The 72,089-nt window shown below is 32.6% G+C and overlaps 8 protein-coding genes across 8 annotated transcripts; all 8 read right to left on the bottom strand.

Moving 5' to 3' along the window:
- Positions 1-24,768: 24,768 nt before the first annotated feature.
- LOC130821557 (photosystem II CP47 reaction center protein-like) lies at positions 24,769-25,532 on the bottom strand (the record flags this gene model as incomplete). Its single annotated transcript, XM_057687349.1, has 1 exon — positions 24,769-25,532. A coding segment is annotated over one exon (525 nt), but the record flags the coding sequence as incomplete, so codon positions are not given.
- Positions 25,533-27,640: 2,108 nt separating this feature from the next.
- On the bottom strand, positions 27,641-28,270 carry LOC130821556 (photosystem II CP47 reaction center protein-like; the record flags this gene model as incomplete). Its single annotated transcript, XM_057687347.1, has 1 exon — positions 27,641-28,270. A coding segment is annotated over one exon (525 nt), but the record flags the coding sequence as incomplete, so codon positions are not given.
- Positions 28,271-30,540: 2,270 nt separating this feature from the next.
- Positions 30,541-31,307, bottom strand: LOC130821555 (photosystem II CP47 reaction center protein-like; the record flags this gene model as incomplete). The annotated part of the gene is made up of 1 exon (XM_057687346.1): positions 30,541-31,307. A coding segment is annotated over one exon (525 nt), but the record flags the coding sequence as incomplete, so codon positions are not given.
- A 4,244-nt stretch (positions 31,308-35,551) lies between these two features.
- Positions 35,552-36,318, bottom strand: LOC130821554 (photosystem II CP47 reaction center protein-like; the record flags this gene model as incomplete). The annotated part of the gene is made up of 1 exon (XM_057687345.1): positions 35,552-36,318. A coding segment is annotated over one exon (525 nt), but the record flags the coding sequence as incomplete, so codon positions are not given.
- Positions 36,319-38,428: 2,110 nt separating this feature from the next.
- On the bottom strand, positions 38,429-39,056 carry LOC130821553 (photosystem II CP47 reaction center protein-like; the record flags this gene model as incomplete). The annotated part of the gene is made up of 1 exon (XM_057687344.1): positions 38,429-39,056. A coding segment is annotated over one exon (525 nt), but the record flags the coding sequence as incomplete, so codon positions are not given.
- A 2,109-nt stretch (positions 39,057-41,165) lies between these two features.
- On the bottom strand, positions 41,166-41,794 carry LOC130821552 (photosystem II CP47 reaction center protein-like; the record flags this gene model as incomplete). The annotated part of the gene is made up of 1 exon (XM_057687342.1): positions 41,166-41,794. A coding segment is annotated over one exon (525 nt), but the record flags the coding sequence as incomplete, so codon positions are not given.
- A 2,109-nt stretch (positions 41,795-43,903) lies between these two features.
- LOC130821551 (photosystem II CP47 reaction center protein-like) lies at positions 43,904-44,532 on the bottom strand (the record flags this gene model as incomplete). Its single annotated transcript, XM_057687341.1, has 1 exon — positions 43,904-44,532. A coding segment is annotated over one exon (525 nt), but the record flags the coding sequence as incomplete, so codon positions are not given.
- Positions 44,533-46,760: 2,228 nt separating this feature from the next.
- On the bottom strand, positions 46,761-47,527 carry LOC130821550 (photosystem II CP47 reaction center protein-like; the record flags this gene model as incomplete). Its single annotated transcript, XM_057687340.1, has 1 exon — positions 46,761-47,527. A coding segment is annotated over one exon (525 nt), but the record flags the coding sequence as incomplete, so codon positions are not given.
- Positions 47,528-72,089: the final 24,562 nt, after the last annotated feature.

Genomic DNA, 72,089 nt, shown 5'->3' with positions numbered 1-72,089 from the left:
GTGCCTAACATCTTCCACAAGGTTTTCCAAAAGTGACTCAAAAATTTGCTGTCTCTGTCAGAAACAATGGACTTGGGTATACCATGCAGCCTAACAACCTCTGTAAAATACAACTTAGCTATATGTTGTGCATCATCAGCTTTGGTACATGCTATGAAGTGTGACATCTTGGAGAACCTATCTACTACTACCATAATAGCATCCTTTCCTCTTCTTGTTTTAGGTAAGGCTACCATGAAATCCATACTAATGTGTTCCCAAGGTTTGTTAGCTATGGGTAAGGGTAGATACTCTCCCTTGTGAAAAGTCACTTTGGCCTTCAGACAAGTTTCACACCTTAATATGTGTTTGCCTACTGTTCCAAGCATTCTTGGCCAATAAAAATGTTTAGCAAGCATGTCAAGGGTCTTCTGAATGCCAAAATGGCCAGCTATGCTACCCTCATGCACCTCCTTCACCAACACTGTTCTCAGTGGTAGTTTAGGGATGCATAGTTTGTTTCCTTTGAACAAATATCCCTGATGAATATTAAACAGTCCCTGTGGTGTGGTTTCACATGATTTATATATGCCAGCAAAGTCAGGACAGGTCTGATATTGGTCCTTAATGAACTCAAAACCCAAAATCTTGGCACCTAATATACCCAGCATGTTGTACTTCCTGCTAAGGGCATCAGCAATGATGTTGGTCTTGCCCACCTTGTACTTAGCTGAAAAGTCAAAGGTTTGCATGAATTCTACCCACCTAGCATGCCTACTACTCAACTTATGTTGACTGTTTATATATTTCAAGGATTCATGGTCAGTATGCAGGATGAATGGTTGAATTCTTAAGTAATGAGACCAATGGTCTAAAGCCCTTATGATAGCATAGAACTCCTTGTCATAGGTGGAGTAATTAAGCCTACTATTGTTAAGCTTTTCACTGAAAAATGCCACTGGTCTACCTTCTTGAACTAGCACTGCCCCAATTCCCATACCACTGGCATCACACTCTAACTCAAAGGGTTTAGTGAAATCAGGCAGCTTGAGAATGGGAGCACTACACATCATACTTTTAAGGGTTTCAAAGGCCTGCTGTGCCTTGGGTGTCCAGGTAAACTTCCCCTGTTTCGTGCACTCTGTTATGGGTGCCATAACAGAGCTGAAGCCCCTGATAAACCTCCTGTAGAAGGAGGCCAGCCCATGAAAAGACCTAATTTGTGTGAGTGTTGTGGGTGTGGGCCACTCCTGTATGGCTTGGACTTTTATTGGGTCTACCTTGACTCCCTCCTTGCCCACAATATACCCTAAGAAGCTAACCTCAGGCAGTAAGAAATTACATTTTTCAAGCTTTGCATACAACCTCTGTTTCCTTAGAACTTCAAATAGTTGTTGGAGGTGGTCTAGATGGGCTTCTATATCCTTGCTGTAGATGAGTATGTCATCTAGGTAAACAACTATAAACTTCCCTAGGAAAGGTCTCAAAATCTCATTCATCAGGCGCATAAAAGTGCTAGGGGCACCTGTCAAACCAAAGGGCATAACAAGCCACTCATACAGCCCATACTTGGTTTTGAAGGCTGTTTTCCACTCATCCCCTGTTTTCATCCTGATTTGGTGGTATCCACTCCTGAGATCCACCTTGCTAAACCATTGAGAACCCCCTAATTCATCCAATATGTCATCAATCCTAGGTATAGGGAACCTATACTTGATGGTTATGTTGTTTACACTACGACTATCAATACACATTCTCCATGTGCCATCCTTCTTAGGCACAAGTAGAGTGGGTACTGCACAAGGACTCAAACTCTCCCTGACATAGCCCCTCTTCATCAGATCCTCTACCTGTCTCTGTAATTCTTGGGCCTCTTTGGGATTAGTCCTATAAGCAGGCTTGTTAGGAAGACTAGCCCCAGGTAGTAAGTCAATTTGGTGTTCCACCCCCCTGAATGGTGGTAATCCAGGTGGTAGCTCAGTGGGAAACACATCCTTATATTGTTCTAATAGTCCAGCCATTTCAGCAGGTATAGGTGTGGGATCTTGTACCTCTTTGGTAACTAACAAATACAGCTCTTCTGTTCCCTGCACTTCCCTTTCACACTCTTTTCTATTCATCAACTGCACATGTTCCTTGGAGGGCTTAGGTGGCACTGCTCTGTGTGGGGGCAGGGGTAAAAATTCTTTCCTCTTCCCATTGTGTCTAATAGTGTAAGTGTTGTCATAACCATTGTGTATGGCTCTCTTGTCATATTGCCAGGGTCTACCTAGCAAGAGGTGGCATGCATCCATATCTAAGACATCACACAAAACTTCATCCTCATATGTTCCCAAAGTCAAGACTACTGGGCACTGATGTTTTACTGAACCACTAGCCTTGGTGTCTAACCATTTCATTTTATAAGGATTAGGGTGAGCCTTAGTCTTTAGGTGTAACTCCTCCACTAACTGCTTACTGACACAGTTTGCCTCACTTCCACTATCAATAATCAAATCACATACTTTCCCCTGTATTTTGCACTTTGTTTGGAAGATATTTTCTCTTTGGTCAGATTTTTTAGTCAAGGGTGTGTTGTGAAAGCTCCGTCTAATAATGAGGTTAAAGTGCTCTTCCTCAGGGGGAATTTTTTCCAGCTCTCCCTCTCCTTCCTCCTCAGAATCTCCTTCAAAAGGGCGCCAGTTTCCCTGCTCATCTCTTATAAATGTGCCATCACCATCACTTAGGCTGGGAGGGTCTAACTCTTCCTCTTGCCCATTCTTTAACACCAGGAGTCTCTTAGGGTTAGTGTTTTGCCTAATGTCAGTCCATTCTTTCATGGTAAACGCCCTTGCATTGGGACAATCCCTCTTGTAGTGTCCCCTCCCATTGCATTTAAAACAAATGATGTCCTGTGGCTTGGTGTTTGACTCTGTTCTGGGGGTAGTAGGTTTAGGTCCAGAGGGTGGTAACTCCTTTCTAGGCATGGTCACAGCACTAGTGTTCCTTGGGGTATAGGTCCTGTTGTTCCTCATTTGGGGGTTTGCTGCCTTGTGTTGTCTCTCAATCTCCATGGCTATAGAGGTAGCAAGTTGTAGTGTAAGGTCAGGTGTATTCATCAATCTTTCCCTAAATTCTTCCCTTAATCCAGCTATGAACTTTCCTACTTTATTTTCCTCTGGTTCATGAAGGTCACAAAGGTGATACAATCTCTCCCATTCATTCAGGTAGTCCTCTACTGACCTAGTTCCCTGCTTCATAGCATACAACTGTACAATCAGTTGCTGCTTGTACGTGGCTGGGACATATCTCCTCTTCATTTGCTTCCTAAGTTTGTCCCAAGTGCTAATCCTATTCCTTTCTTCCCTAAATCTTTGTTTTTGAATGCTTTCTAACCAAACTGCAGCTGATTTGGTTAGTTTGATCTTGGCAATCTTAAATTGTTGGTTTGGGGGTGTTTCTTTAAATTCAAAGTATTCTCCCATTCTTCTCTCCCATTCCAGGTACTTAGAGGGGTCATGTGATATGCCATCAAACTCAGGAAGATCGATTTTAATGGTCCGATCCTCATATGGTCGACAATTAGGGTTTGGTATTGGTGGTCTGTTGTTCTGATTATCGATCCCTAAATGTGCGAACAACCTATCCAATTTATCCTCAATAGCTTCAAACCTATCATCCCTTTCCATGGTCTCTAAGTCACAACAGCTAGATAACCAGCACAGAATAATCCCAAGTTTTTCAAATATCGAACAAGAAAAATCGCTAAATTCAGAGAACAAATCGTGTCCAGATACAAAAAGAATGATGTAATGAATTGCAAATCTGAAATGACAATTAAAAATGAATTCAATGTAAAGGAAGACACTCCCTGAACGTTGTAGGAATGGAAATGCACAAATCTCCAATTCTTTCGTTTTGTAATCGCCTTCAGACTCCCTCTTCAAAATAACCCAGAACAAATGACCAGTTTTTCAAAATGTCCTTCTGATATACTCTTCTTTGTCCCTTACGTGAATTGGCTCTGATACCAAGTTGATGCAAAACAAAGACTGAATATGGTCTTTGTTATGCAAAGATCAATGTGGGATCAAGAGATTATCCAATTACTCACGCACAATCCTAAATCCCTCGATGCAAAGGGGTTTAGAACACTCAGAACAATCAAGAAGGTGGTTCTCGATTTTCTGATGTCTGCACTAGTGGACGTTGTTCCACTCCTTTACAACCTTCTACAGACACTCAAAGCAATGAGGATGATTCCTTGCCTTGCGTGATTCCCTGAGAATATAGGTTTGCTTGAAAACCTATGAATTCTCCGGCCAAAGATGAACCTCCTTGGAACAAGTTTGCAAACAAACTCAAAAACAATCAAACACTTTGTCTGAAAATGAAACTCTGATTCTTATTATCAATATGCAACGTGAAAAACAAATACATCAATGTCAAACGTATTTATAGAGTTTTACATCTCAAAAATTAGCCGTTACAAGGCTTGACTAAAATACGTGGCAATTAACTAACAAAACAGAAAATTAAAACAAAGACCAACACTTAGCCAAAAACCGGATGTCCCTTTTCTTCTGACCAGGCTTCCTTCAGCCTATCCTAGGGCCTTCTTGGTGGTTTGTTAGCAGAACCCTAGGGCCTCTATGGCTTGGCCCATGTAAGGAGATGTCACTGATGTCTTCACCTTGATCCAGGTCATCCTGGTTTGGGCTCAGTAATGTCAGCAAGGTCCGCTGGTCGTCAGAATCACCTGTTGTTCTGTTCTTGCATTTTGTGGCCTTGTTTGTGTTCATGATGTTGGTTTTTGTGATGCTTTGGCTTTCCTCAGCTTCCTTAAGTCTTTGTAGATCCCTTTTTGTCGTGTCCAAGGTGTCTTTGCTGATTTTCCGTGTCTCATGGTCATTTGGTGCAGAGGAATAGTCACCAGTACCTTCCTGTTCCTGTTCCTTTGTCGGATCCTTGTTCTTTGATGCCTTTGCATCAACAATGAACGATAAAGAATGAACAAGAATCAATGATCAATGAACAATGAACGATGAAGAATGAACAAGTATCAATGAGCATTATAGAATGAACGATGTAAAATAAACAAGGATCAATGATCAATAATGAATGAACGATGAAGAATGAACAAGGATCAATGCTCATTGAAGAATGAATAATGAAGAATGAACGATGAAGAATGAAAAAGGATCAATGATCAATGAAGAATGAAGAATGAACGATTAATAATGAACAAGGATCAATGATCAATGAAGAATGAACGATGAAGTATGAACAAGGATCAATGATCATTGAAGAATGAACGATGAAGAATGAATAAGGATCAATGATCATTGAACAATGAACGATGAAGAATGAACAAGAATCAATGATCAATGAATAATGAACAATGAAGAATGAACAAGGATCAAAGGGCATTGTAGAATGAACGATGAATAATGAACAAGGATCAATTATCAATAATGAATGAACAATGAAGAATTAAAAAGGATCAATGATCATTGAAGAATGAAAAATGAAGAATGAACACGGATCAATGATCAATGAAGAATGAACGATGAAGAATGAACAAGGATCAATGATCAATGAAGAATGAACGATTAATAATGAACAAGGATCAATGATCAATCACGAATGAACGATGAAGTATGAACAAGGTTCAATGATCATTGAAGAATGAACGATGAAGAATGAACAAGGATTAATGATCATTGAACAATGAACGATGAAGAATGAACAAGAATCAATGATCTATGAACAATGAACGATGAAGAATAAACAAGGATCAATAAGCATTGTTGAATGAACGATGTAAAATGAACAAGGATCAATGATCAATAATGAATGAACGATGAAGAATGAACAAGGATCAATTATCATTGAAGAATGAATAATGAAGAATGAACACGGATCAATGATCAATGATGAATGAACGATGAAGAATGAACAAGGATCAATGATCAATGAAGAATAAAGAATGAACGATTAATAATGAACAAGGATCAATGATCATTGAAGAATGAACGATGAAGTATGAACAACGATCAATGATCATTGAAGAATGAACGATGAAAAATGAACAAGGATCAATGATCATTAAACAATGAACGATGAAGAATGAACAAGAATCAATGATCAATGAATAATGAACGATGAAGAATGAACAAGGATCAAAGAGCATTGTAGAATGAACGATGAATAATGAACAAGGATCAATGATCAATAATGAATGAACAATGAAGAATGAACAAGGATCGATGATCATTAAAGAATGAAGAATGAACACAGATCAATGATCAATGAAGAATGAACGATGAAGAATGAACAAGGATCAATGATCAATGAAGAATGAACGATTAATAATGAACAAGGATCAATGATCAATGAAGATTGAACGATGAAGTATGAACAAGGTTCAATGATCATTGAAGAATGAACGATGAAGAATGAATAAGGATCAATGATCATTGAACAATGAACGATGAATAATGAACAAGAATCAATGATCAATGAATAATGAACGATGAAGAATGAACAAGGATCAAAGAGCATTGTAGAATGAACGATGAATAATGAACAAGGATCAATGATCAATCAAGAATGAACGATGAAGTATGAACAAGGTTCAATGATCATTGAAGAATGAACGATGAAGAATGAACAAGGATTAATGATCATTGAACAATGAACGATGAAGAATGAACAAGAATTAATGATCAATGAACAATGAACGATGAAGAATGAACAAGGATCAATGAGCATTGTAGAATGAACGATGTAAAATAAACAAGGATCAATGATCAATAATGAATGAACGATGAAGAATGAACAAGGATCAATGATCATTGAAGAATGAATAATGAAGAATGAACACGGATCAATGATCAATAAAGAATGAACGATGAAGAATGAAAAAGGATCAATGATCAATGAAGAATGAAGAATGAACGATTAATAATGAACAAGGATCAATGATCAATGAAGAATGAACGATGAAGTATGAACAAGGATCAATGATCATTGAAGAATGAACGATGAAGAATGAATAAGGATCAATGATCATTGAACAATAAACGATGAAGAATGAACAAGAATCAATGATCAATGAATAATGAACAATGAAGAATGAACAAGGATCAAAGAGCATTGTAGAATGAACGATGAATAATGAACAAGGATCAATGATCAATAATGAATGAACAATGAAGAATGAACAAGGATCAATGATCATTGAAGAATGAAAAATGAAGAATGAACACGGATCAATGATCAATGAAGAATGAACGATGAAGAATGAACAAGGATCAATGATCAATGAAGAATGAATGATTAATAATGAACAAGGATCAATGATAAATGAAGAATGAACGATGAAGTATGAACAAGGTTCAATGATCATTGAAGAACGAACGATGAAGAATGAACAATGATTACTGATCATTGAACAATGAACGATGAAGAATGAACAATAATCAATGATCAATGAACAATGAAAGATGAAGAATAAACAAGGATCAATGAGCATTGTAGAATGAACGATGTATAATGAACAAGGATCAATAATCAATAATGAATGAACGATGAAGATTGAACAAGGATCAATGATCATTGAAGAATGAATAATGAAGAATGAACACGGATCAATGATCAATGGAGAATAAACGATGAAGAATGAACAAGGATCAATGATCAATGAAGAATAAAGAATGAACGATTAATAATGAACAAGGATCAATGATCATTGAAGAATGAACGATGAAGTATGAACAAGGATCAATGATCATTTAAGAATGAACGATGAAGAATGAACAAGGATCAATGATCATTGAACAATGAACGATGAAGAATGAACAAAAATCAATGATCAAAGAACAATGAACGATGAAGAATGAACAAGGATCCATGAGCATTGTAGAATGAACGATGTAAAATAAACAAGGATCAATGATCAATAATGAATGAACGATGAAGAATGAACAAGGATCAATGATCATTGAAGAATGAATAATGAAGAATGAACACGGATCAATGATCAATGAAGAATGAACGATGAAGAATGGAAAAGGATCAATGATCAATGAAGAATGAAGAATGAACGATTAATAATGAACAAGGATAAATGATCAATGAAGAATGAACGATGAAGTATGAACAAGGGTCAATAATCATTGAAGAATGAACGATGAAGAATAAATAAGGATCAATGATCATTGAACAATGAACGATGAAGATTGAACAAGAATCAATGATCAATGAATAATGAACGATGAAGAATGAACAAGGATCAAAGAGCATTGTAGAATGAACGATGAATAATGAACAAGGATCAATGATCAATAATGAATAAACAATGAAGAATGAAAAAGGATCGATGATCATTGAAGAATGAAAAATGAAGAATGAACACGGATCAATGATCAATGAAGAATGAACGATGAAGAATGAACAAGGATCAATGATCAATGAAGAATGAACGATTAATAATGAACAAGGATCAATGATCAATGAAGAATGAACGATGAAGTATGAAAAAGGTTCAATGATCATTGAAGAAGGAACGATGAAGAATGAACAAGGATTAATGATCATTGAACAATGAACGATGAAGAATGAACAAGAATCAATGATCAATGAACAATGAACGATGAAGAATAAACAAGGATCAATGAGCATTGTAGAATGAACAATGTAAAATGAACAAGGATCAATAATCAATAATGAATGAACGATGAAGATTGAACAAGGATCAATGATCATTGAAGAATGAATAATGAAGAATGAACACGGATCAATGATCAATGGAGAATAAACGATGAAGAATGAACAAGGATCAATGATCAATGAAGAATAAAGAATGAACGATTAATAATGAACAAGGATCAATGATCATTGAAGAATGAACGATGAAGTATGAACAAGGATCAATGATCATTGAAGAATAAACGATGAAGAATGAACAAGGATCAATGATCATTGAACAATGAACGATGAAGAATGAACAAAAATCAATGATCAATGAACAATGAACGATGAAGAATGAACAAGGATCCATGAGCATTGTAGAATGAACGATGTAAAATAAACAAGGATCAATGATCAATAATGAATGAACGATGAAGAATGAACAAGGATCAATGATCATTGAAGAATGAATAATGAAGAATGAACACGGATCAATGATCAATGAAGAATGAACGATGAAGAATGGAAAAGGATCAATGATCAATGAAGAATGAAGAATGAACGATTAATAATGAACAAGGATAAATGATCAATGAAGAATGAACGATGAAGTATGAACAAGGGTCAATAATCATTGAAGAATGAACGATGAAGAATAAATAAGGATCAATGATCATTGAACAATGAACGATGAAGAATGAACAAGAATCAATGATCAATGAATAATGAACGATGAAGAATGAACAAGGATCAAAGAGCATTGTAGAATGAACGATGAATAATGAACAAGGATCAATGATCAATAATGAATAAACAATGAAGAATGAAAAAGGATCGATGATCATTGAAGAATGAAAAATGAAGAATGAACACGGATCAATGATCAATGAAGAATGAACGATGAAGAATGAACAAGGATCAATGATCAATGAAGAATGAACGATTAATAATGAACAAGGATCAATGATCAATGAAGAATGAACGATGAAGTATGAAAAAGGTTCAATGATCATTGAAGAAGGAACGATGAAGAATGAACAAGGATTAATGATCATTGAACAATGAACGATGAAGAATGAACAAGTATCAATGATCAATGAACAATGAACGATGAAGAATAAACAAGGATCAATGAGCATTGTAGAATGAACAATGTAAAATGAACAAGGATCAATAATCAATAATGAATGAACGATGAAGATTGAACAAGGATCAATGATCATTGAAGAATGAATAATGAAGAATGAACACGGATCAATGATCAATGGAGAATAAACGATGAAGAATGAACAAGGATCAATGATCAATGAAGAATAAAGAATGAACGATTAATAATGAACAAGGATCAATGATCATTGAAGAATGAACGATGAAGTATGAACAAGGATCAATGATCATTGAAGAATAAACGATGAAGAATGAACAAGGATCAATGATCATTGAACAATGAACGATGAAGAATGAACAAAAATCAATGATCAATGAACAATGAACGATGAAGAATGAACAAGGATCCATGAGCATTGTAGAATGAACGATGTAAAATAAACAAGGATCAATGATCAATAATGAATGAACGATGAAGAATGAACAAGGATCAATGATCATTGAAGAATGAATAATGAAGAATGAACACGGATCAATGATCAATGAAGAATGAACGATGAAGAATGGAAAAGGATCAATGATCAATGAAGAATGAAGAATGAACGATTAATAATGAACAAGGATCAATGATCAATGAAGAATGAACGATGAAGTATGAACAAGGGTCAATAATCATTGAAGAATGAACGATGAAGAATGAATAAGGATCAATGATCATTGAACAATGAACGATGAAGAATGAACAAGAATCAATGATCAATGAATAATGAACGATGAAGAATGAACAAGGATCAAAGAGCATTGTAGAATGAACGATGAATAATGAACAAGGATCAATGATCAATAATGAATGAACAATGAAGAATGAACAAGGATCGATGATCATTGAAGAATGAAAAATGAAGAATGAACACGGATCAATGATCAATGAAGAATGAACGATGAAGAATGAACAAGGATCAATGATCAATGAAGAATGAACGATTAATAATGAACAAGGATCAATGATCAATGAAGAATGAACGATGAAGTATGAAAAAGGTTCAATGATCATTGAAGAATGAACGATGAAGAATGAACAAGGATTAATGATCATTGAACAATGAACGATGAAGAATGAACAAGAATCAATGATCAATGAACAATGAACGATGAAGAATGAACAAGGATCAATGAAGAATGAAGAATGAACGATTAATAATGAACAAGGATCAATGATCAATGAAGAATGAACGATGAAGTATGAAGAAGGTACAATGATCATTGAAGAATGAACGATGAAGAATGAATACGGATCAATGATCATTGAACAATGAACGATGAAGAATGAACAAGAATCAATGATCAATGAATAATGAACGATGAAGAATGAACAAGGATCAATGAGCATTGTAGAATGAACGATGTAAAATGAACAAGGATCAATGATCAATAATGAATGAACGATGAAGTATGAACAAGGATCAATGATCATTGAAGAATGAACGATGAAGAATGAAAAAGGATCAATGATCAATGAAGAATGAAGAATGAACGATTAATAATGAACAAGGATCAATGATCAATGAAAAATGAACGATGAAGTATGAACAAGGATCAATGATCATTGAAGAATGAACGATGAAGAATGAATAAGGATCAATGATCATTGAACAATGAACGATGAAGAATGAACAAGAATCAATGATCAATGAATAATGAACGATGAAGAATGAACAAGGATCAAAGAGCATTGTAGAATGAACGATGAATAATGAACAAGGATCAATGATCAATAATGAATGAACAATGAAGAATGAACAAGGATCAATGATCATTGAAGAATGAATAATGAAGAATGAACACGGATCAATGATCAATGAAGAATGAACGATGAAGAATGAACAAGGATCAATGATCATTGAAGAATGAACGATGAAGTATGAACAAGGATCAATGATCATTGAAGAATGAACGATGAAGAATGAACAAGGATCAATGATCATTGAACAATGAACGATGAAGAATGAACAAGAATCAATGATCAATGAACAATGAACGATAAAGAATGAACAAGGATCAAAGAGCACTGTAGAATGAACGATGAAAAATGAACAAGGATCAATGATCAATGAAGAATGAACGATGAAGAATGAACAAGGATCAATGATCAATGAAGAATGAACGATTAATAATGAACAAGGATCAATGATAAATGAAGAATGAACGATGAAGTATGAACAAGGTTCAATGATCATTGAAGAATGAACGATGAAGAATGAACAAAGATTAATGATCATTGAACAATGAACGACGAAGAATGAACAAGAATCAATGATCAATGAACAATGAACGATGAAGAATAAACAAGGATCAATGAGCATTGTAGAATGAACGATGTAAAATGAACAAGGATCAATGATCAATAATGAATAAACGATGAAGAATGAACAAGGATCAATGATCATTGAAGAATGAATAATGAAGAATGAACACGGATCAATGATCAATGAAGAATGAACGATGAAGAATGGAAAAGGATCAATGATCAATGAAGAATGAAGAATGAACGATTAATAATGAACAAGGATCAATGATCAATGAAGAATGAACGATGAAGTATGAACAAGGGTCAATAATCATTGAAGAATGAACGATGAAGAATGAATAAGGATCAATGATCATTGAACAATGAACGATGAAGAATGAACAAGAATCAATGATCAATGAATAATGAACGATGAAGAATGAACAAGGATCAAAGAGCATTGTAGAATGAACGATGAATAATGAACAAGGATCAATGATCAATAATGAATGAACAATGAAGAATGAACAAGGATCGATGATCATTGAAGAATGAAAAATGAAGAATGAACACGGATCAATGATCAATGAAGAATGAACGATGAAGAATGAACAAGGATCAATGATCAATGAAGAATGAACGATTAATAATGAACAAGGATCAATGATCAATGAAGAATGAACGATGAAGTATGAAAAAGGTTCAATGATTTTTGAAGAATGAACGATGAAGAATGAACAAGGATTAATGATCATTGAACAATGAACGATGAAGAATGAACAAGAATCAATGATCAATGAACAATGAACGATGAAGAATGAACAAGGATCAATGAAGAATGAAGAATGAACGATTAATAATGAACAAGGATCAATGATCAATGAAGAATGAACGATGAAGTATGAAGAAGGTACAATGATCATTGAAGAATGAACGATGAAGAATGAATACGGATCAATGATCATTGAACAATGAACGATGAAGAATGAACAAGAATCAATGATCAATGAATAATGAACGATGAAGAATGAACAAGGATCAATGAGCATTGTAGAATGAACGATGTAAAATGAACAAGGATCAATGATCAATAATGAATGAACGATGAAGAATGAACAAGGATCAATGATCATTGAAGAATGAATAATGAAGAATGAACACGGATCAATGATCAATGAAGAATGAACGATGAAGAATGAACAAGGATCAATGATCATTGAAGAATGAACGATGAAGTATGAACAAGGATCAATGATCATTGAAGAATGAACGATGAAGAATGAACAAGGATCAATGATCATTGAACAATGAACGATGAAGAATGAACAAGAATCAATGATCAATGAACAATGAACGATAAAGAATGAACAAGGATCAAAGAGCACTGTAGAATGAACGATGAAAAATGAACAAGGATCAATGATCAATGAAGAATGAACGATGAAGAATGAACAAGGATCAATGATCAATGAAGAATGAACGATTAATAATGAACAAGGATCAATGATAAATGAAGAATGAACGATGAAGTATGAACAAGGTTCAATGATCATTGAAGAATGAACGATGAAGAATGAACAAAGATTAATGATCATTGAACAATAAACGATGAAGAATGAACAAGAATCAATGATCAATGAACAATGAACGATGAAGAATAAACAAGGATCAATGAGCATTGTAGAATGAACGATGTAAAATGAACAAGGATCAATGATCAATAATGAATGAACGATGAAGAATGAACAAGGATAAATGATCATTGAAGAATGAATAATGAAGAATGAAGACGGATCAATGATCAATGAAGAATATACGATGAAGAATGAACAAGGATCAATGATCAATGAAGAATAAAGAATGAACGATTAATAATGAACAAGGATCAATGATCAATCAAGAATGAACGATGAAGTATGAACAAGGATCAATGATCATTGAGGAATGAACGATGAAGAATGAACAAGGATTAATGGTCATTGAACAATGAACGATGAAGAATGAACAAGAATCAATGATCTATGAACAATGAACGATGAAGAATAAACAAGGATCAATGAGCATTGTAGAATGAACGATGTAAAATGAACAAGGACCAATGATCAATAATAAATGAACGATGAAGAATGAACAAGGATCAATGATCATTGAAGAATGAATAATGAAGAATGAACACGGATCAATGATCAATGAAGAATTAACGATGAAGAATGAACAAGGATCAAAGATTAATGAAGAATAAAGAATAAACGATTAATAATGAACAACGATCAATGTTCATTGAAGAATGAACGATGAAGTATGAACAAGGATCAATGATCATTGAAGAATGAACGATGAAGAATGAACAAGGATCAATGATCATTGAACAATGAACGATGAAGAACGAACAAGAATCAATGATCAATGAACAATGAACGATGAAGAATGAACAAGGATCAAAGAGCACTGTAGAATGAACGATGAAAAATGAACAAGGATCAATGATCAATAATGAATGAACAATGAAGAATGAAGAAGGATCAATGATCAGTGAAGAATGAAAAATGAAGAATGAACACGGATCAATGATCAATGAAGAATGAACGATGAAGAATGAACAAGGATCAATGATCATTGAAGAATGAATAATGAAGAATGAACACGGATCAATGATCAATGAAGAATTAACGATGAAGAATGAACAAGGATCAAAGATTAATGAAGAATAAAGAATAAACGATTAATAATGAACAACGATCAATGTTCATTGAAGAATGAACGATGAAGTATGAACAAGGATCAATGATCATTGAAGAATGAACGATGAAGAATGAACAAGGATCAATGATCATTGAACAATGAACGATGAAGAACGAACAAGAATCAATGATCAATGAACAATGAACGATGAAGAATGAACAAGGATCAAAGAGCACTGTAGAATGAACGATCAAAAATGAACAAGGATCAATGATCAATAATGAATGAACAATGAAGAATGAACAAGGATCAATGATCATTGAAGAATGAAAAATGAAGAATGAACACAGATCAATGATCAATAAAGAATGAACGATGAAGAATGAACAAGGATCAATGATCAATGAAGAATGAACGATTAATAATGAACAAGGATCAATGATCAATGAAGAATGAACGATGAAGTATGAACAAGGAATGATCATTGAAGAATGAACGATGAAGAATGAACAAGGATTAATGATCATTGAACAATGAACGATGAAGAATGAACAAGAATCAATGATCAATGAACAATGAACGATGAAGAATAAACAAGGATCAATGAGCATTGTAGAATGAACGATGTAAAATGAACAAGGATCAATGATCAATAATGAATGAACGATGAAGAATGAACAAGGATCAATGATCATTGAGGAATGAATAATGAAGAATGAACACGGATCAATGATCAATGAAGAATGAACGATGAAGTATGAACAAGGATCAATGATCAATGAAGAATGAACGATTAATAATGAACAAGGATCAATGATCAATTAAGAATGAACGATGAAGAATGAACAAGGATTAATGATCATTGAACAATGAACGATGAAGAATGAACAAGAATCAATCATCAATGAACATTGAACGATGAAGAATGAACAAGAATCAATGATCAATGAACGATGAACGATGAAGAATGAACAAGGATCAATGAGCATTGTAGAATGAACGATGTAAAATGAACAAGGATCAATGATCAATAATGAATGAGCGATGAAGAATGAACAAGGATCAATGATCATTGAAGAATGAATAATAATGAAGAATGAACACGGATCAATGATCAATGAAGAATGAACGATGAAGAATGAACAAGGATCAATGATCAATGAAGAATGAACGATTAATAATGAACAAGGATCAATGATCAATTAAGAATGAACGATGAAGAATGAACAAGGATTAATGATCATTGAACAATGAACGATGAAGAATGAACAAGAATCAATGATCAATGAACAATGAACGATGAAGAATAAACAAGGATCAATGAGCATTGTAGAATGAACAATGAATAATGAACAAGGATCAATGATCAATAATGAATGAACAATGAAGAATGAACAAGGATCAATGATCATTGAAGAATGAAAAATAAAGAATGAACACGGATCAATGATCAATGAAGAATGAACTATGAAGAATGAACAAGGATCAATGATCAATGAAGAATGAACGATTAATAATGAACAAGGATCAATGATCAATGAAGAATGAACGATGAAGAATGAACAAGGATCAATGATCAATGAAGAATGAACGATTAATAATGAACAAAGATCAATGATCAATGAAGAATGAACGATGAAGTATGAACAAGGTTCAATGATCATTGAAGAATGAACGATGAAGAATGAACAAGGATTAATGATCATTGAACAATGAACGATAAAGAATGAACAAGAATCAATGATCAATGAACAATCAACGATGAAGAATGAACAAGGATCAAAGAGCACTGTAGAATGAACGATGAAAAATGAACAAGGATCAATGATCAATAATGAATGAACAATGAAGAATGAACAAGGATCAATGATCATTGAAGAATGAAAAATGAAGAATGAACACAGATCAATGATCAATAAAGAATGAACGATGAAGAATGAACAAGGATCAATGATCAATGAAGAATGAACGATTAATAATGAACAAGGATCAATGATCAATGAAGAATGAACGATGAAGTATGAACAAGGAATGATCATTGAAGAATGAACGATGAAGAATGAACAAGGATTAATGATCATTGAACAATGAACGATGAAGAATGAACAAGAATCAATGATCAATGAACAATGAACGATGAAGAATAAACAAGGATCAATGAGCATTGTAGAATGAACGATGTAAAATGAACAAGGATCAATGATCAATAATGAATGAACGATGAAGAATGAACAAGGATCAATGATCATTGAGGAATGAATAATGAAGAATGAACACGGATCAATGATCAATGAAGAATGAACGATGAAGTATGAACAAGGATCAATGATCAATGAAGAATGAACGATTAATAATGAACAAGGATCAATGATCAATTAAGAATGAACGATGAAGAATGAACAAGGATTAATGATCATTGAACAATGAACGATGAAGAATGAACAAGAATCAATCATCAATGAACATTGAACGATGAAGAATGAACAAGAATCAATGATCAATGAACGATGAACGATGAAGAATGAACAAGGATCAATGAGCATTGTAGAATGAACGATGTAAAATGAACAAGGATCAATGATCAATAATGAATGAGCGATGAAGAATGAACAAGGATCAATGATCATTGAAGAATGAATAATGAAGAATGAACACGGATCAATGATCAATGAAGAATGAACGATGAAGAATGAACAAGGATCAATGATCAATGAAGAATGAACGATTAATAATGAACAAGGATCAATGATCAATTAAGAATGAACGATGAAGAATGAACAAGGATTAATGATCATTGAACAATGAACGATGAAGAATGAACAAGAATCAATGATCAATGAACAATGAACGATGAAGAATAAACAAGGATCAATGAGCATTGTAGAATGAACAATGAATAATGAACAAGGATCAATGATCAATAATGAATGAACAATGAAGAATGAACAAGGATCAATGATCATTGAAGAATGAAAAATAAAGAATGAACACGGATCAATGATCAATGAAGAATGAACTATGAAGAATGAACAAGGATCAATGATCAATGAAGAATGAACGATTAATAATGAACAAGGATCAATGATCAATGAAGAATGAACGATGAAGAATGAACAAGGATCAATGATCAATGAAGAATGAACGATTAATAATGAACAAAGATCAATGATCAATGAAGAATGAACGATGAAGTATGAACAAGGTTCAATGATCATTGAAGAATGAACGATGAAGAATGAACAAGGATTAATGATCATTGAACAATGAACGATAAAGAATGAACAAGAATCAATGATCAATGAACAATCAACGATGAAGAATGAACAAGGATCAAAGAGCACTGTAGAATGAACGATGAAAAATGAACAAGGATCAATGATCAATAATGAATGAACAATGAAGAATGAACAAGGATCAATGATCATTGAAGAATGAAAAATGAAGAATGAACACAGATCAATGATCAATAAAGAATGAACGATGAAGAATGAACAAGGATCAATGATCAATGAAGAATGAACGATTAATAATGAACAAGGATCAATGATCAATGAAGAATGAACGATGAAGTATGAACAAGGAATGATCATTGAAGAATGAACGATGAAGAATGAACAAGGATTAATGATCATTGAACAATGAACGATGAAGAATGAACAAGAATCAATGATCAATGAACAATGAACGATGAAGAATAAACAAGGATCAATGAGCATTGTAGAATGAACGATGTAAAATGAACAAGGATCAATGATCAATAATGAATGAACGATGAAGAATGAACAAGGATCAATGATCATTGAGGAATGAATAATGAAGAATGAACACGGATCAATGATCAATGAAGAATGAACGATGAAGTATGAACAAGGATCAATGATCAATGAAGAATGAACGATTAATAATGAACAAGGATCAATGATCAATTAAGAATGAACGATGAAGAATGAACAAGGATTAATGATCATTGAACAATGAACGATGAAGAATGAACAAGAATCAATCATCAATGAACATTGAACGATGAAGAATGAACAAGAATCAATGATCAATGAACGATGAACGATGAAGAATGAACAAGGATCAATGAGCATTGTAGAATGAACGATGTAAAATGAACAAGGATCAATGATCAATAATGAATGAGCGATGAAGAATGAACAAGGATCAATGATCATTGAAGAATGAATAATGAAGAATGAACACGGATCAATGATTAATGAAGAATGAACGATGAAGAATGAACAAGGATCAATGATCAATGAAGAATGAACGATTAATAATGAACAAGGATCAATGATCAATTAAGAATGAACGATGAAGAATGAACAAGGATTAATGATCATTGAACAATGAACGATGAAGAATGAACAAGAATCAATAATCAATGAACAATGAACGATGAAGAATAAACAAGGATCAATGAGCATTGTAGAATGAACAATGAATAATGAACAAGGATCAATGATCAATAATGAATGAACAATGAAGAATGAACAAGGATCAATGATCATTGAAGAATGAAAAATAAAGAATGAACACGGATCAATGATCAATGAAGAATGAACTATGAAGAATGAACAAGGATCAATGATCAATGAAGAATGAACGATTAATAATGAACAAGGATCAATGATCAATGAAGAATGAACGATGAAGAATGAACAAGGATCAATGATCAATGAAGAATGAACGATTAATAATGAACAAAGATCAATGATCAATGAAGAATGAACGATGAAGTATGAACAAGGTTCAATGATCATTGAAGAATGAACGATGAAGAATGAACAAGGATTAATGATCATTGAACAATGAACGATAAAGAATGAACAAGAATCAATGATCAATGAACAATCAACGATGAAGAATGAACAAGGATCAAAGAGCACTGTAGAATGAACGATGAAAAATGAACAAGGATCAATGATCAATAATGAATGAACAATGAAGAATGAACAAGGATCAATGATCATTGAAGAATGAAAAATGAAGAATGAACACAGATCAATGATCAATAAAGAATGAACGATGAAGAATGAACAAGGATCAATGATCAATGAAGAATGAACGATTAATAATGAACAAGGATCAATGATCAATGAAGAATGAACGATGAAGTATGAACAAGGAATGATCATTGAAGAATGAACGATGAAGAATGAACAAGGATTAATGATCATTGAACAATGAACGATGAAGAATGAACAAGAATCAATGATCAATGAACAATGAACGATGAAGAATAAACAAGGATCAATGAGCATTGTAGAATGAACGATGTAAAATGAACAAGGATCAATGATCAATAATGAATGAACGATGAAGAATGAACAAGGATCAATGATCATTGAGGAATGAATAATGAAGAATGAACACGGATCAATGATCAATGAAGAATGAACGATGAAGTATGAACAAGGATCAATGATCAATGAAGAATGAACGATTAATAATGAACAAGGATCAATGATCAATTAAGAATGAACGATGAAGAATGAACAAGGATTAATGATCATTGAACAATGAACGATGAAGAATGAACAAGAATCAATCATCAATGAACATTGAACGATGAAGAATGAACAAGAATCAATGATCAATGAACGATGAACGATGAAGAATGAACAAGGATCAATGAGCATTGTAGAATGAACGATGTAAAATGAACAAGGATCAATGATCAATAATGAATGAGCGATGAAGAATGAACAAGGATCAATGATCATTGAAGAATGAATAATGAAGAATGAACACGGATCAATGATCAATGAAGAATGAACGATGAAGAATGAACAAGGATCAATGATCAATGAAGAATGAACGATTAATAATGAACAAGGATCAATGATCAATTAAGAATGAACGATGAAGAATGAACAAGGATTAATGATCATTGAACAATGAACGATGAAGAATGAACAAGAATCAATGATCAATGAACAATGAACGATGAAGAATAAACAAGGATCAATGAGCATTGTAGAATGAACAATGAATAATGAACAAGGATCAATGATCAATAATGAATGAACAATGAAGAATGAACAAGGATCAATGATCATTGAAGAATGAAAAATAAAGAATGAACACGGATCAATGATCAATGAAGAATGAACTATGAACAATGAACAAGGATCAATGATCAATGAAGAATGAACGATTAATAATGAACAAGGATCAATGATCAATGAAGAATGAACGATGAAGTATGAACAAGGTTCAATGATCATTGAAGAATGAACGATGAAGAATGAACAAGGATTAATGATCATTGAACAATGAACGATGAAGAATGAACAAGAATCAATGATCAATGAACAATGAACGATGAAGAATGAACAAGGATCAATGAGCATTGTAGAATGAACGATGTAAAATGAACAAGGATCAATGATCAATAATGAATGAACGATGAAGAATGAACAAGGATCAATGATCAATGAAGAATGAACGATTAATAATGAACAAGGATCAATGATAAATGAAGAATGAACGATGAAGTATGAACAAGGAATGATCATTGAAGAATGAACGATGAAGAATGAACAAGGATTAATGATCATTGAACAATGAACGATGAAGAATGAACAAGAATCAATGATCAATGAACAATGAACGATGAAGAATAAACAAGGATCAATGAGCATTGTAGAATGAACGATGTAAAATAATCAAGGATCAATGATCAATAATGAATGAACGATGAAGAATGAACAAGGATCAATGATCATTGAGGAATGAATAATGAAGAATGAACACGGATCAATGATCAATGAAGAATGAACGATGAAGAATGAACAAGGATCAATGATCGATGAAGAATGAACGATTAATAATGACCAAGGATCAATGATCAATGAAGAATGAACGACGAAGTATGAACAAGGTTCAATGATCATTGAAGAATGAACGATGAAGAATGAACAAGGATTAATGATCATTGAACAATGAACGATGAAGAATGAACAAGAATCAATGAACAATGAACGATGAAGAATAAACAAGGATCAATGAGTATTGTAGAATGAACGATGTAAAATGAACATGGATCAATGATCAATAATGAATGAACGATGAAGAATGAACAAGGATCAATGATCATTGAAGAATGAATAATGAAGAATGAACACGGATCAATGATCAACGAAGAATGAACGATGAAGAATGAACAAGGATCAATGATCAATGAAGAATGAACGATATAATAATGAACAAGGATCAATGATCAATGAAGAATGAACGATGAAGTATGAACAAGGTTCAATGATCATTGAAGAATGAACGATGAAGAATGAACAAGGATTAATGATCATTGAACAATGAACGATGAAGAATGAACAAGAATCAATGATCAATGAACAATGAACGATGAAGAATGAACAAGGATCAATGATCAATAATGAATGAACGATGAAGAATGAACAAGGATCAATGATCATTGAAGAATGAATAATGAAGAATGAACACGGATCAATGATCAATGAAGAATGAACGATGAAGAATGAACAAGGATCAATGATTAATGAAGAATAAAGAATGAACGATTAATAATGAACAACGATCAATGTTCATTGAAGAATGAACGATGAAGTATGAACAACGATCAATGATCATTGAAGAATGAACGATGAAGAATGAACAAGGATCAATGATAATTGAACAATGAACGATGAAGAATGAACAAGAATCAATGATCAATGAACAATGAACGATGAAGAATGAACAAGGATCAAAGAGCACTGTAGAATGAACGATGAAAAATGAACAAGGATCAATGATCAATAATGAATGAACAATGAAGAATGAACACGGATCAATGATCAATGAAGAATGAAAGATGAAGAATGAACAAGGATCAATGATCAATGAAGAATGAACGATTAATAATGAACAAGGATCAATGATAAATGAAGAATGAACGATGAAGTATGAACAAGGTTCAATGATCATTGAAGAATGAACGATGAAGAATGAACAAGGATTAATGATCATTGAACAATGAACGATGAAGAATGAACAAGAATCAATGATCAATGAACAATGAACGATGAAGAATAAACAAGGATCAATGAGCATTGTAGAATGAACGATGTGAAATGAACAAGGATCAATGATCAATAATGAATGAACGATGAAGAATGAACAAGGATCAATGATCATTGAAGAATGAATAATGAAGAATGAACACGGATCAATGATCAATGAAGAATAAATGATGAAGAATGAACAAGGATCAATGATCAATGAAGAATAAAGAATGAACGATTAATAATGAACAAGGATCAATGATCATTGAAGAATGAACGATGAAGTATGAACAAGGATCAATGATCATTGAAGAATGAACGATGAAGAATGAACATGGATCAATGATCATTGAACAATGAACGATGAAGAATGCACAAGAATCAATGATCAATGAACAATGAACGATGAAGAATGAACAAGGATCAAAGAGCATTGTAGAATGAACAATGAAAAAATAACAAGGATCAATGATCAATAATGAATGAACAATGAAGAATGAAGAAGGATCAATGATCATTGAAGAATGAAAAATGAAGAATGAACACGGATCAATGATCAATGAAGAATGAACTATGAAGAATGAACAAGGATCAATGATCATTGAAGAATGAACGATGAAGAATGAACAAGGATTAATGATCATTGAACAATGAACGATAAAGAATGAACAAGAATCAATGATCAATGAACAATCAACGATGAAGAATGAACAAGGATCAAAGAGCATTGTAGAATGAACGATGAAAAATGAACAAGGATCAATGATCAATAATGAATGAACAATAAAGAATGAACAACGATAAATGATCATTGAAGAATGAAAAATGAAGAATGAACACGGATCAATGATCAATGAAGAATGAACGATGAAGAATGAACAAGGATCAATGATCAATGAAGAATGAACGATTAATAATGAACAAGGATCAATGATCAATGAAGAATGAACGATGAAGTATGAACAAGGAATGATCATTGAAGAATGAACGATGAAGAATGAACAAGGATTAATGATCATTGAACAATGAACGATGAAGAATGAACAAGAATCAATGATCAATGAACAATGAACGATGAAGAATAAACAAGGATCAATGAGCATTGTAGAATGAACGATGTAAAATGAACAAGGATCAATGATCAATAATGAATGAACGATGAAGAATGCACAAGGATCAATGATCATTGAGGAATGAATAAGGAAGAATGAACACGGATCAATGATCAATGAAGAATGAACGATGAAGTATGAACAAGGTTCAATGATCATTGAAGAATGAACGATGAAGAATGAACAAGGATTAATGATCATTGAACAATGAAAGATGAAGAATGAACAAGAATCAATCATCAACGAACATTGAACGATGAGGAATGAACAAGAATCAATGATCAATGAACGATGAACGATGAAGAATGAACAAGGATCAATGAGCATTGTAGAATGGACGATGTAAAATGAACAAGGATCAATGATCAATAATGAATGACGGATGAAGAATGAACAAGGATATGATCATTGAAGAATGAATAATGAAGAATGAACACGGATCAATGATCAATGAAGAATGAACTATGAAGAATGAACAAGGATCAATGATCAATGAAGAATGAACGATTAATAATGAACAAGGATCAATGATCAATGAAGAATGAACGATGAAGTATGAACAAGGTTCAATGATCATTGAAGAATGAACGATGAAGAATGAACAAGGATTAATGATCATTGAACAATGAACGATGAAGAATGAACAAGAATCAATGATCAATGAACAATGAACGATGAAGAATAAATAAGGATCAATGAGCATTGTAGAATGAACGATGTAAAATGAACAAGGATCAATGATCAATAATGAATGAACGATGAAGAATGAACAAGGATCAATGATCATTGAAGAATGAATAATGAAGAATGAACACGGATCAATGATCAATGAAGAATGAACGATGAAGAATGAAAAAGGATCAATGATCAATGAAGAATGAAGAATGAACGATTAGGCGGTTCCCGAAAAAAGATAGCGAAAAAAATTATCCCTAGAGTAGAGACTAATAGAAATGTATAAACCAATGCTTCCATATATTTGATTGTGGTTTACAATTATAGCTTCCATACCTGTTTACTTGAAATTATTTTCCCGATAATGATAAAAGGGAAAGAGTAAAAAAGGGGCGGTAATTCAAATTAAGATTGCTCCAGTATCCTATGCCAAATCACAAAAAATAACAAAGCAATGTTGTATTAAACTCCTTGTCTTCTTGTAGTTGGATCTCCAATTTTTTGGAATGCGCCAAATTCTACTTGAACATCCAAATCGGGGTCAATACCGGCAAAAACATCTCGGAACAAAGTTCGCGACCCATGCCAGATGTGTCCGAAGAAGAATAGTAGGGCAAAGGAAGCATGTCCAAAGGTAAACCAACCCCTCGGACTACTACGAAAAACACCATCTGATTTCAAAGTAGCACGGTCTAATTCGAAAATTTCACCTAATTGAGCACGTCTAGCATATTTTTTCACAGTAGCAGGATCACTATAACTGACTCCGTTGAGTTCGCCACCATAAAACTCAACAGTTACACCTACTTGTTCAACGCTATACTTAGATTCCGCTCTTCTAAAAGGAACATCAGCTCGAACAATTCCGTCCCCGTCGATCAAAACGACCGGAAAGGTTTCAAAAAAAGTAGGCATACGGCGTACAAAAAGTTCACGTCCTTCTTTATGTCTAAAAACAGGGTGTCCTAACCATCCAACAGCTATAATGAACAAGGATCAATGATCAATGAAGAATGAACGATGAAGTATGAACAAGGATCAATGATCATTGAAGAATGAACGATGAAGAATGAATAAGGATCAATGATCATTGAACAATGAACGATGAAAAATGAACAAGAATCAATGATCAATGAATAATGAACGATGAAGAATGAACAAGGATCAAAGAGCATTGTAGAATGAACGATGAATAATGAACAAGGATCAATGATCAAGAATGAATGAACAATGAAGAATGAACAAGGATCAATGATCATTGAAGAATGAAAAATGAAGAATGAACACGGATCAATGATCAATGAAGAATAAACGATGAAGAATGAACAAGGATCAATGATCAATGAAGAATGAACGATTAATAATGAACAAGGATCAATGATCAATAAAGAATGAACGATGAAGTATGAACAAGGTTCAATGATCATTGAAGAATGAACGATGAAGAATGAACAAGGATTAATGATCATTGAACAATGAACGATGAAGAATGAACAAGAATCAATGATCAATGAACAATGAACGATGAAGAATAAACAAGGATCAATGAGCATTGTAGAATGAACGATGAAGAATGAACAAGGATCAATGATCAATGAAGAATGAACGATTAATAATGAACAAGGATCAATGATCAATGAAGAATGAACGATGAAGTATGAACAAGGAATGATCATTGAAGAATGAACGATGAAGAATGAACAAGGATTAATGATCATTGAACAATGAACGATGAAGAATGAACAAGAATCAATGATCAATGAACAATGAACGATGAAGAATAAACAAGGATCAATGAGCATTGTAGAATGAACGATGTAAAATGAACAAGGATCAATGATCAATAATGAATGAACGATGAAGAATGCACAAGGATCAATGATCATTGAGGAATGAATAATGAAGAATGAACACGGATCAATGATCAATGAAGAATGAACGATGAAGTATGAACAAGGTTCAATGATCATTGAAGAATGAACGATGAAGAATGAACAAGGATTAATGATCATTGAACAATGAAAGATGAAGAATGAACAAGAATCAATCATCAATGAACATTGAACGATGAGGAATGAACAAGAATCAATGATCAATGAACGATGAACGATGAAGAATGAACAAGGATCAATGAGCATTGTAGAATGGACGATGTAAAATGAACAAGGATCAATGATCAATAATGAATGAGGGATGAAGAATGAACAAGGATATGATCATTGAAGAATGAATAATGAAGAATGAACACGGATCAATGATCAATGAAGAATGAACTATGAAGAATGAATAAGGATCAATGATCATTGAACAATGAACGATGAAGAATGAACAAGAATCAATGATCAATGAATAATGAACAATGAAGAATGAACAAGGATCAAAGAGCATTGTAGAATGAACGATGAATAATGAACAAGGATCAATGATCAATAATGAATGAACAATGAAGAATGAACAAGGATCAATGATCATTGAAGAATGAAAAATGAAGAATGAACACGGATCAATGATCAATGAAGAATGAACGATGAAGAATGAACAAGGATCAATGATCAATGAAGAATGAACGATTAATAATGAACAAGGATCAATGATCAATGAAGAATGAACGATGAAGTATGAACAAGGTTCAATGATCATTGAAGAATGAACGATGAAGAATGAACAAGGATTAATGATCATTGAACAATGAACGATGAAGAATGAACAAGAATCAATGATCAATGAACAATGAACGATGAAGAATAAATAAGGATCAATGAGCATTGTAGAATGAACGATGTAAAATGAACAAGGATCAATGATCAATAATGAATGAACGATGAAGAATGAACAAGGATCAATGATCATTGAAGAATGAATAATGAAGAATGAACACGGATCAATGATCAATGAAGAATGAACGATGAAGAATGAAAAAGGATCAATGATCAATGAAGAATGAAGAATGAACGATTAGGCGGTTCCCGAAAAAAGATAGCGAAAAAAATTATCCCTAGAGTAGAGACTAATAGAAATGTATAAACCAATGCTTCCATATATTTGATTGTGGTTTACAATTATAGCTTCCGTACCTGTTTACTTGAAATTATTTTCCCGATAATGATAAAAGGGAAAGAGTAAATAAGGGGCGGTAATTCAAATTAAGATTGCTCCAGTATCCTATGCCAAATCACAAAAAATAACAAAGCAATGTTGTATTAAACTCCTTGTCTTCTTGTAGTTGGATCTCCAATTTTTTGGAATGCGCCAAATTCTACTTGAACATCCAAATCGGGGTCAATACCGGCAAAAACATCTCGGAACAAAGTTCGCGACCCATGCCAGATGTGTCCGAAGAAGAATAGTAGGGCAAAGGAAGCATGTCCAAAGGTAAACCAACCCCTCGGACTACTACGAAAAACACCATCTGATTTCAAAGTAGCACGGTCTAATTCGAAAATTTCACCTAATTGAGCACGTCTAGCATATTTTTTCACAGTAGCAGGATCACTATAACTGACTCCGTTGAGTTCGCCACCATAAAACTCAACAGTTACACCTACTTGTTCAACGCTATACTTAGATTCCGCTCTTCTAAAAGGAACATCAGCTCGAACAATTCCGTCCCCGTCGATCAAAACGACCGGAAAGGTTTCAAAAAAAGTAGGCATACGGCGTACAAAAAGTTCACGTCCTTCTTTATGTCTAAAAACAGGGTGTCCTAACCATCCAATAGCTATAATGAACAAGGATCAATGATCAATGAAGAATGAACGATGAAGTATGAACAAGGATCAATGATCATTGAAGAATGAACGATGAAGAATGAATAAGGATCAATGATCATTGAACAATGAACGATGAAAAATGAACAAGAATCAATGATCAATGAATAATGAACGATGAAGAATGAACAAGGATCAAAGAGCATTGTAGAATGAACGATGAATAATGAACAAGGATCAATGATCAAGAATGAATGAACAATGAAGAATGAACAAGGATCAATGATCATTGAAGAATGAAAAATGAAGAATGAACACGGATCAATGATCAATGAAGAATAAACGATGAAGAATGAACAAGGATCAATGATCAATGAAGAATGAACGATTAATAATGAACAAGGATCAATGATCAATAAAGAATGAACGATGAAGTATGAACAAGGTTCAATGATCATTGAAGAATGAACGATGAAGAATGAACAAGGATTAATGATCATTGAACAATGAACGATGAAGAATGAACAAGAATCAATGATCAATGAACAATGAACGATGAAGAATAAACAAGGATCAATGAGCATTGTAGAATGAACGATGAATAATGAACAAGGATCAATGATCAATAATGAATGAACAATGAAGAATGAACAAGGATCAATGATCATTGAAGAATGAAAAATGAAGAATGAACACGGATCAATGATCAATGAAGAATGAACTATGAAGAATGAACAAGGATCAATGATCAATGAAGAATGAACGATTAATAATGAACAAGGATCAATGATAAATGAAGAATGAACGATGAAGTATGAACAAGCTTCAATGATCATTGAAGAATGAACGATGAAGAATAAACAAGGATTAATGATCATTGAACAATGAACGATGAAGAATGAACAAGAATCAATGATCAATGAACAATGAACGATGAAGAATAAACAAGGATCAATGAGCATTGTAGAATGAACAATGAATAATGAACAAGGATCAATGATCAATAATGAATGAACAATGAAGAATGAACAAGGATCAATGATCATTGAAGAATGAAAAATAAAGAATGAACACGGATCAATGATCAATGAAGAATGAACTATGAAGAATGAACAAGGATCAATGATCAATGAAGAATGAACGATTAATAATGAACAAGGATCAATGATCAATGAAGAATGAACGATGAAGTATGAACAAGGTTCAATGATCATTGAAGAATGAACGATGAAGAATGGACAAGGATTAATGATCATTGAACAATGAACGATGAAGAATGAACAAGAATCAATGATCAATGAACAATGAACGATGAAGAATGAACAAGGATCAATGATCAATAATGAATGAACGATGAAGGATTAACAAGGATCAATGATCATTGAAGAATGAATAATGAAGAATGAACAAGGATTAATGATCATTGAATAATGAACGATAAAGAATGAACAAGAATCAATGATCAATGAAGAATGAACGATGAAGTATGAACAAGGTTCAATGATCATTGAAGAATGAACGATGAAGAATGAACAAGGATCAAAGAGCATTGTAGAATGAACGATGAAAAATGAACAAGGATCAATGATCAATAATGAGTGAACAATGAAGAATGAACAAGGATCAATGATCATTGAAGAATGAAAAATGAAGAATGAACACGGATCAATGATCAATGAAGAATGAACGATGAAGAATGAACAAGGATCAATGATCAATGAAGAATGAACGATGAAGTATGAACAAGGTTCAATGATCATTGAAGAATGAACGATGAAGAATGAACAAGGATTAATGATCATTGAACAATGAACGATGAAGAATGAACAAGAATCAATGAACAATGAACGATGAAGAATAAACAAGGATCAATGATCAATGAAGAATAAAGAATGAACGATTAATAATGAACAAGGATCAATGATCAATGAAGAATGAACGATGAAGTATGAACAAGGTTCAATGATCATTGAAGAATGAACGATGAAGAATGAACAAGGATTAATGATCATTGAACAATGAACGATGAAGAATGAACAAGAATCAATGATCAATGAACAATGAACGATGAAGAATAAATAAGGATCAATGAGCATTGTAGAATGAACGATGTAAAATGAACAAGGATCAATGATCAATAATGAATGAACGATGAAGAATGAACAAGGATCAATGATCATTGAAGAATGAATAATGAAGAATGAACACGGATCAATGATCAATGAAGAATGAACGATGAAGAATGAAAAAGGATCAATGATCAATGAAGAATGAAGAATGAACGATTAGGCGGTTCCCGAAAAAAGATAGCGAAAAAAATTATCCCTAGAGTAGAGACTAATAGAAATGTATAAACCAATGCTTCCATATATTTGATTGTGGTTTACAATTATAGCTTCCATACCTGTTTACTTGAAATTATTTTCCCGATAATGATAAAAGGGAAAGAGTAAATAAGGGGCGGTAATTCAAATTAAGATTGCTCCAGTATCCTATGCCAAATCACAAAAAATAACAAAGCAATGTTGTATTAAACTCCTTGTCTTCTTGTAGTTGGATCTCCAATTTTTTGGAATGCGCCAAATTCTACTTGAACATCCAAATCGGGGTCAATACCGGCAAAAACATCTCGGAACAAAGTTCGCGACCCATGCCAGATGTGTCCGAAGAAGAATAGTAGGGCAAAGGAAGCATGTCCAAAGGTAAACCAACCCCTCGGACTACTACGAAAAACACCATCTGATTTCAAAGTAGCACGGTCTAATTCGAAAATTTCACCTAATTGAGCACGTCTAGCATATTTTTTCACAGTAGCAGGATCACTATAACTGACTCCGTTGAGTTCGCCACCATAAAACTCAACAGTTACACCTACTTGTTCAACGCTATACTTAGATTCCGCTCTTCTAAAAGGAACATCAGCTCGAACAATTCCGTCCCCGTCGATCAAAACGACCAGAAAGGTTTCAAAAAAAGTAGGCATACGGCGTACAAAAAGTTCACGTCCTTCTTTATCTCTAAAAACAGGGTGTCCTAACCATCCAACAGCTATAATGAACAAGGATCAATGATCAATGAAGAATGAACGATGAAGTATGAACAAGGATCAATGATCATTGAAGAATGAACGATGAAGAATGAATAAGGATCAATGATCATTGAACAATGAACGATAAAAAATGAACAAGAATCAATGATCAATAAATAATGAACGATGAAGAATGAACAAGGATCAAAGAGCATTGTAGAATGAACGATGAATAATGAACAAGGATCAATGATCAAGAATGAATGAACAATGAAGAATGAACAAGGATCAATGATCATTGAAGAATGAAAAATGAAGAATGAACACGGATGAATGATCAATGAAGAATAAACGATGAAGAATGAACAAGGATCAATGATCAATGAAGAATGAACGATTAATAATGAACAAGGATCAATGATCAATAACGAATGAACGATGAAGTATGAACAAGGTTCAATGATCATTGAAGAATGAACGATGAAGAATGAACAAGGATTAATGATCATTGAACAATGAACGATGAAGAATGAACAAGAATCAATGATCAATGAACAATGAACGATGAAGAATGAACAAGGATCAATGAGCATTGTAGAATGAACGATGTAAAATGAACAAGGATCAATGATCAATAATGAATGAACGATGAAGAATGAACAAGGATCAATGATCAATGAAGAATGAACGATTAATAATGAACAAGGATCAATGATAAATGAAGAATGAACGATGAAGTATGAACAAGGAATGATCATTGAAGAATGAACGATGAAGAATGAACAAGGATTAATGATCATTGAACAATGAACGATGAAGAATGAACAAGAATCAATGATCAATGAACAATGAACGATGAAGAATAAACAAGGATCAATGAGCATTGTAGAATGAACGATGTAAAATAATCAAGGATCAATGATCAATAATGAATGAACGATGAAGAATGAACAAGGATCAATGATCATTGAGGAATGAATAATGAAGAATGAACACGGATCAATGATCAATGAAGAATGAACGATGAAGAATGAACAAGGATCAATGATCGATGAAGAATGAACGATTAATAATGACCAAGGATCAATGATCAATGAAGAATGAACGACGAAGTATGAACAAGGTTCAATGATCATTGAAGAATGAACGATGAAGAATGAACAAGGATTAATGATCATTGAACAATGAACGATGAAGAATGAACAAGAATCAATGAACAATGAACGATGAAGAATAAACAAGGATCAATGAGTATTGTAGAATGAACGATGTAAAATGAACATGGATCAATGATCAATAATGAATGAACGATGAAGAATGAACAAGGATCAATGATCATTGAAGAATGAATAATGAAGAATGAACACGGATCAATGATCAACGAAGAATGAACGATGAAGAATGAACAAGGATCAATGATCAATGAAGAATGAACGATATAATAATGAACAAGGATCAATGATCAATGAAGAATGAACGATGAAGTATGAACAAGGTTCAATGATCATTGAAGAATGAACGATGAAGAATGAACAAGGATTAATGATCATTGAACAATGAACGATGAAGAATGAACAAGAATCAATGATCAATGAACAATGAACGATGAAGAATGAACAAGGATCAATGATCAATAATGAATGAACGATGAAGAATGAACAAGGATCAATGATCATTGAAGAATGAATAATGAAGAATGAACACGGATCAATGATCAATGAAGAATGAACGATGAAGAATGAACAAGGATCAATGATTAATGAAGAATAAAGAATGAACGATTAATAATGAACAACGATCAATGTTCATTGAAGAATGAACGATGAAGTATGAACAACGATCAATGATCATTGAAGAATGAACGATGAAGAATGAACAAGGATCAATGATAATTGAACAATGAACGATGAAGAATGAACAAGAATCAATGATCAATGAACAATGAACGATGAAGAATGAACAAGGATCAAAGAGCACTGTAGAATGAACGATGAAAAATGAACAAGGATCAATGATCAATAATGAATGAACAATGAAGAATGAACACGGATCAATGATCAATGAAGAATGAAAGATGAAGAATGAACAAGGATCAATGATCAATGAAGAATGAACGATTAATAATGAACAAGGATCAATGATAAATGAAGAATGAACGATGAAGTATGAACAAGGTTCAATGATCATTGAAGAATGAACGATGAAGAATGAACAAGGATTAATGATCATTGAACAATGAACGATGAAGAATGAACAAGAATCAATGATCAATGAACAATGAACGATGAAGAATAAACAAGGATCAATGAGCATTGTAGAATGAACGATGTGAAATGAACAAGGATCAATGATCAATAATGAATGAACGATGAAGAATGAACAAGGATCAATGATCATTGAAGAATGAATAATGAAGAATGAACACGGATCAATGATCAATGAAGAATAAATGATGAAGAATGAACAAGGATCAATGATCAATGAAGAATAAAGAATGAACGATTAATAATGAACAAGGATCAATGATCATTGAAGAATGAACGATGAAGTATGAACAAGGATCAATGATCATTGAAGAATGAACGATGAAGAATGAACATGGATCAATGATCATTGAACAATGAACGATGAAGAATGCACAAGAATCAATGATCAATGAACAATGAACGATGAAGAATGAACAAGGATCAAAGAGCATTGTAGAATGAACAATGAAAAAATAACAAGGATCAATGATCAATAATGAATGAACAATGAAGAATGAAGAAGGATCAATGATCATTGAAGAATGAAAAATGAAGAATGAACACGGATCAATGATCAATGAAGAATGAACTATGAAGAATGAACAAGGATCAATGATCATTGAAGAATGAACGATGAAGAATGAACAAGGATTAATGATCATTGAACAATGAACGATAAAGAATGAACAAGAATCAATGATCAATGAACAATCAACGATGAAGAATGAACAAGGATCAAAGAGCATTGTAGAATGAACGATGAAAAATGAACAAGGATCAATGATCAATAATGAATGAACAATAAAGAATGAACAACGATAAATGATCATTGAAGAATGAAAAATGAAGAATGAACACGGATCAATGATCAATGAAGAATGAACGATGAAGAATGAACAAGGATCAATGATCAATGAAGAATGAACGATTAATAATGAACAAGGATCAATGATCAATGAAGAATGAACGATGAAGTATGAACAAGGAATGATCATTGAAGAATGAACGATGAAGAATGAACAAGGATTAATGATCATTGAACAATGAACGATGAAGAATGAACAAGAATCAATGATCAATGAACAATGAACGATGAAGAATAAACAAGGATCAATGAGCATTGTAGAATGAACGATGTAAAATGAACAAGGATCAATGATCAATAATGAATGAACGATGAAGAATGCACAAGGATCAATGATCATTGAGGAATGAATAATGAAGAATGAACACGGATCAATGATCAATGAAGAATGAACGATGAAGTATGAACAAGGTTCAATGATCATTGAAGAATGAACGATGAAGAATGAACAAGGATTAATGATCATTGAACAATGAAAGATGAAGAATGAACAAGAATCAATCATCAATGAACATTGAACGATGAGGAATGAACAAGAATCAATGATCAATGAACGATGAACGATGAAGAATGAACAAGGATCAATGAGCATTGTAGAATGGACGATGTAAAATGAACAAGGATCAATGATCAATAATGAATGAGGGATGAAGAATGAACAAGGATATGATCATTGAAGAATGAATAATGAAGAATGAACACGGATCAATGATCAATGAAGAATGAACTATGAAGAATGAACAAGGATCAATGATCAATGAAGAATGAACGATTAATAATGAACAAGGATCAATGATCAATGAAGAATGAACGATGAAGTATGAACAAGGTTCAATGATCATTGAAGAATGAACGATGAAGAATGAACAAGGATTAATGATCATTGAACAATGAACGATGAAGAATGAACAAGAATCAATGATCAATGAACAATGAACGATGAAGAATAAATAAGGATCAATGAGCATTGTAGAATGAACGATGTAAAATGAACAAGGATCAATGATCAATAATGAATGAACGATGAAGAATGAACAAGGATCAATGATCATTGAAGAATGAATAATGAAGAATGAACACGGATCAATGATCAATGAAGAATGAACGATGAAGAATGAAAAAGGATCAATGATCAATGAAGAATGAAGAATGAACGATTAGGCGGTTCCCGAAAAAAGATAGCGAAAAAAATTATCCCTAGAGTAGAGACTAATAGAAATGTATAAACCAATGCTTCCATATATTTGATTGTGGTTTACAATTATAGCTTCCATACCTGTTTACTTGAAATTATTTTCCCGATAATGATAAAAGGGAAAGAGTAAAAAAGGGGCGGTAATTCAAATTAAGATTGCTCCAGTATCCTATGCCAAATCACAAAAAATAACAAAGCAATGTTGTATTAAACTCCTTGTCTTCTTGTAGTTGGATCTCCAATTTTTTGGAATGCGCCAAATTCTACTTGAACATCCAAATCGGGGTCAATACCGGCAAAAACATCTCGGAACAAAGTTCGCGACCCATGCCAGATGTGTCCGAAGAAGAATAGTAGGGCAAAGGAAGCATGTCCAAAGGTAAACCAACCCCTCGGACTACTACGAAAAACACCATCTGATTTCAAAGTAGCACGGTCTAATTCGAAAATTTCACCTAATTGAGCACGTCTAGCATATTTTTTCACAGTAGCAGGATCACTATAACTGACTCCGTTGAGTTCGCCACCATAAAACTCAACAGTTACACCTACTTGTTCAACGCTATACTTAGATTCCGCTCTTCTAAAAGGAACATCAGCTCGAACAATTCCGTCCCCGTCGATCAAAACGACCGGAAAGGTTTCAAAAACAGTAGGCATACGGCGTACAAAAAGTTCACGTCCTTCTTTATGTCTAAAAACAGGGTGTCCTAACCATCCAACAGCTATAATGAACAAGGATCAATGATCAATGAAGAATGAACGATGAAGTATGAACAAGGATCAATGATCATTGAAGAATGAACGATGAAGAATGAATAAGGATCAATGATCATTGAACAATGAACGATGAAAAATGAACAAGAATCAATGATCAATGAATAATGAACGATGAAGAATGAACAAGGATCAAAGAGCATTGTAGAATGAACGATGAATAATGAACAAGGATCAATGATCAAGAATGAATGAACAATGAAGAATGAACAAGGATCAATGATCATTGAAGAATGAAAAATGAAGAATGAACACGGATCAATGATCAATGAAGAATAAACGATGAAGAATGAACAAGGATCAATGATCAATGAAGAATGAACGATTAATAATGAACAAGGATCAATGATCAATAAAGAATGAACGATGAAGTATGAACAAGGTTCAATGATCATTGAAGAATGAACGATGAAGAATGAACAAGGATTAATGATCATTGAACAATGAACGATGAAGAATGAACAAGAATCAATGATCAATGAACAATGAACGATGAAGAATAAACAAGGATCAATGAGCATTGTAGAATGAACGATGAAGAATGAACAAGGATCAATGATCAATGAAGAATGAACGATTAATAATGAACAAGGATCAATGATCAATGAAGAATGAACGATGAAGTATGAACAAGGAATGATCATTGAAGAATGAACGATGAAGAATGAACAAGGATTAATGATCATTGAACAATGAACGATGAAGAATGAACAAGAATCAATGATCAATGAACAATGAACGATGAAGAATAAACAAGGATCAATGAGCATTGTAGAATGAACGATGTAAAATGAACAAGGATCAATGATCAATAATGAATGAACGATGAAGAATGCACAAGGATCAATGATCATTGAGGAATGAATAATGAAGAATGAACACGGATCAATGATCAATGAAGAATGAACGATGAAGTATGAACAAGGTTCAATGATCATTGAAGAATGAACGATGAAGAATGAACAAGGATTAATGATCATTGAACAATGAAAGATGAAGAATGAACAAGAATCAATCATCAATGAACATTGAACGATGAGGAATGAACAAGAATCAATGATCAATGAACGATGAACGATGAAGAATGAACAAGGATCAATGAGCATTGTAGAATGGACGATGTAAAATGAACAAGGATCAATGATCAATAATGAATGAGGGATGAAGAATGAACAAGGATATGATCATTGAAGAATGAATAATGAAGAATGAACACGGATCAATGATCAATGAAGAATGAACTATGAAGAATGAATAAGGATCAATGATCATTGAACAATGAACGATGAAGAATGAACAAGAATCAATGATCAATGAATAATGAACAATGAAGAATGAACAAGGATCAAAGAGCATTGTAGAATGAACGATGAATAATGAACAAGGATCAATGATCAATAATGAATGAACAATGAAGAATGAACAAGGATCAATGATCATTGAAGAATGAAAAATGAAGAATGAACACGGATCAATGATCAATGAAGAATGAACGATGAAGAATGAACAAGGATCAATGATCAATGAAGAATGAACGATTAATAATGAACAAGGATCAATGATCAATGAAGAATGAACGATGAAGTATGAACAAGGTTCAATGATCATTGAAGAATGAACGATGAAGAATGAACAAGGATTAATGATCATTGAACAATGAACGATGAAGAATGAACAAGAATCAATGATCAATGAACAATGAACGATGAAGAATAAATAAGGATCAATGAGCATTGTAGAATGAACGATGTAAAATGAACAAGGATCAATGATCAATAATGAATGAACGATGAAGAATGAACAAGGATCAATGATCATTGAAGAATGAATAATGAAGAATGAACACGGATCAATGATCAATGAAGAATGAACGATGAAGAATGAAAAAGGATCAATGATCAATGAAGAATGAAGAATGAACGATTAGGCGGTTCCCGAAAAAAGATAGCGAAAAAAATTATCCCTAGAGTAGAGACTAATAGAAATGTATAAACCAATGCTTCCATATATTTGATTGTGGTTTACAATTATAGCTTCCGTACCTGTTTACTTGAAATTATTTTCCCGATAATGATAAAAGGGAAAGAGTAAATAAGGGGCGGTAATTCAAATTAAGATTGCTCCAGTATCCTATGCCAAATCACAAAAAATAACAAAGCAATGTTGTATTAAACTCCTTGTCTTCTTGTAGTTGGATCTCCAATTTTTTGGAATGCGCCAAATTCTACTTGAACATCCAAATCGGGGTCAATACCGGCAAAAACATCTCGGAACAAAGTTCGCGACCCATGCCAGATGTGTCCGAAGAAGAATAGTAGGGCAAAGGAAGCATGTCCAAAGGTAAACCAACCCCTCGGACTACTACGAAAAACACCATCTGATTTCAAAGTAGCACGGTCTAATTCGAAAATTTCACCTAATTGAGCACGTCTAGCATATTTTTTCACAGTAGCAGGATCACTATAACTGACTCCGTTGAGTTCGCCACCATAAAACTCAACAGTTACACCTACTTGTTCAACGCTATACTTAGATTCCGCTCTTCTAAAAGGAACATCAGCTCGAACAATTCCGTCCCCGTCGATCAAAACGACCGGAAAGGTTTCAAAAAAAGTAGGCATACGGCGTACAAAAAGTTCACGTCCTTCTTTATGTCTAAAAACAGGGTGTCCTAACCATCCAACAGCTATAATGAACAAGGATCAATGATCAATGAAGAATGAACGATGAAGTATGAACAAGGATCAATGATCATTGAAGAATGAACGATGAAGAATGAATAAGGATCAATGATCATTGAACAATGAACGATGAAAAATGAACAAGAATCAATGATCAATGAATAATGAACGATGAAGAATGAACAAGGATCAAAGAGCATTGTAGAATGAACGATGAATAATGAACAAGGATCAATGATCAAGAATGAATGAACAATGAAGAATGAACAAGGATCAATGATCATTGAAGAATGAAAAATGAAGAATGAACACGGATCAATGATCAATGAAGAATAAACGATGAAGAATGAACAAGGATCAATGATCAATGAAGAATGAACGATTAATAATGAACAAGGATCAATGATCAATAAAGAATGAACGATGAAGTATGAACAAGGTTCAATGATCATTGAAGAATGAACGATGAAGAATGAACAAGGATTAATGATCATTGAACAATGAACGATGAAGAATGAACAAGAATCAATGATCAATGAACAATGAACGATGAAGAATAAACAAGGATCAATGAGCATTGTAGAATGAACGATGAAGAATGAACAAGGATCAATGATCAATGAAGAATGAACGATTAATAATGAACAAGGATCAATGATCAATGAAGAATGAACGATGAAGTATGAACAAGGAATGATCATTGAAGAATGAACGATGAAGAATGAACAAGGATTAATGATCATTGAACAATGAACGATGAAGAATGAACAAGAATCAATGATCAATGAACAATGAACGATGAAGAATAAACAAGGATCAATGAGCATTGTAGAATGAACGATGTAAAATGAACAAGGATCAATGATCAATAATGAATGAACGATGAAGAATGCACAAGGATCAATGATCATTGAGGAATGAATAATGAAGAATGAACACGGATCAATGATCAATGAAGAATGAACGATGAAGTATGAACAAGGTTCAATGATCATTGAAGAATGAACGATGAAGAATGAACAAGGATTAATGATCATTGAACAATGAAAGATGAAGAATGAACAAGAATCAATCATCAATGAACATTGAACGATGAGGAATGAACAAGAATCAATGATCAATGAACGATGAACGATGAAGAATGAACAAGGATCAATGAGCATTGTAGAATGGACGATGTAAAATGAACAAGGATCAATGATCAATAATGAATGAGGGATGAAGAATGAACAAGGATATGATCATTGAAGAATGAATAATGAAGAATGAACACGGATCAATGATCAATGAAGAATGAACTATGAAGAATGAATAAGGATCAATGATCATTGAACAATGAACGATGAAGAATGAACAAGAATCAATGATCAATGAATAATGAACAATGAAGAATGAACAAGGATCAAAGAGCATTGTAGAATGAACGATGAATAATGAACAAGGATCAATGATCAATAATGAATGAACAATGAAGAATGAACAAGGATCAATGATCATTGAAGAATGAAAAATGAAGAATGAACACGGATCAATGATCAATGAAGAATGAACGATGAAGAATGAACAAGGATCAATGATCAATGAAGAATGAACGATTAATAATGAACAAGGATCAATGATCAATGAAGAATGAACGATGAAGTATGAACAAGGTTCAATGATCATTGAAGAATGAACGATGAAGAATGAACAAGGATTAATGATCATTGAACAATGAACGATGAAGAATGAACAAGAATCAATGATCAATGAACAATGAACGATGAAGAATAAATAAGGATCAATGAGCATTGTAGAATGAACGATGTAAAATGAACAAGGATCAATGATCAATAATGAATGAACGATGAAGAATGAACAAGGATCAATGATCATTGAAGAATGAATAATGAAGAATGAACACGGATCAATGATCAATGAAGAATGAACGATGAAGAATGAAAAAGGATCAATGATCAATGAAGAATGAAGAATGAACGATTAGGCGGTTCCCGAAAAAAGATAGCGAAAAAAATTATCCCTAGAGTAGAGACTAATAGAAATGTATAAACCAATGCTTCCATATATTTGATTGTGGTTTACAATTATAGCTTCCGTACCTGTTTACTTGAAATTATTTTCCCGATAATGATAAAAGGGAAAGAGTAAATAAGGGGCGGTAATTCAAATTAAGATTGCTCCAGTATCCTATGCCAAATCACAAAAAATAACAAAGCAATGTTGTATTAAACTCCTTGTCTTCTTGTAGTTGGATCTCCAATTTTTTGGAATGCGCCAAATTCTACTTGAACATCCAAATCGGGGTCAATACCGGCAAAAACATCTCGGAACAAAGTTCGCGACCCATGCCAGATGTGTCCGAAGAAGAATAGTAGGGCAAAGGAAGCATGTCCAAAGGTAAACCAACCCCTCGGACTACTACGAAAAACACCATCTGATTTCAAAGTAGCACGGTCTAATTCGAAAATTTCACCTAATTGAGCACGTCTAGCATATTTTTTCACAGTAGCAGGATCACTATAACTGACTCCGTTGAGTTCGCCACCATAAAACTCAACAGTTACACCTACTTGTTCAACGCTATACTTAGATTCCGCTCTTCTAAAAGGAACATCAGCTCGAACAATTCCGTCCCCGTCGATCAAAACGACCGGAAAGGTTTCAAAAAAAGTAGGCATACGGCGTACAAAAAGTTCACGTCCTTCTTTATGTCTAAAAACAGGGTGTCCTAACCATCCAATAGCTATAATGAACAAGGATCAATGATCAATGAAGAATGAACGATGAAGTATGAACAAGGATCAATGATCATTGAAGAATGAACGATGAAGAATGAATAAGGATCAATGATCATTGAACAATGAACGATGAAAAATGAACAAGAATCAATGATCAATGAATAATGAACGATGAAGAATGAACAAGGATCAAAGAGCATTGTAGAATGAACGATGAATAATGAACAAGGATCAATGATCAAGAATGAATGAACAATGAAGAATGAACAAGGATCAATGATCATTGAAGAATGAAAAATGAAGAATGAACACGGATCAATGATCAATGAAGAATAAACGATGAAGAATGAACAAGGATCAATGATCAATGAAGAATGAACGATTAATAATGAACAAGGATCAATGATCAATAAAGAATGAACGATGAAGTATGAACAAGGTTCAATGATCATTGAAGAATGAACGATGAAGAATGAACAAGGATTAATGATCATTGAACAATGAACGATGAAGAATGAACAAGAATCAATGATCAATGAACAATGAACGATGAAGAATAAACAAGGATCAATGAGCATTGTAGAATGAACGATGAAGAATGAACAAGGATCAATGATCAATGAAGAATGAACGATTAATAATGAACAAGGATCAATGATCAATGAAGAATGAACGATGAAGTATGAACAAGGAATGATCATTGAAGAATGAACGATGAAGAATGAACAAGGATTAATGATCATTGAACAATGAACGATGAAGAATGAACAAGAATCAATGATCAATGAACAATGAACGATGAAGAATAAACAAGGATCAATGAGCATTGTAGAATGAACGATGTAAAATGAACAAGGATCAATGATCAATAATGAATGAACGATGAAGAATGCACAAGGATCAATGATCATTGAGGAATGAATAATGAAGAATGAACACGGATCAATGATCAATGAAGAATGAACGATGAAGTATGAACAAGGTTCAATGATCATTGAAGAATGAACGATGAAGAATGAACAAGGATTAATGATCATTGAACAATGAAAGATGAAGAATGAACAAGAATCAATCATCAATGAACATTGAACGATGAGGAATGAACAAGAATCAATGATCAATGAACGATGAACGATGAAGAATGAACAAGGATCAATGAGCATTGTAGAATGGACGATGTAAAATGAACAAGGATCAATGATCAATAATGAATGAGGGATGAAGAATGAACAAGGATATGATCATTGAAGAATGAATAATGAAGAATGAACACGGATCAATGATCAATGAAGAATGAACTATGAAGAATGAATAAGGATCAATGATCATTGAACAATGAACGATGAAGAATGAACAAGAATCAATGATCAATGAATAATGAACAATGAAGAATGAACAAGGATCAAAGAGCATTGTAGAATGAACGATGAATAATGAACAAGGATCAATGATCAATAATGAATGAACAATGAAGAATGAACAAGGATCAATGATCATTGAAGAATGAAAAATGAAGAATGAACACGGATCAATGATCAATGAAGAATGAACGATGAAGAATGAACAAGGATCAATGATCAATGAAGAATGAACGATTAATAATGAACAAGGATCAATGATCAATGAAGAATGAACGATGAAGTATGAACAAGGTTCAATGATCATTGAAGAATGAACGATGAAGAATGAACAAGGATTAATGATCATTGAACAATGAACGATGAAGAATGAACAAGAATCAATGATCAATGAACAATGAACGATGAAGAATAAATAAGGATCAATGAGCATTGTAGAATGAACGATGTAAAATGAACAAGGATCAATGATCAATAATGAATGAACGATGAAGAATGAACAAGGATCAATGATCATTGAAGAATGAATAATGAAGAATGAACACGGATCAATGATCAATGAAGAATGAACGATGAAGAATGAAAAAGGATCAATGATCAATGAAGAATGAAGAATGAACGATTAGGCGGTTCCCGAAAAAAGATAGCGAAAAAAATTATCCCTAGAGTAGAGACTAATAGAAATGTATAAACCAATGCTTCCATATATTTGATTGTGGTTTACAATTATAGCTTCCGTACCTGTTTACTTGAAATTATTTTCCCGATAATGATAAAAGGGAAAGAGTAAATAAGGGGCGGTAATTCAAATTAAGATTGCTCCAGTATCCTATGCCAAATCACAAAAAATAACAAAGCAATGTTGTATTAAACTCCTTGTCTTCTTGTAGTTGGATCTCCAATTTTTTGGAATGCGCCAAATTCTACTTGAACATCCAAATCGGGGTCAATACCGGCAAAAACATCTCGGAACAAAGTTCGCGACCCATGCCAGATGTGTCCGAAGAAGAATAGTAGGGCAAAGGAAGCATGTCCAAAGGTAAACCAACCCCTCGGACTACTACGAAAAACACCATCTGATTTCAAAGTAGCACGGTCTAATTCGAAAATTTCACCTAATTGAGCACGTCTAGCATATTTTTTCACAGTAGCAGGATCACTATAACTGACTCCGTTGAGTTCGCCACCATAAAACTCAACAGTTACACCTACTTGTTCAACGCTATACTTAGATTCCGCTCTTCTAAAAGGAACATCAGCTCGAACAATTCCGTCCCCGTCGATCAAAACGACCGGAAAGGTTTCAAAAAAAGTAGGCATACGGCGTACAAAAAGTTCACGTCCTTCTTTATGTCTAAAAACAGGGTGTCCTAACCATCCAATAGCTATAATGAACAAGGATCAATGATCAATGAAGAATGAACGATGAAGTATGAACAAGGATCAATGATCATTGAAGAATGAACGATGAAGAATGAATAAGGATCAATGATCATTGAACAATGAACGATGAAAAATGAACAAGAATCAATGATCAATGAATAATGAACGATGAAGAATGAACAAGGATCAAAGAGCATTGTAGAATGAACGATGAATAATGAACAAGGATCAATGATCAAGAATGAATGAACAATGAAGAATGAACAAGGATCAATGATCATTGAAGAATGAAAAATGAAGAATGAACACGGATCAATGATCAATGAAGAATAAACGATGAAGAATGAACAAGGATCAATGATCAATGAAGAATGAACGATTAATAATGAACAAGGATCAATGATCAATAAAGAATGAACGATGAAGTATGAACAAGGTTCAATGATCATTGAAGAATGAACGATGAAGAATGAACAAGGATTAATGATCATTGAACAATGAACGATGAAGAATGAACAAGAATCAATGATCAATGAACAATGAACGATGAAGAATAAACAAGGATCAATGAGCATTGTAGAATGAACGATGAATAATGAACAAGGATCAATGATCAATAATGAATGAACAATGAAGAATGAACAAGGATCAATGATCATTGAAGAATGAAAAATGAAGAATGAACACGGATCAATGATCAATGAAGAATGAACTATGAAGAATGAACAAGGATCAATGATCAATGAAGAATGAACGATTAATAATGAACAAGGATCAATGATAAATGAAGAATGAACGATGAAGTATGAACAAGCTTCAATGATCATTGAAGAATGAACGATGAAGAATAAACAAGGATTAATGATCATTGAACAATGAACGATGAAGAATGAACAAGAATCAATGATCAATGAACAATGAACGATGAAGAATAAACAAGGATCAATGAGCATTGTAGAATGAACAATGAATAATGAACAAGGATCAATGATCAATAATGAATGAACAATGAAGAATGAACAAGGATCAATGATCATTGAAGAATGAAAAATAAAGAATGAACACGGATCAATGATCAATGAAGAATGAACTATGAAGAATGAACAAGGATCAATGATCAATGAAGAATGAACGATTAATAATGAACAAGGATCAATGATCAATGAAGAATGAACGATGAAGTATGAACAAGGTTCAATGATCATTGAAGAATGAACGATGAAGAATGGACAAGGATTAATGATCATTGAACAATGAACGATGAAGAATGAACAAGAATCAATGATCAATGAACAATGAACGATGAAGAATGAACAAGGATCAATGATCAATAATGAATGAACGATGAAGGATTAACAAGGATCAATGATCATTGAAGAATGAATAATGAAGAATGAACAAGGATTAATGATCATTGAATAATGAACGATAAAGAATGAACAAGAATCAATGATCAATGAACAATCAACGATGAAGAATGAACAAGGATCAAAGAGCATTGTAGAATGAACGATGAAAAATGAACAAGGATCAATGATCAATAATGAGTGAACAATGAAGAATGAACAAGGATCAATGATCATTGAAGAATGAAAAATGAAGAATGAACACGGATCAATGATCAATGAAGAATGAACGATGAAGAATGAACAAGGATCAATGATCAATGAAGAATGAACGATGAAGTATGAACAAGGTTCAATGATCATTGAAGAATGAACGATGAAGAATGAACAAGGATTAATGATCATTGAACAATGAACGATGAAGAATGAACAAGAATCAATGAACAATGAACGATGAAGAATAAACAAGGATCAATGATCAATGAAGAATAAAGAATGAACGATTAATAATGAACAAGGATCAATGATCAATGAAGAATGAACGATGAAGTATGAACAAGGTTCAATGATCATTGAAGAATGAACGATGAAGAATGAACAAGGATTAATGATCATTGAACAATGAACGATGAAGAATGAACAAGAATCAATGATCAATGAACAATGAACGATGAAGAATAAATAAGGATCAATGAGCATTGTAGAATGAACGATGTAAAATGAACAAGGATCAATGATCAATAATGAATGAACGATGAAGAATGAACAAGGATCAATGATCATTGAAGAATGAATAATGAAGAATGAACACGGATCAATGATCAATGAAGAATGAACGATGAAGAATGAAAAAGGATCAATGATCAATGAAGAATGAAGAATGAACGATTAGGCGGTTCCCGAAAAAAGATAGCGAAAAAAATTATCCCTAGAGTAGAGACTAATAGAAATGTATAAACCAATGCTTCCATATATTTGATTGTGGTTTACAATTATAGCTTCCATACCTGTTTACTTGAAATTATTTTCCCGATAATGATAAAAGGGAAAGAGTAAATAAGGGGCGGTAATTAAAATTAAGATTGCTCCAGTATCCTATGCCAAATCACAAAAAATAACAAAGCAATGTTGTATTAAACTCCTTGTCTTCTTGTAGTTGGATCTCCAATTTTTTGGAATGCGCCAAATTCTACTTGAACATCCAAATCGGGGTCAATACCGGCAAAAACATCTCGGAACAAAGTTCGCGACCCATGCCAGATGTGTCCGAAGAAGAATAGTAGGGCAAAGGAAGCATGTCCAAAGGTAAACCAACCCCTCGGACTACTACGAAAAACACCATCTGATTTCAAAGTAGCACGGTCTAATTCGAAAATTTCACCTAATTGAGCACGTCTAGCATATTTTTTCACAGTAGCAGGATCACTATAACTGACTCCGTTGAGTTCGCCACCATAAAACTCAACAGTTACACCTACTTGTTCAACGCTATACTTAGATTCCGCTCTTCTAAAAGGAACATCAGCTCGAACAATTCCGTCCCCGTCGATCAAAACGACCAGAAAGGTTTCAAAAAAAGTAGGCATACGGCGTACAAAAAGTTCACGTCCTTCTTTATCTCTAAAAACAGGGTGTCCTAACCATCCAACAGCTATAATGAACAAGGATCAATGATCAATGAAGAATGAACGATGAAGTATGAACAAGGATCAATGATCATTGAAGAATGAACGATGAAGAATGAATAAGGATCAATGATCATTGAACAATGAACGATAAAAAATGAACAAGAATCAATGATCAATAAATAATGAACGATGAAGAATGAACAAGGATCAAAGAGCATTGTAGAATGAACGATGAATAATGAACAAGGATCAATGATCAAGAATGAATGAACAATGAAGAATGAACAAGGATCAATGATCATTGAAGAATGAAAAATGAAGAATGAACACGGATGAATGATCAATGAAGAATAAACGATGAAGAATGAACAAGGATCAATGATCAATGAAGAATGAACGATTAATAATGAACAAGGATCAATGATCAATAACGAATGAACGATGAAGTATGAACAAGGTTCAATGATCATTGAAGAATGAACGATGAAGAATGAACAAGGATTAATGATCATTGAACAATGAACGATGAAGAATGAACAAGAATCAATGATCAATGAACAATGAACGATGAAGAATAAACAAGGATCAATGAGCATTGTAGAATGAACGATGAATAATGAACAAGGATCAATGATCAATAATGAATGAACAATGAAGAATGAACAAGGATCAATGATCATTGAAGAATGAAAAATGAAGAATGAACACGGATCAATGATCAATGAAGAATGAACTATGAAGAATGAACAAGGATCAATGATCAATGAAGAATGAACGATTAATAATGAACAAGGATCAATGATAAATGAAGAATGAACGATGAAGTATGAACAAGCTTCAATGATCATTGAAGAATGAACGATGAAGAATGAACAAGGATTAATGATCATTGAACAATGAACGATGAAGAATGAACAAGAATCAATGATCAATGAACAATAAACGATGAAGAATGAACAAGGATCAATGAGCATTGTAGAATGAACGATGTAAAATGAACAAGCATCAATGATCAATAATGAATGAACGATGAAGAATGAACAAGGATCAATGATCATTGAAGAATGAATAATGAAGAATGAACACGGATCAATGATCAATGAAGAATGAACGATGAAGAATGAACAAGGATCAATGATCAATGAAGAATGAACGATTAATAATGAACAAGGATCAATGATCAATGAAGAATGAACGATGAAGTATGAACAAGGAATGATCATTGAAGAATGAGCGATGAAGAATGAACAAGGATTAATGATCATTGAACAATGAACGATGAAGAATGAACAAGAATCAATGATCAATGAACAATGAACGATGAAGAATGAACAAGGATCAATGAGCATTGTAGAATGAAGGATGAAAAATGAACAAGGATCAATGATCAATAATCAATGAACAATGAAGAATGAAAAATGAAGAATGAACACTGATCAATGATCAACGAAGAATGAACGATGAAGAATGAACTAGGATCAATGATCAATGAAGAATGAACGATTAATAATGAACAAGGATCAATGATCAATGAAGAATGAACGATGAAGTATGAACAAGGTTTAATGATCATTGAAGAATGAATGATGAAGAATGAACAACGATTAATGATCATTGAACAATGAACAATGAAGAATGAACAAGAATCAATGATCAATGAACAATGAACGATGAAGAATGAACAAGGATCAATGAGCATTGTAGAATGAACGATGTAAAATGAACAAGGATCAATGATCAATAATGAATGAACGATGAAGAATGAACAAGGATCAATGATCATTGAAGAATGAATAATGAAGAATGAACACGGATCAATGATCAATGAAGAATGAACGATGAAGAATGAACAAGGATCAATGATCAATGAAGAATGAACGATTAATAATGAACAAGGATCAATGATCAATGAAGAATGAACGATGAAGTACGAACAAGGAATGATCATTGAAGAATGAACGATGAAGAATGAACAAGGATTAAGGATCATTGAACAATGAACGATGAAGAATGAACAAGAATCAATGATAAATGAACAATGAACGATGAAGAAAAACAAGGATCAATGAGCATTCTAGAATGAACGATGTAAAATGAACAAGGATCAATGATCAATAATGAATGAACGATGAAGAATGAACAAGGATCAATGATCATTGAGGAATGAATAATGAAGAATGAACACGGATCAATGATCAATGAAGAATGAACGATGAAGAATGAACAAGGATCAATGATCGATGAAGAATGAACGATTAATAATGAACAAGGATCAATGATCAATGAAGAATGAACGATGAAGTATGAACAAGGTTCAATGATCATTGAAGAATGAACGATGAAGAATGAACAAGGATTAATGATCATTGAACAATGAACGATGAAGAATGAACAAGAATCAATGATCAATGAACAATGAACGATGAAGAATAAACAAGGATCAATGATCAATGAAGAATAAAGAATGAACGATTAATAATGAACAAGGATCAATGATCAATGAAGAATGAACGATTAAGTATGAGCAAGGTTCAATGATCATTGAAGAATGAACGATGAAGAATGAACAAGGATTAATGATCATTGAACAATGAACGATGAAGAATGAACAACAATCAATGATAAAGGAACGATGAACGATGAAGAATGAACAAGGATCAATGAGCATTGTAGAATGAACGATGTAAAATGAACAAGGATCAATGATCAATAATGAATGAGCGATGAAGAATGAACAAGGATCAATGATCATTGAAGAATGAATAATGAAGAATGAACACGGATCAATGATCAATGAAGAATGAACGATGAAGAATGAACAAGGATCAATGATCAATGAAGAATGAACGATTAATAATGAACAAGTATCAATGATCAATGAAGAATGAACGATGAAGTATGAACAAGATTCAATGATCATTGAAGAATGAACGATGAAGAATGAACAAGGATTAATGATCATTGAACAATGAACGATGAAGAATGAACAAGAATCAATGATCAATGAACAATGAACGATGAAGAATAAACAAGGATCAATGAGCATTGTAGAATGAACGATGTAAAATAAACAAGGATCAATGATCAATAATGAATGAACGATGAAGAATGAACAAGGATCAATGATCATTGAAGAATAAATAATGAAGAATGAACACGGATCAATGATCAATGAAGAATGAACGATGAAGAATGAAAAAGGATCAATGATCAATGAAGAATGAAGAATGAACGATTAATAATGAACAAGGATCAATGATCAATGAAGAATGAACGATGAAGTATGAACAAGGATCAATGATCATTGAAGAATGAACGATGAAGAATGAATAAGGATCAATGATCATTGAACAATGAACGATGAAGAATGAACAAGAATCAATGATCAATGAATAATGAACGATGAAGAATGGATAAGGATCAAAGAGCATTGTAGAATGAACGATGAATAATGAACAAGGATCAATGATCAATAATGAATGAACAATGAAGAATGAACATGGATCAATGATCATTGAAGAATGAAAAATGAAGAATGAACACGGATCAATGATCAATGAAGAATGAACGATGAAGAATGAACAAGGATCAATGATCAATGAAGAATGAACGATTAATAATGAACAAGGATCAATAATCAATCAAGAATGAACGATGAAGTATGAACAAGGTTCAATGATCATTGAAGAATGAACGATGAAGAATGAACAAGGATTAATGATCATTGAACAATGAACGATGAAGAATGAACAAGAATCAATGATCAATGAACAATGAACGATGAAGAATAAACAAGGATCAATGAGCATTGTAGAATGAACGATGTAAAATGAACAAGGATCAATGATCAATAATGAATGAACGATGAAGAATGATAAAGGATCAATGATCATTGAAGAATGAAAAATGAAGAATGAACACGATTCAATGATCAATGAAGAATGAACGATGAAGAATGAACAAGGATCAATGATCAATGAAGAATGAACGATTAATAATGAACAAGGATCAATGATCAATGAAGAATGAACGATGAAGTATGAACAAGGTTCAATGATTATTGAACAATGAACGATGAAGAATGAACAAGGATTAATGATCATTGAACAATGAACGATGAAGAATGAACAAGAAGCAATGATCTAGGAACAATGAACGATGAAAAATAAAAAAGGATCAATGAGCATTGTAGAATGAACGATTTAAAATGAACAAGCATCAATGATCAATATGAATGAACGATGAAGAATGAACAAGGATCAATGATCATTGAAGAATGAAAAATGAAGAATGAACACGGATCAATGATCAATGAAGAATGAACGATGAAGAATGAACAAGGATCAATGATCAATGAAGAATGAACGATTAATAATGAACAAGGATCAATGATCAATCAAGAATGAACGATGAAGTATGAACAAGGTTCAATGATCATTGAAGAATGAAAGATGAAGAATGAACAAGGATTAATGATCATTGAACAATGAACGATGAAGAATGAACAAGAATCAATGATCAATGAACAATGAACGATGAAGAATAAACAAGGATCAATGAGCATTGTAGACTGAACGATGAATAATGAACAAGGATCAATGATCAATAATGAATGAACAATGAAGAATGAACAAGGATCAATGATCATTGAAGAATGAAAAATGAAGAATGAACACGGATCAATGATCAATGAAGAATGAACGATTAATAATGAACAAGGATCAATGATAAATGAAGAATGAACAAGGTTCAATGATCATTGAAGAATGAACGATGAAGAATGAACAAGGATTAATGATCATTGAACAATGAACGATGAAGAATGAACAAGAATCAATGATCAATGAACAATGAACGATGAAGAATGAACAAGGATCAATGAGCATTGTAGAATGAACGATGTAAAATGAACAAGCATCAATGATCAATAATGAATGAACGATGAAGAATGAACAAGGATCAATGATCATTGAAGAATGAATAATGAAGAATGAACACTGATCAATGATCAATGAAGCATGAACGATGAAGAATGAACAAGGATCAATGATCAATGAAGAATGAACGATTAATAATGAACAAGGATCAATGATCAATAATGAATGAACAATGAAGAATGAACAAGGATCAATGATCATTGAAGAATGAAAAATGAAGAATGAACACGGATCAATGATCAATGAAGAATGAACTATGAAGAATGAACACGGATCAATGATCAATGAAGAATGAACTATGAAGAATGAACAAGGATCAATGATCAATGAAGAATGAACGATTAATAATGAACAAGGATCAATGATAAATGAAGAATGAACGATGAAGTATGAACAAGCTTCAATGATCATTGAAGAATGAACGATGAAGAATGAACAAGGATTAATGATCATTGAACAATGAACGATGAAGAATGAACAAGAATCAATGATCAATGAACAATAAACGATGAAGAATGAACAAGGATCAATGAGCATTGTAGAATGAACGATGTAAAATGAACAAGCATCAATGATCAATAATGAATGAACGATGAAGAATGAACAAGGATCAATGATCATTGAAGAATGAATAATGAAGAATGAACACGGATCAATGATCAATGAAGAATGAACGATGAAGAATGAACAAGGATCAATGATCAATGAAGAATGAACGATTAATAATGAACAAGGATCAATGATCAATGAAGAATGAACGATGAAGTATGAACAAGGAATGATCATTGAAGAATGAGCGATGAAGAATGAACAAGGATTAATGATCATTGAACAATGAACGATGAAGAATGAACAAGAATCAATGATCAATGAACAATGAACGATGAAGAATGAACAAGGATCAATGAGCATTGTAGAATGAAGGATGAAAAATGAACAAGGATCAATGATCAATAATCAATGAACAATGAAGAATGAAGAAGGATCAATGATCATTGAAGAATGAAAAATGAAGAATGAACACTGATCAATGATCAACGAAGAATGAACGATGAAGAATGAACTAGGATCAATGATCAATGAAGAATGAACGATTAATAATGAACAAGGATCAATGATCAATGAAGAATGAACGATGAAGTATGAACAAGGTTTAATGATCATTGAAGAATGAATGATGAAGAATGAACAACGATTAATGATCATTGAACAATGAACAATGAAGAATGAACAAGAATCAATGATCAATGAACAATGAACGATGAAGAATGAACAAGGATCAATGAGCATTGTAGAATGAACGATGTAAAATGAACAAGGATCAATGATCAATAATGAATGAACGATGAAGAATGAACAAGGATCAATGATCATTGAAGAATGAATAATGAAGAATGAACACGGATCAATGATCAATGAAGAATGAACGATGAAGAATGAACAAGGATCAATGATCAATGAAGAATGAACGATTAATAATGAACAAGGATCAATGATCAATGAAGAATGAACGATGAAGTACGAACAAGGAATGATCATTGAAGAATGAACGATGAAGAATGAACAAGGATTAAGGATCATTGAACAATGAACGATGAAGAATGAACAAGAATCAATGATAAATGAACAATGAACGATGAAGAAAAACAAGGATCAATGAGCATTCTAGAATGAACGATGTAAAATGAACAAGGATCAATGATCAATAATGAATGAACGATGAAGAATGAACAAGGATCAATGATCATTGAGGAATGAATAATGAAGAATGAACACGGATCAATGATCAATGAAGAATGAACGATGAAGAATGAACAAGGATCAATGATCGATGAAGAATGAACGATTAATAATGAACAAGGATCAATGATCAATGAAGAATGAACGATGAAGTATGAACAAGGTTCAATGATCATTGAAGAATGAACGATGAAGAATGAACAAGGATTAATGATCATTGAACAATGAACGATGAAGAATGAACAAGAATCAATGATCAATGAACAATGAACGATGAAGAATAAACAAGGATCAATGATCAATGAAGAATAAAGAATGAACGATTAATAATGAACAAGGATCAATGATCAATGAAGAATGAACGATTAAGTATGAGCAAGGTTCAATGATCATTGAAGAATGAACGATGAAGAATGAACAAGGATTAATGATCATTGAACAATGAACGATGAAGAATGAACAACAATCAATGATAAAGGAACGATGAACGATGAAGAATGAACAAGGATCAATGAGCATTGTAGAATGAACGATGTAAAATGAACAAGGATCAATGATCAATAATGAATGAGCGATGAAGAATGAACAAGGATCAATGATCATTGAAGAATGAATAATGAAGAATGAACACGGATCAATGATCAATGAAGAATGAACGATGAAGAATGAACAAGGATCAATGATCAATGAAGAATGAACGATTAATAATGAACAAGTATCAATGATCAATGAAGAATGAACGATGAAGTATGAACAAGATTCAATGATCATTGAAGAATGAACGATGAAGAATGAACAAGGATTAATGATCATTGAACAATGAACGATGAAGAATGAACAAGAATCAATGATCAATGAACAATGAACGATGAAGAATAAACAAGGATCAATGAGCATTGTAGAATGAACGATGTAAAATAAACAAGGATCAATGATCAATAATGAATGAACGATGAAGAATGAACAAGGATCAATGATCATTGAAGAATAAATAATGAAGAATGAACACGGATCAATGATCAATGAAGAATGAACGATGAAGAATGAAAAAGGATCAATGATCAATGAAGAATGAAGAATGAACGATTAATAATGAACAAGGATCAATGATCAATGAAGAATGAACGATGAAGTATGAACAAGGATCAATGATCATTTAAGAATGAACGATGAAGAATGAATAAGGATCAATGATCATTGAACAATGAACGATGAAGAATGAACAAGAATCAATGATCAATGAATAATGAACGATGAAGAATGGATAAGGATCAAAGAGCATTGTAGAATGAACGATGAATAATGAACAAGGATCAATGATCAATAATGAATGAACAATGAAGAATGAACATGGATCAATGATCATTGAAGAATGAAAAATGAAGAATGAACACGGATCAATGATCAATGAAGAATGAACGATGAAGAATGAACAAGGATCAATGATCAATGAAGAATGAACGATTAATAATGAACAAGGATCAATAATCAATCAAGAAGGAACGATGAAGTATGAACAAGGTTCAATGATCATTGAAGAATGAACGATGAAGAATGAACAAGGATTAATGATCATTGAACAATGAACGATGAAGAATGAACAAGAATCAATGATCAATGAACAATGAACGATGAAGAATAAACAAGGATCAATGAGCATTGTAGAATGAACGATGTAAAATGAACAAGGATCAATGATCAATAATGAATGAACGATGAAGAATGATAAAGGATCAATGATCATTGAAGAATGAAAAATGAAGAATGAACACGATTCAATGATCATTGAAGAATGAACGATGAAGAATGAACAAGGATTAATGATCATTGAACAATGAACGATGAAGAATGAACAACAATCAATGATAAAGGAACGATGAACGATGAAGAATGAACAAGGATCAATGAGCATTGTAGAATGAACGATGTAAAATGAACAAGGATCAATGATCAATAATGAATGAGCGATGAAGAATGAACAAGGATCAATGATCATTGAAGAATGAATAATGAAGAATGAACACGGATCAATGATCAATGAAGAATGAACGATGAAGAATGAACAAGGATCAATGATCAATGAAGAATGAACGATTAATAATGAACAAGGATCAATGATCAATGAAGAATGAACGATGAAGTATGAACAAGGTTCAATGATTATTGAACAATGAACGATGAAGAATGAACAAGGATTAATGATCATTGAACAATGAACGATGAAGAATGAACAAGAAGCAATGATCTAGGAACAATGAACGATGAAAAATAAAAAAGGATCAATGAGCATTGTAGAATGAACGATGTAAAATGAACAAGGATCAATGATCAATATGAATGAACGATGAAGAATGAACAAGGATCAATGATCATTGAAGAATGAAAAATGAAGAATGAACACGGATCAATGATCAATGAAGAATGAACGATGAAGAATGAACAAGGATCAATGATCAATGAAGAATGAACGATTAATAATGAACAAGGATCAATGATCAATCAAGAATGAACGATGAAGTATGAACAAGGTTCAATGATCATTGAAGAATGAAAGATGAAGAATGAACAAGGATTAATGATCATTGAACAATGAACGATGAAGAATGAACAAGAATCAATGATCAATGAACAATGAACGATGAAGAATAAACAAGGATCAATGAGCATTGTAGACTGAACGATGAATAATGAACAAGGATCAATGATCAATAATGAATGAACAATGAAGAATGAACAAGGATCAATGATCATTGAAGAATGAAAAATGAAGAATGAACACGGATCAATGATCAATGAAGAATGAACGATTAATAATGAACAAGGATCAATGATAAATGAAGAATGAACAAGGTTCAATGATCATTGAAGAATGAACGATGAAGAATGAACAAGGATTAATGATCATTGAACAATGAACGATGAAGAATGAACAAGAATCAATGATCAATGAACAATGAACGATGAAGAATGAACAAGGATCAATGAGCATTGTAGAATGAACGATGTAAAATGAACAAGCATCAATGATCAATAATGAATGAACGATGAAGAATGAACAAGGATCAATGATCATTGAAGAATGAATAATGAAGAATGAACACTGATCAATGATCAATGAAGCATGAACGATGAAGAATGAACAAGGATCAATGATCAATGAAGAATGAACGATTAATAATGAACAAGGATCAATGATCAATGAAGAATGAACGATGAAGTATGAACAAGGAATGATCATTGAAGAATGAACGATGAAGAATGAACAAGGATTAATGATCATTGAACAATGAACGATGAAGAATGAACAAGAATCAATGATCAATGAACAATGAACGATGAAGAATAAACAAGGATCAATGAGCATGTAGAATGAACGATGTAAAATGAACAAGGATCAATGATCAATAATGAATGAACGATGAAGAATGAACAAGGATCAAAGATCATTGAAGAATGAATAATGAAGAATGAACACGGATCAATGATCAATGAAGAATAAACGATGAAGAATGAACAAGGACCAATGATCAATGAAGAATAAAGAATGAACGATTAATAATGAACAAGGATCAATGATCATTGAAGAATGAACGATGAAGTATGAACAAGGATCAATGATCATTGAAGAATGAACGATGAAGAATGAACAAGGATCAATGATCATTGAACAATGAACGATGAAGAATGAACAAGAATCAATGATCAATGAACAATGAACGATGAAGAATGAACAAGGATCAATGATCATTGAACAATGAACGATGAAGAATGAAGAAGAATCAATGATCAATGAACAATGAACGATGAAGAATGAACAAGGATCAAAGAGCATTGTAGAATGAACGATGAATAATGAACAAGGATCAATGATCAATAATAAATGAACAATGAAGAATGAACAAGGATCAATGATCATTGAAGAATGAAAAATGAAGAATGAACACGGATCAATGATCAATGAAGAATGAACTATGAAGAATGAACAAGGATCACTGATCAATGAAGAATGAACGATTAATAATGAACAAGGATCAATGATCAATGAAGAATGAACGATGAAGTATGAACAAGGTTCAATGATCATTGAAGAATGAACGATGAAGAATGAATAAGGATCAATGATCATTGAACAATGAACGATGAAAAATGAACAAGAATCAATGATCAATGAATAATGAACGATGAAGAATGAACAAGGATCAAACAGCATTGTAGAATGAACGATGAATAATGAACAAGGATCAATGATCAATAATGAATGAACAATGAAGAATGAACAAGGATCAATGATCATTGAAGAATGAAAAATGAAGAATGAACACGGATCAATGATCAATGAAGAATAAACGATGAAGAATGAACAAGGATCAATGATCAATGAAGAATGAACGATTAATAATGAACAAGGATCAATGATCAATCAAGAATGAACGATGAAGTATGAACAAGGTTCAATGATCATTGAAGAATGAACGATGAAGAATGAACAAGGATTAATGATCATTGAACAATGAACGATGAAGAATGAACAAGAATCAATGATCAATGAACAATGAACGATGAAGAATAAACAAGGATCAATGAGCATTGTAGAATGAACGATGAATAATGAACAAGGATCAATGATCAATAATGAATGAACAATGAAGAATGAACAAGGATCAATGATCATTGAAGAATGAAAAATGAAGAATGAACACGGATCAATGATCAATGAAGAATGAACTATGAAGAATGAACAAGGATCAATGATCAATGAAGAATGAACGATTAATAATGAACAAGGATCAATGATAAATGAAGAATGAACGATGAAGTATGAACAAGGTTCAATGATCATTGAAGAATGAACGATGAAGAATGAACAAGGATTAATGATCATTGAACAATGAACGATGAAGAATGAACAAGAATCAATGATCAATGAACAATAAACGATGAAGAATGAACAAGGATCAATGAGCATTGTAGAATGAACGATGTAAAATGAACAAGCATCAATGATCAATAATGAATGAACGATGAAGAATGAACAAGGATCAATGATCATTGAAGAATGAATAATGAAGAATGAACACGGATCAATGATCAATGAAGAATGAACGATGAAGAATGAACAAGGATCAATGATCAATGAAGAATGAACGATTAATAATGAACAAGGATCAATGATCAATGAAGAATGAACGATGAAGTATGAACAAGGAATGATCATTGAAGAATGAACGATGAAGAATGAACAAGGATTAATGATCATTGAACAAAGAACGATGAAGAATGAACAAGAATCAATGATCAATGAACAATGAACGATGAAGAATAAACAAGGATCAATGAGCATTGTAGAATGAACGATGTAAAATGAACAAGGATCAATGATCAATAATGAATGAACGATGAAGAATGAACAAGGATCAATGATCATTGAGGAATGAATAATGAAGAATGAACACGGATCAATGTTCAATGAAGAATGAACGATGAAGAATGAACAAGGATCAATGATCGATGAAGAATGAACGATTAATAATGAACAAGGATCAATGATCAATGAAGAATGAACGATGAAGTATTAACATGGTTCAATGATCATTGAAGAATGAACGATGAAGAATGAACAAGGATTAATGATCATTGAACAATGAACGATGAAGAATGAACAAGAATCAATGATCAATGAACAATGAACGATGAAGAATAAACAAGGATCAATGAGCATTGTAGAATGAACGATGTAAAATGAACATGGATCAATGATCAATAATGAATGAACGATGAAGAATGAACAAGGATCAATGATCATTGAAGAATGAATAATGAAGAATGAACACGGATCAATGATCAACGAAGAATGAACGATGAAGAATAAACAAGGATCAATGATCAATGAAGAATGAACGATATAATAATGAACAAGGATCAATGATCAATGAAGAATGAACGATGAAGTATGAACAAGGTTCAATGATCATTGAAGAATGAACGATGAAGAATGGACAAGGATTAATGATCATTGAACAATGAACGATGAAGAATGAACAAGAATCAATGATCAATAAACAATAAACGATGAAGAATGAACAAGGATCAATGATCAATAATGAATGAACGATGAAGGATTAACAAGGATCAATGATCATTGAAGAATGAATAATGAAGAATGAACAAGGATTAATGATCATTGAATAATGAACGATAAAGAATGAACAAGAATCAATGATCAATGAACAATCAACGATGAAGAATGAACAAGGATCAAAGAGCATTGTAGAATGAACGATGAAAAATGAACAAGGATCAATGATCAATAATGAGTGAACAATGAAGAATGAACAAGGATCAATGATCATTGAAGAATGAAAAATGAAGAATGAACACGGATCAATGATCAATGAAGAATGAACGATGAAGAATGAACAAGGATCAATGATCAATGAAGAATGAACGATTAATAATGAACAAGGATTAATGATCAATGAAGAATGAACGATGAAGTATGAACAAGGTTCAATGATCATTGAAGAATGAACGATGAAGAATGAACAAGGATTAATGAACATTGAACAATGAACGATGAAGAATGAACAACAATCAATGATCAAGGAACGATGAACGATGAAGAATGTACAAGGATCAATGAGCATTGTAGAATGAACGATGTAAAATGAACAAGGATCAATAATCAATAATGAATGAGCGATGAAGAATGAACAAGGATCAATGATCATTGAAGAATGAATAATGAAGAATGAACACGGATCAATGATCAATGAAGAATGAACGATGAAGAATGAACAAGGATCAATGATCAATGAAGAATGAACGATTAATAATGAACAAGGATCAATGATCAATGAAGAATGAACGATTAATAATGAACAAGGATCAATGATCAATGAAGAATGAACGATGAAGTATGAACACGGATCAATGATCATTGAAGAATGAACTATGAAGAATGAACAAGGATCAATGATCAATGAAGAATGAACGATTAATAATGAACAAGGATCAATGATCAATGAAGAATGAACGATGAAGTATGAACAAGGTTCAATGATCATTGAAGAATTAACGATGAAGAATGAACAAGGATTAATGATCATTGAACAATGAACGATGAAGAATGAACAAGAATCAATGATCAATGAACAATGAACGATGAAGAATGAACAAGGATCAATGAGCATTGTAGAATGAAGGATGAAAAATGAACAAGGATCAATGATCAATAATGAATGAACAATGAAGAATGAAGAAGGATCAATGATCATTGAAGAATGAAAAATGAAGAATGAACACTGATCAATGATCAACGAAGAATGAACGATGAAGAATAAACTAGGATCAATGATCAATGAAGAATGAACGATTAATAATGAACAAGGATCAATGATCAATGAAGAATGAACGATGAAGTATGAACAAGGTTTAATGATCATTGAAGAATGAATGATGAAGAATGAACAACGATTAATGATCATTGAACAATGAACAATGAAGAATGAACAAGAATCAATGATCAATGAACAATGAACGATGAAGAATGAACAAGGATCAATGTGCATTGTAGAATGAACGATGTAAAATGAACAAGGATCAATGATCAATAATGAATGAACGATGAAGAATGAACAAGGATCAATGATCATTGAAGAATGAATAATGAAGAATGAACACGGATCAATGATCAATGAAGAATGAACGATGAAGAATGAACAAGGATCAATGATCAATGAAGAATGAACGATTAATAATGAACAAGGACCAATGATCAATGAAGAATAAAGAATGAACGATTAATAATGAACAAGGATCAATGATCATTGAAGAATGAACGATGAAGTATGAACAAGGATCAATGATCATTGAAGAATGAACGATGAAGAATGAACAAGGATCAATGATCATTGAACAATGAACGATGAAGAATGAACAAGAATCAATGATCAATGAACAATGAACGATGAAGAATGAACAAGGATCAATGATCATTGAACAATGAACGATGAAGAATGAAGAAGAATCAATGATCAATGAACAATGAACGATGAAGAATGAACAAGGATCAAAGAGCATTGTAGAATGAACGATGAATAATGAACAAGGATCAATGATCAATAATAAATGAACAATGAAGAATGAACAAGGATCAATGATCATTGAAGAATGAAAAATGAAGAATGAACACGGATCAATGATCAATGAAGAATGAACTATGAAGAATGAACAAGGATCACTGATCAATGAAGAATGAACGATTAATAATGAACAAGGATCAATGATCAATGAAGAATGAACGATGAAGTATGAACAAGGTTCAATGATCATTGAAGAATGAACGATGAAGAATGAATAAGGATCAATGATCATTGAACAATGAACGATGAAAAATGAACAAGAATCAATGATCAATGAATAATGAACGATGAAGAATGAACAAGGATCAAAGAGCATTGTAGAATGAACGATGAATAATGAACAAGGATCAATGATCAATAATGAATGAACAATGAAGAATGAACAAGGATCAATGATCATTGAAGAATGAAAAATGAAGAATGAACACGGATCAATGATCAATGAAGAATAAACGATGAAGAATGAACAAGGATCAATGATCAATGAAGAATGAACGATTAATAATGAACAAGGATCAATGATCAATCAAGAATGAACGATGAAGTATGAACAAGGTTCAATGATCATTGAAGAATGAACGATGAAGAATGAACAAGGATTAATGATCATTGAACAATGAACGATGAAGAATGAACAAGAATCAATGATCAATGAACAATGAACGATGAAGAATAAACAAGGATCAATGAGCATTGTAGAATGAACGATGAATAATGAACAAGGATCAATGATCAATAATGAATGAACAATGAAGAATGAACAAGGATCAATGATCATTGAAGAATGAAAAATGAAGAATGAACACGGATCAATGATCAATGAAGAATGAACTATGAAGAATGAACAAGGATCAATGATCAATGAAGAATGAACGATTAATAATGAACAAGGATCAATGATAAATGAAGAATGAACGATGAAGTATGAACAAGGTTCAATGATCATTGAAGAATGAACGATGAAGAATGAACAAGGATTAATGATCATTGAACAATGAACGATGAAGAATGAACAAGAATCAATGATCAATGAACAATAAACGATGAAGAATGAACAAGGATCAATGAGCATTGTAGAATGAACGATGTAAAATGAACAAGCATCAATGATCAATAATGAATGAACGATGAAGAATGAACAAGGATCAATGATCATTGAAGAATGAATAATGAAGAATGAACACGGATCAATGATCAATGAAGAATGAACGATGAAGAATGAACAAGGATCAATGATCAATGAAGAATGAACGATTAATAATGAACAAGGATCAATGATCAATGAAGAATGAACGATGAAGTATGAACAAGGAATGATCATTGAAGAATGAACGATGAAGAATGAACAAGGATTAATGATCATTGAACAAAGAACGATGAAGAATGAACAAGAATCAATGATCAATGAACAATGAACGATGAAGAATAAACAAGGATCAATGAGCATTGTAGAATGAACGATGTAAAATGAACAAGGATCAATGATCAATAATGAATGAACGATGAAGAATGAACAAGGATCAATGATCATTGAGGAATGAATAATGAAGAATGAACACGGATCAATGTTCAATGAAGAATGAACGATGAAGAATGAACAAGGATCAATGATCGATGAAGAATGAACGATTAATAATGAACAAGGATCAATGATCAATGAAGAATGAACGATGAAGTATTAACATGGTTCAATGATCATTGAAGAATGAACGATGAAGAATGAACAAGGATTAATGATCATTGAACAATGAACGATGAAGAATGAACAAGAATCAATGATCAATGAACAATGAACGATGAAGAATAAACAAGGATCAATGAGCATTGTAGAATGAACGATGTAAAATGAACATGGATCAATGATCAATAATGAATGAACGATGAAGAATGAACAAGGATCAATGATCATTGAAGAATGAATAATGAAGAATGAACACGGATCAATGATCAACGAAGAATGAACGATGAAGAATAAACAAGGATCAATGATCAATGAAGAATGAACGATATAATAATGAACAAGGATCAATGATCAATGAAGAATGAACGATGAAGTATGAACAAGGTTCAATGATCATTGAAGAATGAACGATGAAGAATGGACAAGGATTAATGATCATTGAACAATGAACGATGAAGAATGAACAAGAATCAATGATCAATAAACAATAAACGATGAAGAATGAACAAGGATCAATGATCAATAATGAATGAACGATGAAGGATTAACAAGGATCAATGATCATTGAAGAATGAATAATGAAGAATGAACAAGGATTAATGATCATTGAATAATGAACGATAAAGAATGAACAAGAATCAATGATCAATGAACAATCAACGATGAAGAATGAACAAGGATCAAAGAGCATTGTAGAATGAACGATGAAAAATGAACAAGGATCAATGATCAATAATGAGTGAACAATGAAGAATGAACAAGGATCAATGATCATTGAAGAATGAAAAATGAAGAATGAACACGGATCAATGATCAATGAAGAATGAACGATGAAGAATGAACAAGGATCAATGATCAATGAAGAATGAACGATTAATAATGAACAAGGATTAATGATCAATGAAGAATGAACGATGAAGTATGAACAAGGTTCAATGATCATTGAAGAATGAACGATGAAGAATGAACAAGGATTAATGAACATTGAACAATGAACGATGAAGAATGAACAACAATCAATGATCAAGGAACGATGAACGATGAAGAATGTACAAGGATCAATGAGCATTGTAGAATGAACGATGTAAAATGAACAAGGATCAATAATCAATAATGAATGAGCGATGAAGAATGAACAAGGATCAATGATCATTGAAGAATGAATAATGAAGAATGAACACGGATCAATGATCAATGAAGAATGAACGATGAAGAATGAACAAGGATCAATGATCAATGAAGAATGAACGATTAATAATGAACAAGGATCAATGATCAATGAAGAATGAACGATTAATAATGAACAAGGATCAATGATCAATGAAGAATGAACGATGAAGTATGAACACGGATCAATGATCATTGAAGAATGAACTATGAAGAATGAACAAGGATCAATGATCAATGAAGAATGAACGATTAATAATGAACAAGGATCAATGATCAATGAAGAATGAACGATGAAGTATGAACAAGGTTCAATGATCATTGAAGAATTAACGATGAAGAATGAACAAGGATTAATGATCATTGAACAATGAACGATGAAGAATGAACAAGAATCAATGATCAATGAACAATGAACGATGAAGAATGAACAAGGATCAATGAGCATTGTAGAATGAAGGATGAAAAATGAACAAGGATCAATGATCAATAATGAATGAACAATGAAGAATGAAGAAGGATCAATGATCATTGAAGAATGAAAAATGAAGAATGAACACTGATCAATGATCAACGAAGAATGAACGATGAAGAATAAACTAGGATCAATGATCAATGAAGAATGAACGATTAATAATGAACAAGGATCAATGATCAATGAAGAATGAACGATGAAGTATGAACAAGGTTTAATGATCATTGAAGAATGAATGATGAAGAATGAACAACGATTAATGATCATTGAACAATGAACAATGAAGAATGAACAAGAATCAATGATCAATGAACAATGAACGATGAAGAATGAACAAGGATCAATGTGCATTGTAGAATGAACGATGTAAAATGAACAAGGATCAATGATCAATAATGAATGAACGATGAAGAATGAACAAGGATCAATGATCATTGAAGAATGAATAATGAAGAATGAACACGGATCAATGATCAATGAAGAATGAACGATGAAGAATGAACAAGGATCAATGATCAATGAAGAATGAACGATTAATAATGAACAAGGACCAATGATCAATGAAGAATAAAGAATGAACGATTAATAATGAACAAGGATCAATGATCATTGAAGAATGAACGATGAAGTATGAACAAGGATCAATGATCATTGAAGAATGAACGATGAAGAATGAACAAGGATCAATGATCATTGAACAATGAACGATGAAGAATGAACAAGAATCAATGATCAATGAACAATGAACGATGAAGAATGAACAAGGATCAATGATCATTGAACAATGAACGATGAAGAATGAAGAAGAATCAATGATCAATGAACAATGAACGATGAAGAATGAACAAGGATCAAAGAGCATTGTAGAATGAACGATGAATAATGAACAAGGATCAATGATCAATAATAAATGAACAATGAAGAATGAACAAGGATCAATGATCATTGAAGAATGAAAAATGAAGAATGAACACGGATCAATGATCAATGAAGAATGAACTATGAAGAATGAACAAGGATCACTGATCAATGAAGAATGAACGATTAATAATGAACAAGGATCAATGATCAATGAAGAATGAACGATGAAGTATGAACAAGGTTCAATGATCATTGAAGAATGAACGATGAAGAATGAATAAGGATCAATGATCATTGAACAATGAACGATGAAAAATGAACAAGAATCAATGATCAATGAATAATGAACGATGAAGAATGAACAAGGATCAAAGAGCATTGTAGAATGAACGATGAATAATGAACAAGGATCAATGATCAATAATGAATGAACAATGAAGAATGAACAAGGATCAATGATCATTGAAGAATGAAAAATGAAGAATGAACACGGATCAATGATCAATGAAGAATAAACGATGAAGAATGAACAAGGATCAATGATCAATGAAGAATGAACGATTAATAATGAACAAGGATCAATGATCAATCAAGAATGAACGATGAAGTATGAACAAGGTTCAATGATCATTGAAGAATGAACGATGAAGAATGAACAAGGATTAATGATCATTGAACAATGAACGATGAAGAATGAACAAGAATCAATGATCAATGAACAATGAACGATGAAGAATAAACAAGGATCAATGAGCATTGTAGAATGAACGATGAATAATGAACAAGGATCAATGATCAATAATGAATGAACAATGAAGAATGAACAAGGATCAATGATCATTGAAGAATGAAAAATGAAGAATGAACACGGATCAATGATCAATGAAGAATGAACTATGAAGAATGAACAAGGATCAATGATCAATGAAGAATGAACGATTAATAATGAACAAGGATCAATGATAAATGAAGAATGAACGATGAAGTATGAACAAGGTTCAATGATCATTGAAGAATGAACGATGAAGAATGAACAAGGATTAATGATCATTGAACAATGAACGATGAAGAATGAACAAGAATCAATGATCAATGAACAATAAACGATGAAGAATGAACAAGGATCAATGAGCATTGTAGAATGAACGATGTAAAATGAACAAGCATCAATGATCAATAATGAATGAACGATGAAGAATGAACAAGGATCAATGATCATTGAAGAATGAATAATGAAGAATGAACACGGATCAATGATCAATGAAGAATGAACGATGAAGAATGAACAAGGATCAATGATCAATGAAGAATGAACGATTAATAATGAACAAGGATCAATGATCAATGAAGAATGAACGATGAAGTATGAACAAGGAATGATCATTGAAGAATGAACGATGAAGAATGAACAAGGATTAATGATCATTGAACAAAGAACGATGAAGAATGAACAAGAATCAATGATCAATGAACAATGAACGATGAAGAATAAACAAGGATCAATGAGCATTGTAGAATGAACGATGTAAAATGAACAAGGATCAATGATCAATAATGAATGAACGATGAAGAATGAACAAGGATCAATGATCATTGAGGAATGAATAATGAAGAATGAACACGGATCAATGTTCAATGAAGAATGAACGATGAAGAATGAACAAGGATCAATGATCGATGAAGAATGAACGATTAATAATGAACAAGGATCAATGATCAATGAAGAATGAACGATGAAGTATTAACATGGTTCAATGATCATTGAAGAATGAACGATGAAGAATGAACAAGGATTAATGATCATTGAACAATGAACGATGAAGAATGAACAAGAATCAATGATCAATGAACAATGAACGATGAAGAATAAACAAGGATCAATGAGCATTGTAGAATGAACGATGTAAAATGAACATGGATCAATGATCAATAATGAATGAACGATGAAGAATGAACAAGGATCAATGATCATTGAAGAATGAATAATGAAGAATGAACACGGATCAATGATCAACGAAGAATGAACGATGAAGAATAAACAAGGATCAATGATCAATGAAGAATGAACGATATAATAATGAACAAGGATCAATGATCAATGAAGAATGAACGATGAAGTATGAACAAGGTTCAATGATCATTGAAGAATGAACGATGAAGAATGGACAAGGATTAATGATCATTGAACAATGAACGATGAAGAATGAACAAGAATCAATGATCAATAAACAATAAACGATGAAGAATGAACAAGGATCAATGATCAATAATGAATGAACGATGAAGGATTAACAAGGATCAATGATCATTGAAGAATGAATAATGAAGAATGAACAAGGATTAATGATCATTGAATAATGAACGATAAAGAATGAACAAGAATCAATGATCAATGAACAATCAACGATGAAGAATGAACAAGGATCAAAGAGCATTGTAGAATGAACGATGAAAAATGAACAAGGATCAATGATCAATAATGAGTGAACAATGAAGAATGAACAAGGATCAATGATCATTGAAGAATGAAAAATGAAGAATGAACACGGATCAATGATCAATGAAGAATGAACGATGAAGAATGAACAAGGATCAATGATCAATGAAGAATGAACGATTAATAATGAACAAGGATTAATGATCAATGAAGAATGAACGATGAAGTATGAACAAGGTTCAATGATCATTGAAGAATGAACGATGAAGAATGAACAAGGATTAATGAACATTGAACAATGAACGATGAAGAATGAACAACAATCAATGATCAAGGAACGATGAACGATGAAGAATGTACAAGGATCAATGAGCATTGTAGAATGAACGATGTAAAATGAACAAGGATCAATAATCAATAATGAATGAGCGATGAAGAATGAACAAGGATCAATGATCATTGAAGAATGAATAATGAAGAATGAACACGGATCAATGATCAATGAAGAATGAACGATGAAGAATGAACAAGGATCAATGATCAATGAAGAATGAACGATTAATAATGAACAAGGATCAATGATCAATGAAGAATGAACGATTAATAATGAACAAGGATCAATGATCAATGAAGAATGAACGATGAAGTATGAACACGGATCAATGATCATTGAAGAATGAACTATGAAGAATGAACAAGGATCAATGATCAATGAAGAATGAACGATTAATAATGAACAAGGATCAATGATCAATGAAGAATGAACGATGAAGTATGAACAAGGTTCAATGATCATTGAAGAATTAACGATGAAGAATGAACAAGGATTAATGATCATTGAACAATGAACGATGAAGAATGAACAAGAATCAATGATCAATGAACAATGAACGATGAAGAATGAACAAGGATCAATGAGCATTGTAGAATGAAGGATGAAAAATGAACAAGGATCAATGATCAATAATGAATGAACAATGAAGAATGAAGAAGGATCAATGATCATTGAAGAATGAAAAATGAAGAATGAACACTGATCAATGATCAACGAAGAATGAACGATGAAGAATAAACTAGGATCAATGATCAATGAAGAATGAACGATTAATAATGAACAAGGATCAATGATCAATGAAGAATGAACGATGAAGTATGAACAAGGTTTAATGATCATTGAAGAATGAATGATGAAGAATGAACAACGATTAATGATCATTGAACAATGAACAATGAAGAATGAACAAGAATCAATGATCAATGAACAATGAACGATGAAGAATGAACAAGGATCAATGTGCATTGTAGAATGAACGATGTAAAATGAACAAGGATCAATGATCAATAATGAATGAACGATGAAGAATGAACAAGGATCAATGATCATTGAAGAATGAATAATGAAGAATGAACACGGATCAATGATCAATGAAGAATGAACGATGAAGAATGAACAAGGATCAATGATCAATGAAGAATGAACGATTAATAATGAACAAGGACCAATGATCAATGAAGAATAAAGAATGAACGATTAATAATGAACAAGGATCAATGATCATTGAAGAATGAACGATGAAGTATGAACAAGGATCAATGATCATTGAAGAATGAACGATGAAGAATGAACAAGGATCAATGATCATTGAACAATGAACGATGAAGAATGAACAAGAATCAATGATCAATGAACAATGAACGATGAAGAATGAACAAGGATCAATGATCATTGAACAATGAACGATGAAGAATGAAGAAGAATCAATGATCAATGAACAATGAACGATGAAGAATGAACAAGGATCAAAGAGCATTGTAGAATGAACGATGAATAATGAACAAGGATCAATGATCAATAATAAATGAACAATGAAGAATGAACAAGGATCAATGATCATTGAAGAATGAAAAATGAAGAATGAACACGGATCAATGATCAATGAAGAATGAACTATGAAGAATGAACAAGGATCACTGATCAATGAAGAATGAACGATTAATAATGAACAAGGATCAATGATCAATGAAGAATGAACGATGAAGTATGAACAAGGTTCAATGATCATTGAAGAATGAACGATGAAGAATGAATAAGGATCAATGATCATTGAACAATGAACGATGAAAAATGAACAAGAATCAATGATCAATGAATAATGAACGATGAAGAATGAACAAGGATCAAAGAGCATTGTAGAATGAACGATGAATAATGAACAAGGATCAATGATCAATAATGAATGAACAATGAAGAATGAACAAGGATCAATGATCATTGAAGAATGAAAAATGAAGAATGAACACGGATCAATGATCAATGAAGAATAAACGATGAAGAATGAACAAGGATCAATGATCAATGAAGAATGAACGATTAATAATGAACAAGGATCAATGATCAATCAAGAATGAACGATGAAGTATGAACAAGGTTCAATGATCATTGAAGAATGAACGATGAAGAATGAACAAGGATTAATGATCATTGAACAATGAACGATGAAGAATGAACAAGAATCAATGATCAATGAACAATGAACGATGAAGAATAAACAAGGATCAATGAGCATTGTAGAATGAACGATGAATAATGAACAAGGATCAATGATCAATAATGAATGAACAATGAAGAATGAACAAGGATCAATGATCATTGAAGAATGAAAAATGAAGAATGAACACGGATCAATGATCAATGAAGAATGAACTATGAAGAATGAACAAGGATCAATGATCAATGAAGAATGAACGATTAATAATGAACAAGGATCAATGATAAATGAAGAATGAACGATGAAGTATGAACAAGGTTCAATGATCATTGAAGAATGAACGATGAAGAATGAACAAGGATTAATGATCATTGAACAATGAACGATGAAGAATGAACAAGAATCAATGATCAATGAACAATAAACGATGAAGAATGAACAAGGATCAATGAGCATTGTAGAATGAACGATGTAAAATGAACAAGCATCAATGATCAATAATGAATGAACGATGAAGAATGAACAAGGATCAATGATCATTGAAGAATGAATAATGAAGAATGAACACGGATCAATGATCAATGAAGAATGAACGATGAAGAATGAACAAGGATCAATGATCAATGAAGAATGAACGATTAATAATGAACAAGGATCAATGATC

Source organism: Amaranthus tricolor, chromosome 8 (genome assembly GCF_026212465.1).
Source record: "Amaranthus tricolor cultivar Red isolate AtriRed21 chromosome 8, ASM2621246v1, whole genome shotgun sequence".
In the NCBI taxonomy this organism is placed as follows: domain Eukaryota; kingdom Viridiplantae; phylum Streptophyta; class Magnoliopsida; order Caryophyllales; family Amaranthaceae; genus Amaranthus; species Amaranthus tricolor.
Note: the sequence above shows the minus strand (reverse complement) of the source record. Positions and strands in the feature narration are given on the sequence as shown.